Below are 72,089 nucleotides of genomic sequence, written 5' to 3' on the forward strand. Positions count from 1 at the left end.
AAGCTAAATGCATCCTGAGCAGCACCTGGTATCTCAAAGTGCCAATAAAACCATCCTTGAGAGAGCTAGCTGGCCAGATCCCCAAGGATTGTCCTCTATGGAGAAGTAGTACAGGGAAAACGTCCCACAGGGTGAACCCCATCTGTGCTACAAAGACATCTTCAAGAGAGATTTGAAGGCCTGATCACATGGGAAGATGCAGTCTCAGATCGAACACCTTGGATACAGATGGTGCAGTAAAGGCCTCTCCAAGTTTGAAGAGACGTTTGCCCACCATCCAATGCAAAGAGACTCAGAAGAAAGGCTCAGAGCTAGATAGACAGACTAGTATCACATTTCCCCTGTGACCAGTGTGGACTGTGACTGCTGTATTGGTCTGTCGAGCCCAGGCGGGGAGTTCCGGTCCTTTGAAATGATGCCGGAAGTAACTTAAAACTGCATTCTATCAAAAGGCCACCAGGGGGCGACCGTTTTGGTGTCAAAAGGACTTCCGTCTCTATACAAGTCAATGGAGAATTCACCAACTTCTCACTTGATTTCTAACCTCAGTAAACGTTTTCAAAATGTGTTTATGGTCTCAATCTCTAGTTTAAAGCCTTCTTCAATGCAGTATGATGTTCATTTGTGACATTTTGGCCTCTCTGATTTTATATGTGACGATAAAGCAGGGTATGCATTAGGGCGTGGCTACATCGTGATTGACAGGTTGATTGGTTAACAGGTTCAGGAGGGCGCCTCATGCTCCTCCTGATGTCCATATAAGTAGAATCCTCCGAGCATCAGTCCACAAACCAATGGGTGACGTCACGGATGTTACGTCCATTTCTTATATACAGTCTATGGTCGAGCCACACCTGACGCTGCACCAGAATCACCATCCAGAGCACAACTCCACAGACTGACGAATACCTACCTCCATTAACAATTCAGTTAAAAACATTTTGACAGTATTTTTGACTGCTGAAAGGGATCATTAAATGTGAGTTCAGCTAGACTTTAAAACTGAATAAAACTGGCAAAAACTCAGTATATTTTGTATCTTAGCATGTATTATGCCTCTCCATTCATCTCACAGCGAAGACAATGAAACACTGTTCTTTTCGTTTTTGTGCTTGTGTGTAATGGTGTGACCAATTTTGTCTTTGGTTTCCTAGAAACAGCGGGTGCCTCTGCTCCGGCTCAGTTCATTCCCTGGATGAAGTTTTCTATCTAGTTTGATGAAAAACTGAAGAAAAAGTGACTTTGTTTGCTTGAAAGTAATTTCTCGAAGCTTTTGAGGCCCCTTCAGTAAGAATGACAACAGAAACATCAAATATTGATCCCTACCTCCTTTCTTTCCTTGCTGCATGCTTTTTACTCTTCACTTCATGTTATTGGCAATTCCTGGTTTCCTGACTGCCGACAGGAAACTGACTGATCCTGGTTTTAGGCGACTGAGCAGAAGACAAATGTAAAAGTTATTTAAATTGAGATAAATATGATAATATTACCTTTGCCTTACATAATGAGTGATATAATTTTTCATCAAGCAGCTCAAGCTTGGTTCCCCTGGTACTTTAATGATCCGGCTCCCTATAGATCCTGAGCTGAAACTGAACCAACAGCCAGGAGCCTCATTGATCATGGAGCTACGAGCCAGCAGCTCGCTGAATTAACATATTCATTTCAGCTGGCATTTAGCCGGAAAGAGACAGATGGAGGGAGGGAGGGGAACGACCATGAGGGGAAGTGATGGAGAAAGCAGAGGTGGAGGAGAGAAAGCATGAATGTGAAATAGTAGTTTAATATCTCACTGAAATTACATTTAATATGGTAATAGAATTAGATGTAAAGAGGAACGACACATTATTGTGTTTTCATCTGATTTCATGTCTGTACGATTGTTAATGTCTGACTGATACAGTACAATTACCAGCACTAGCTCTACTCTTCTGGGGTGGGCATTTAAAATAACTTCATTATTCAAGTACTTGCATTAAATTAATTACTCGCGGAAAAAAGTCTAAAGTAAGAATAGGGGCCGAAATGAACACCCAAGTGAAAATGCATAAGTTGCGCCACGCACTTCACGCCATGCGCTATAGATCGTTAAAATGGGGCCCCTCAAGTTTAATGTCACATAGCTTGCACTACACATTTGTTTTGTTTACTTTGTCAAAATACTTCCAAACGTCTGGAGGGCTTGAGTGAACCCCACAATTAGTTTTGTGACACATTTGGGAATCAAGTTGAAAAAACAGGACAAAGTATGCAAACTGCAATCAAGTTCAGACAGCTTTCTGAGGCTATTAGCATGTTGGCCTGTGTGTGTGTGTGTGTGTGTGTGTGTGTGTGTGTGTGTGTGTGTGTGTGTGTGTGTCTGTGTGAGAGAATGTGTGTGTATACAGCTCAACACATGCAAAACCATGTTGATCCTGACTGAAACAGGCTCTCGAATTGACAGCATAAGCTGGAAAAGGGCTTAGCTCTTACCATATCAGTACTGTATTTCAAACAAGGCTACAGAAGTATATTTATCAAATTTATTCATTGGCTAGCAACGTATTTTGTTGTTTAATTCGGCAACCTTAAAAAGAAAGTAACATGTTTGTCCTCTGGGGAGAAAAAATGTGCTCAGTCAATTTCTTGGCTATCTGTCAGTTATTTTATTTTGTGTACAAGTGGAAGAGTTGGTCATCATAATCATTGTCATCCTCAGTGTATGTGTGTATATGTACTTGAAACACTTACCGAACAACTCTATGGAAATCATGTTGTTCATGTAGTGAAAAAGTCAAAATTCTCCCTGATTTTGAGGTAAATACGATCAAAAGTCCTGCAAAAGATCTTTAAGGACTTGTGAACTTTGTGAAACTGCTGCAGAATCTTTTCACACTGAAAAGGCTCGAAATAAACAGCTAGAAAAATGGATGGAAGCTTTAAATAAAACAAATGAGGGTTTTGTTTAGAAGACACAATTAATGAATCAGTATTGATAAGATCTGATTCATTCCTGATTGGATTCATTTTATCCTCATGGATGGATCAATGAAAGTCTCTCTCTCTCTCTCTCTCTCTCTCTCTCTCTCTCTCTCTCTCTCTCTCTCTCTCTCTCTCTCTCTCTCTCTCTCTCTCTCTCTCTCTCTCTCTCTCTCTCTCTCTCTCTCTCTCTCTCTCTCTCTCTCTCTCTCTCTCTCATTAATCAAAGTTTTGTTAAAGGCAACTAGGATACAGGGGCTTTAACTTTTACCCACGGGCTAATTAATAACACCACACACACAGTGCAGGAGGCAGATTTACGTTATTGATTGTGTTCGTGTTTCTTCTATGTGAACACCAGCTGTTTTGTTGGTTTTTTTTTTATAAAACCACATAAGGCATTTCAAGTTCTGTGTTTCCTGGAATATCATTGATTTGTTGATAGATTTGGTGTTTCACTGATATTCATAGACCATGGTATGTCAGAGTGTGATCTTTGTCTAATACACATAAAACTGGTAAACTATTTGTAGCATGAAAAAACAGAAATCACAGGGTTCAGACAGAACTCAGAACATTAAGTCTCACTTCATATGTTTAGATAAGGAACAGTAGTTTTTTTTAAATAAACAATCTAATATCATTGTTTATTCAATAATCATGTTGTTAGCAACCTTTAACAAACATCCATTTCCATTATCTGCCACTTATCTGGGGTTGGGTCATGGTTGACACCCAGACCTCCTTCTCCTCAGCAACGCTCATCAGCTCCTCCTGGAGGATCCCAAAGTGTTCGCAGACCAGGAGAGATATATAACCCTCCAGCGTGTTCTGGGTCTGCCCCAGTCTCCTCCCAGTTGGATGTGCCCAGAACACCTCTAAAGGGAGGCGTCCTTTCGATGCGAAGGAGCAGCGGCTCTACTCGTTGCCTCCCCCAGATGTCCGAACTCCTGACTCTATCTCTAACGCTCAGCCCTGACAATCTCCGGAGGGAACTCATTTCGGCCTCTTGTATCTGTGATCTCATTCTTTTGGTCACTACCCAAAGCTTTTGACTATAGGTGAGGGTTGGGACATAGTCTGACTTCAGCAGGACAGGTCCAGTACAACACCCGCATCACTGCCGACGCGGCACCGATCCGCCTGTCAACTACAAACACCATTTCCTATAAACCCTCGATGCTTGTGGGCTAAATGTCACAACTCAACAGAGGAGACAAGTCTGTGAGTGGGTGCTGGGGTCGCAGATGTTAGACTTTAGACCAGTGGTCACCAAGCCTGCTTCTTGAGAGCTACTGCCCTGCATGTTTTAGGTTTTTCTCCTCACTCTAACACACCTGATTCTAACTAGTAGCTCGTTATCAAGCTTGTCAAGTCTTGAGTTAATTATAAAGCGTTGGGGAATTGTAGTTTTTTTCTAATGGGAGCTGGAACTCTTAATTCTACTAAAATCATGACAGTTTCGACTTCTAATAGCAGCCAGTCATTTTTTTCTGAAGGGTAAGAGATAAACGCTGAATGAGAGATTGCATTGAGTTACAGAAGCTAAACAGAAAGTGATGTAATGACTTCAGATCTCTATTTGCTTTTTTGTTTAAAACAGTGACAATTCAATACTATAAATAAGTGTCAAATAGCAAATAGCACAAAGCCTGTGGCACAAATCTGGCCCTCTAACAAAAATATCTCTCAACCAAGTTTTCCCTTGTTTAGATTATATCAAATCTTCTTCTTGCAAGTAATTCATGATGTATTTCAGTCCTTGCAGATTCCATTGTTTTGTCATTATTGTATTGTATGTTATTTGTGCTCCATGCCATGTTAGCTTGGTTATGAGCCGATATAATCTAGATCTAATAGATTTCATTAAAAAAGAATGAATATATATTATGACGTCTATCTTATCAGACCTGCTGCTACTGTAACCTGAATTAACATAGATGGATGGAGAGATGGATGGACGGGCAGCCACTGACAAATTATACTATGCTGGAGTGGAGCCACTGGCAGAATAACATATTCATTAAAACTGTCAAAAGTTATAACTTCTACAAGCATGACAGTAGCACTGCTCACACCCACCTGCACTGATTTGTCCTTCGCCTGCTGCTTAAAGAAATGGGTCTCTAAATGAGAAAGTCATTGTTCAGTAATTATATGTATAACCTTCTGAATGTCAGATGTGCATATGCAGATTTTTCGGTGGTGGAACATTGATGGAATTTTAGTATTTTCTTTTACTTTTTGGGGTGTTTTTAGGTGTGATGTGATCATGATTTCTGGAAAATTGAGAAAATCAGTTTAACTTTAACTATTTAGTGCTAAAAGTGTGATTTTAAACTGCATTGGGCCTGTAGAGCCGTTACATGTTGTGTTCAACAAACAAGCCTGTAAAAGGTTTAAGTACAGACTCCTGTAGAAATGAAATACATAGATGAATAAAAAGAATAGAAAAAAATCTGCAGAAAGGATCAACAGAGACTCTGATTCAATTATACCTGACCTCTTGTCTCGGAGGGTTGCCACAGTAACAGGGACAACTGGGCATAAAAAATTGCAGGCTAAACATAGACACAAACAATCACACACACACACACACACTTGTCTCCCACTCAAACTCATGTGAACAAAAGCTCAGGGTGAAGCCGCTGAGATGAAGTTTTCATGATTCCTGTGGGGGAAATAAATAGTAGTCTTTTTGTGTGCAATACCCATAACTATGAACACAACACACACACACACACACACACACACACACACACACACACACACACACACACACACACACACACACACACACACACACACTGATGTACAGTAAACACACATAAAGAGACCAGGTCCTGTGGGTTTTATTAGTAGAGTTTCAAGGCCGCTGGTGGTGAAGGCTGAAACACCTCTAGAGTCGACAGCGAGTGTGTGGCGATGTTTTTTGAATGTGCTTGTTTACCATCTTCACCTCGCACAAACAGATTTCTTTCCGTCTGATGTAGGTCATGATATCTAATTTGCTGAGTTGAAAACAGCATCTTGTGAGGCCAAATGTGGCCCTCCACCATGTAGGCCATGTGAAGTTCTGCTGAAATTAAATTACGTTTTGTCTGCTACAGCAACATATCTGCTCTTTAAATCACTTGTCCTGTGTTCTCCTTTGAGGGTGTCCTCTAGTTTTTACATTATTTCCAACACCATTCCATCATTCACTTATGTAGCTGGAGTCTTTCTTTTGCTGCAGCAAATCAAATCTTCAATCTTCTGCAAATCATTGCATAAAGTGATAACATGGCGTTCTAGCAAAGGCAGAGCAGATGTCCCACTGAGCCTGATATCATCCTGCGACACAACAAAAGAGCCACAGACTCTGAACAACAATCCACATTAGCTTTCCTGCTAAAGTCTCCTTCTTATCCAACTTGCAAACATGAACACGTTTTACTGTTGCTGAAGAAGCCATACGTTATCCTAACATAACTAAACCGCTGTCAATCAACCAGCTGAGACAAAAAGGAGCATTTGAACCATAAAAGATCATTCGGGTTGTCTAAAGATATCAAAAACTATTAGACTCCAAATTTCTCAAATAACTTCAGTACAAGGTTCAGATGTTGTGATATGTAGCACAACAAGTTAGTGAAGCTGTAAACAAAACAGCATTTCTGCACATGCTCAATAGTGTCTGCTTACACAGAACTACTCTCTGAAGACTGAAAACATGATCTCTATTAGTCTTTGGAGCCGTTTCTAAACAGTCTTGCATGACCAAACTATTCACATGTCACCCAGTGCAGCGGTGTGACTCGCTGAGGTGTTTTTAATAGTTTTTGGAACAACAACGGAGGAATAAGATACATCACACTTTGGATACACACACACAATACTTGTTAGTAGATCAGTTCAATGTTGGTTTGGATAAAACTTATAAGAGCAAACTAAAGCAACTCAAGAAGACCAATCACAGGTCGTATGGTCTCCATGTGGTATCTGACATGACGAGACATGTTGGGATGTAAAACTTCACCCTCAAACATAGACTGTATTTAAGAAATGGACGTAACATCCGTGACGTCACCCATTGGTTTGTGGACTGCTGCTGCCATCTTGATAATTTCAGGTGCATGCTGGGAAAAATAAAAACAGGGATTCTACTTATATGGGCATCAGCCTGAACCTGTGAATCAATCAACCTGTCAATCACGACGTAGCCACGCCCTAATGCATACCCTGCTTTATCGTCAAATATAAAATCAGGGAGGCCAAAATGTCCCAAATGAACATCATACTGCATTGAAGAAGGCTTTAAACTAGCTATTGAGACCATAAACACATTTTGAAAACGTTTACTGAGGTTAGAAATCAAGTGAGAAGTTGGTGAATTCTCCATTGACTTGTATAGAGACGGAAGTCCTTTTGACACCAAAACGGTCGCCCCCTGGTGGCCTTTTGATAGAATGCAGTTTAAGTTACTTCCGCGTTGGCCTCATTTCAGAGGACCGGAACTCCCTGCCTGCCCTCAACAGAAAAAGGTCTCCATCTTTTGACATGCACACTAGTCAGCTATTTGAGCAAATAGTTAAGCCCTGATAACTGCAGTCAGGCCAGCTGACAGTCTTGCCTGGGCCCGGGACGAGATAATCTTAGATGGGCCCCCACGCACCCAGATCTCTCCTTTTCCCTTGCTCTTCCTCTCCTCTCCTCTCCTCAGTGTTGGGGAAGCTACTTTGCAAGCGTAGCTTGTAAAACTACATGTAGTTCAGCCTGGCAGTAGTTTGAACAAACTACATTTCTACCCCTAGAGAAATGTAGTTTGTAAAACTACAGCTAAAAAAAGTAGCTTTAGCCACTACTTATACTCATTATACTCATTTAACTCAGCGTTAAATAAATAAACATGTGGCGTATATGAAACTAAATATAATAGCCTACAAAGAATTCACATGCCAGCAGAAATATGCCTCTCAACTCGCTTGTTGGCATGTTGGTCAACATTCTGTAGGTTCACCATAGACATGTTGGGTAATCTATAGACATGTTGGGTATTATAATGAGGAAATCCTACCCCAATACCCACATGTAAATCAGAAATGTAAATCAGTCACCAAAAAATTGTCATGTGTGTGTATGTGGGATGGATAGATAGTCTTGACATGATATAGAACATATGTTAGAATATATATTAATAATTTTTCCTCAAGCTATTTTTTTATATTCAAAGTCAAATGTTATCCACCAATAAGAAAATATAGTAGACCTAAGGAGAACACCAATGCCCATGTTGCAAATATTTAAATCGCTCAAATATATAACAAGTTCTGAAAAATAAAAAAGGTTATTGTTTCAGACAATACTGTCAATACTGTAAAAGGAGCTCACACCTGAGTCCTTTGAAAAGCTTAATAAATGGTTAGATTGCCATCACCTATCAAATAATGAAAAAACTATGTACAGATGTTTCAGTTGTGCAAATGTAGCATGATTTTGGTGAGTATACAGTGTATAATATTAACGCTATTGATGATTTTTCACAATGAAATTCCCCAAAAATATTCAATTTTTTCCCCCCCTGAAATAAGTCTTGTAGTATGATTATCAGGTGACCCTTGTTGTGTAGCATGATTTTGGTGAGTATACAGTGTGTAATATGAACGCTATTGACGATATATCAAAATAAAATTCCCCAAAAATAAACAAAAACACATTTTCCTGAAATAACTGTTGCAGTACGATTATCAGGTGACCCTTGTTGTGTAGCATGATTTTGGTGAGTATATAGTGTATAATATTAACGCTATTGAAGATTTTTGAATATAAACAATTCCCAAAATTATATCAAAACTAATTTTCCTAAAATAAATGTTGTAGTACGATTATCTGGTGACCCTTGTTGTGTATCATGATTTTGTTCATCTTACACTGTATAATATTAACGCTATTGACGATTTTTCACATTAAAATTCCCCAAAAATATGCAAAAACACATTTTTCAGAAATAACTGTTGTAGTATGATTATCAGGTGACCCTTGTTGTGTAGCATGATTTTGGTCATCCTACACTGTATAATATTAACGCTATTGACGATTTTTCACAATAAAATTGCCCTAAAAAACACATTTTTCAGAAATAACTGTTGTAGTACGATTATCAGGTGACCCTTGTTGTGTAGCATGATTTTGGTCATCACCTACACTGTATAATATTAATGCTATTGACGATTTTTTCACAATAAAATTCCCCAAAAATATGCAAAAACACATTTTTCAGAAATAACTGTTGTAGTACGATTATCTGGTGACCCTTGTTGTGTAGCATGATTTTGGTGAGTATACAGTGTACAATATTAACGCTATTGACGATTTTTCACAATAAAATTCCACAAAAATATTCAAAAAGATTTTTTTTCTGAAATGACTGTTGTAGTACGATTATCTGGTGACCATTTGTCGTGTAGCATGATTTTGGTCATCCTACACTGTATAATATTAACGCTATTGACGATTTTTCACAATAAAATTCCCCAAAAATATGCATAAAGATCTTTTTTCTGAAATGACTGTTGTAGTATGATTATCAGGTGACCCTTATTGTGTAGCATGATTTTGGTCATCCTACACTGTATAATATTAACGCTATTGACGATTTTTCACAATAAAATTCCCCAAAAATATACAATTTTTTTCGCCCCTGAAATAACTGTTGTAGTACGATTATCAGGTGACCCCTGTTGTGTATCATGATTTTGGTCATCCTACACTTTATAATATTAACGCTATTGACGATTTTTCACAATAAAAATTCCCCAAAAATATGCAAAAACACATTTTTCAGATATAACTGTTGTAGTATGATTATCAGGTGACCCTTGTTGTGTAGCATGATTTTGGTCATCCTACAGTGTATAATATTAACGCTATTGACGATTTTTCATAATAAAATTCCCCAAAAATAAACAAAAACAAATTTTTCTGAAATAACTGTTGTAGTATGATTATCAAGTGACCCTTGTTGTGTAGCATGATTTTGGTCATCCTACACTGTATAATATTAACGCTATTGATGATTTTTCACAATAAAATTCCCCAAAAATATGCAAAAACAATTTTTTCAGAAATAACTGTTGTAGTATGATTATCAGGTGACCCTTGTTGTGTAGCATGATTTTGGTGAGTATACAGTGTACAATATTAACGCTATTGAAGATTTTTCACAATAAAATTCCCCAAAAATATACAATCCCCCCCCCCCCCTGAAATAACTGTTGTAGTATGATTACCAGGTGACCCTTGTTGTGTATCATGATTTTGGTGAGTATACAGTGTACAATATTAACGCTATTGACGATTTTTCACAATAAAATTCCCCAAAAATATGCAAAAATAAATTTTTCTGAAATGACTGTTGTAGTATGATTATCAGGTGACCCTTGTTGTGTATCATGATTTTGGTCATCCTACACTGTATAATATTAACGCTATTGACGATTTTTCACATTAAAATTCCCCAAAAATATGCAAAAACACATTTTTCTGAAATGACTGTTGTAGTACGATTATCAGTTGACCCTTGTTGTGTATCATGATTTTGGTCATCCTACACTGTATAATATTAACGCTATTGACGATTTTTCACAATAAAATTCCCCGAAAATGTGCAAAAAGATTTTTTTTCTGAAATGACTGTTGTAGTACGATTATCTGGTGACCCTTGTTGTGTAGCATGATTTTGGTGAGTATACAGTGTATAATATTAACGTTATTGACGATTTTTCACAATAAAATTCCCCAAAAATATGCAAAAACACATTTTTCCGAAATGACTGTTGTAGTATGATTATCAGGTGACCCTTGTTGTGTATCATGATTTTGGTCATCCTACACTGTATAATATTAACGCTATTGACGATTTTTCACAATAAAATTCCCCAAAAATATGCAAAAACTAATTTTTCTGAAATAACTGTTGTAGTACGATTATCAGGTGAACATTGTTGTGTAGCATGATTTTGGTCATCTTACACTGAATAATATTAACGCTATTGACGATTTTTCACAATAAAATTCCCCAAAAGTATGCAAAAAGATTTTTTTTTCTGAAATGACTGTTGTAGTACGATTATCAGGTGACCCTTGTTGTGTAGCATGATTTTGGTGAGTATACAGTGTACAATATTAACGCTATTGACGATTTTTCACATTAAAATTCCCCAAAAATATGCAAAAACACATTTTTCTGAAATAACTGTTGTAGTACGATTATCAGGTGACCCTTGTTGTGTATCATGATTTTGGTCATCCTACACTGTATAATATTAACGCTATTGACGATTTTTCACAATAAAATTCCCCAAAAATATGCAAAAACCCATTTTTCAGAAATAACTGTTGTAGTATGATTATCAGGTGACCCTTGTTGTGTATCATGATTTTGGTCATCCTACACTGTATAATATTAACGCTATTGATGATTTTTCACAATAACATTCCCCAAAAATATGCAAAAACAAATTTTTCTGAAATGACTGTTGTAGTACGATTATCAGGTGACCCTTGTTGTGTAGCATGATTTTGGTGAGTATACAGTGTACAATATTAACGCTATTGACGATTTTTCACAATAAAATTCCCCAAAAATATGCAAAAACACATTTTTCTGAAATGACTGTTGTAGTACGATTATCAGGTGACCCTTGTTGTGTATCATAATATTGGTCATCCTACACGGTATAATATTAACGCTATTGATGATTTTTCACATTAAAATTCCCCAAAAATATGCAAAAACAAATTTTTCAGAAATAACTGTTGTAGTACGATTATCAGGTGACCCTTGTTGTGTATCATGATTTTGGTCATCCTACACTGTATAATATTAACGCTATTGACGATTTTTCACAATAAAATTCCCCAAAAATATGCAAAAACAAATTTTTCAGAAATAACTGTTGTAGTACGATTATCAGGTGACCATTGTTGTGTAGCATGATTTTGGTGAGTATACAGTGTACAATATTAACGCTATTGACGATTTTTCACAATAAAATTCCCCAAAAATATGCAAAAAGGTTTTTTTTCTGAAATGACTGTTGTAGTATGATTATCAGGTGACCCTTGTTGTGTAGCATGATTTTGGTCATCCTACACTGTATAATATTAACGCTATTGACGATTTTTCACAATAAAATTCCCCAAAAATATGCAAAAACACATTTTTCAGAAATAGCTGTTGTAGTATGATTATCAGGTGACCATTGTTGTGTAGCATGATTTTGGTGAGTATACAGTGTACAATATTAACGCTATTGACGATTTTTCACAATAAAATTCCCCAAAAATATGCAAAAAGATTTTTTTTCTGAAATGACTGTTGTAGTATGATTATCAGGTGACCATTGTTGTGTAGCATTATTTTGGTGAGTATACAGTGTACAATATTAACACTATTGACGATTTTTCAAAATAAAATTCCCCAAAAATATAAAACTTTTTTTTTCCCTGAAATCACTGTTGTAGTATGATTATCAGGTGACCTTTGTTGTGTAGCATGATTTTGGTGAGTATACAGTGTACAATATTAACGCTATTGACGATTTTTCACAATAAAATTCCCCAAAAATATGCAAAAACAAATTTTTCTGAAATAACTGTTGTAGTACGATTATCAGGTGACCCTTGTTGTGTAGCATGATTTTGGTGAGTATAGAGTGTATAATATTAACGCTATTGACGATTTTTCACAATAAAATTCCACAAAAATATGCAAAAACAAATTTTCCTGAAATAACTGTTGTAGTACGATTATCAGGTGACCCTTGTTGTGTATCATGATTTTGGTCATCCTACACTGTATAATATTAACGCTATTGATGATTTTTCACAATAAAATTCCCCAAAAATATGCAAAAACAATTTTTTCAGAAATAAATGTTGTAGTACGATTATCAGGTGACCCTTGTTGTGTAGCATGATTTTGGTGAGTATACAGCGTACAATATCAACGCTATTGACGATTTTTCACAATAAAATTCCCCAAAAATATGCAAAAATACATTTTTCTGAAATGACTGTTGTAGTACGATTATCAGGTGACCCTTGTTGTGTAGCATGATTTTGGTGAGTATACAGTGTACAATATTAACGCTATTGACGATTTTTCACAATAAAATTCCCCCAAAATATGCAAAAAGATTTTTTTTCTGAAATAACTGTTGTAGTACGATTATCAGGTGACCATTGTTGTGTAGCATGATTTTGGTGAGTATACAGTGTACAATATTAACGCTATTGACGATTTTTCACAATAAAATTCCACAAAAATATGCAAAAAGATTTTTTTTCTGAAATGACTGTTGTAGTATGATTATCAGGTGACCCTTGTTGTCAATCATGATTTTGGTCATCCTACACTGTATAATATTAACGCTATTGACGATTTTTCACAATAAAATTCCCCAAAAATATGCAAAAATAAATTTTTCAGAAATAACTGTTGTAGTATGATTATCAGGTGACCATTGTTGTGTAGCATGATTTTGGTCATCCTATACTGTATAATATTAACGCTATTGATGATTTTTCACAATAAAATTCCCCAAAAATATGCAAAAACAAATTTTTCAGAAATAACTGTTGTAGTACGATTATCAGGTGACCCTTGTTGTGTAGCATGATTTTGGTGAGTATACAGTGTACAATATTAACGCTATTGACGATTTTTCACAATAAAATTCCCCAAAAATATGCAAAAACAAATTTTTCTGAAATAACTGTTGTAGTACGATTATCAGGTGACCCTTGTTGTGTAGCATGATTTTGGTGAGTATACAGCGTACAATATCAACGCTATTGACGATTTTTCACAATAAAATTCCCCAAAAATATGCAAAAACACATTTTTCTGAAATGACTGCTGTAGTACGATTATCAGGTGACCCTTGTTGTGTAGCATGATTTTGGTCATCCTACACTGTATAATATTAACGCTATTGACGATTTTTCACAATAAAATTCCCCTAAAAAACACATTTTTCAGAAATAACTGTTGTAGTACGATTATCAGGTGACCCTTGTTGGTAATCATGATTTTGGTCATCCTACACTGTATAATATTAACGCTATTGGTGATTTTTCACAATAAAATTCCCCAAAAATATGCAAAAACACATTTTTCAGAAATAACTGTTGTAGTATGATTATCAGGTGACCCTTGTTGTGTAGCATGATTTTGGTCATCTTACATTGTATAATATTAACGCTATTGACGATTTTTCACAATAAAATTCCCCCAAAATATGCAAAAAGATTTTTTTTCTGAAATAACTGTTGTAGTACGATTATCAGGTGACCCTTGTTGTGTAGCATGATTTTGGTCATCCTACACTGTATAATATTAACGCTATCGATGATTTTTCACAATAAAATTCCCCAAAAATATGCAAAAATAAATTTTTCTGAAATAACTGTTGTAGTACGATTATCAGGTGACCCTTGTTGTGTAGCATGATTTTGGTCATCCTACACTGTATAATATTAACGCTTTTGATGATTTTTCACAATAAAATTCCCCAAAAATAAGCAAAAACTAATTTTTCAGAAATAACTGTTGTAGTACGATTATCAGGTGACCCTTGTTGTGTAGCATGATTTTGGTGAGTATACAGTGTACAATATTAACGCTATTGACGATTTTTCACAATAAAATTCCCCAAAAATATGCAAAAACACATTTTTCTGAAATGACTGCTGTAGTACGATTATCAGGTGACCCTTGTTGTGAGGCATGATTTTGGTCATCCTACACTGTATAATATTAACGCTATTGACGATTTTTCACAATAAAATTCCCCTAAAAAACACATTTTTCAGAAATAACTGTTGTAGTACGATTATCAGGTGACCCTTGTTGGTAATCATGATTTTGGTCATCCTACACTGTATAATATTAACGCTATTGGTGATTTTTCACAATAAAATTCCCCAAAAATATGCAAAAATAAATTTTTCTGAAATGACTGTTGTAGTATGATTATCAGGTGACCCTTGTTGTGTAGCATGATTTTGGTCATCCTACACTGTATAATATTAACGCTTTTGATGATTTTTCACAATAAAATTCCACAAAAATATGCAAAAAGATTTTTTTTCTGAAATGACTGTTGTAGTATGATTATCAGGTGACCCTTGTTGTGTAGCATGATTTTGGTCATCCTACACTGTATAATATTAACGCTATTGACGATTTTTCACAATAAAATTCCCCTAAAAAACAATTTTTTATGAAATAACTGTTGTAGTATGATTAACAGGTGACCCTTGTTGTGTAGCATGATTTTGGTCATCCTACACTGTATAATATTAATGCTATTGAAGATTTTTCACAATAAAATTCCCCAAAAATATTCAAAAAGATTTTTTTTTCTGAAATGACTGTTGTAGTATGATAATCAGGTGACCCTTGTTGTGTAGCATGATTTTGGTGAGTATAGAGTGTACAATATTAACGCTATTGACGATTTTTCACAATAAAATTCCCCAAAAATATGCAAAAACACATTTTTCATAAATAACTGTTGTAGTATGATTATCAGGTGAACCTTGTTGTGTAGCATGATTTTGGTGAGTATACAGTGTACAATATTAACGCTATTGACGATTTTTCACAATAAAATTCCCCAAAAATATGCAAAAACACATTTTTCGGAAATAGCTGTTGTAGTATGATTATCAGGTGAACCTTGTTGTGTAGCATGATTTTGGTCATCCTACACTGTATAATATTAACGCTATTGACGATTTTTCACAATAAAATTCCCCTAAAAAACAATTTTTTCTGAAATAACTGTTGTAGTATGATTAACAGGTGACCCTTGTTGTGTAGCATGATTTTGGTCATCCTACACTGTATAATATTAACGCTATTGACGATTTTTCACAATAAAATTCCTCAAAAATATGCAAAAACACATTTTTCTGAAATGACTGTTGTAGTACGATTATCAGGTGACCCTTGTTGTGTAGCATGATTTTGGTGAGTATACAGTGTATAATATTAACGCTATTGATGATTTTTCACAATAAAATTCCCCAAAAATATTCAATTTTCCCCCCCCCTGAAATAAGTATTTTAGTATGATTATCAGGTGACCCTTGTCGTGTAGCATGATTTTGGTCATCCTACACTGTATAATATTAACGCTATTGATGATTTTTCACAATAAAATTCCCCAAAAATATGCAAAAACAAATTTTTCAGAAATAACTGTTGTAGTACGATTATCAGGTGACCCTTGTTGTGTAGCATGATTTTGGTGAGTATACAGTGTACAATATTAACGCTATTGACGATTTTTCACAATAAAATTCCCCAAAAATATGCAAAAAGGTTTTTTTTCCTGAAATGACTGTTGTAGTATGATTATCAGGTGACCCTTGTTGTGTAGCATGATTTTGGTCATCCTACACTGTATAATATTAACGCTATTGACGATTTTTCACAATAAAATTCCCCAAAAAAATGCAAAAACACATTTTTCAGAAATAGCTGTTGTAGTATGATTATCAGGTGACCATTGTTGTGTAGCATGATTTTGGTGAGTATACAGTGTACAATATTAACGCTATTGACGATTTTTCACAATAAAATTCCCCAAAAATATGCAAAAAGATTTTTTTTCTGAAATGACTGTTGTAGTATGATTATCAGGTGACCATTGTTGTGTAGCATTATTTTGGTGAGTATACAGTGTACAATATTAACACTATTGACGATTTTTCAAAATAAAATTCCCCAAAAATATAAAACTTTTTTTTTTCCTGAAATCACTGTTGTAGTATGATTATCAGGTGACCCTTGTTGTGTAGCATGATTTTGGTGAGTATACAGCGTACAATATTAACGCTATTGACGATTTTTCACAATAAAATTCCCCAAAAATATGCAAAAACAAATTTTTCTGAAATAACTGTTGTAGTACGATTATCAGGTGACCCTTGTTGTGTAGCATGATTTTGGTGAGTATACAGTGTATAATATTAACGCTATTGACGATTTTTCACAATAAAATTCCACAAAAATATGCAAAAACAAATTTTCCTGAAATAACTGTTGTAGTACGATTATCAGGTGACCCTTGTTGTGTAGCATGATTTTGGTCATCCTACACTGTATAATATTAACGCTATTGATGATTTTTCACAATAAAATTCCCCAAAAATATGCAAAAACAATTTTTTCAGAAATAAATGTTGTAGTACGATTATCAGGTGACCCTTGTTGTGTAGCATGATTTTGGTGAGTATACAGCGTACAATATCAACGCTATTGACGATTTTTCACAATAAAATTCCCCAAAAATATGCAAAAATACATTTTTCTGAAATGACTGTTGTAGTATGATTATCAGGTGACCATTGTTGTGTATCATGATTTTGTTGAGTATACAGTGTACAATATTAACGCTATTGACGATTTTTCACAATAAAATTCCCCCAAAATATGCAAAAAGATTTTTTTTCTGAAATAACTGTTGTAGTACGATTATCAGGTGACCATTGTTGTGTAGCATGATTTTGGTGAGTATACAGTGTACAATATTAACGCTATTGACGATTTTTCACAATAAAATTCCACAAAAATATGCAAAAAGATTTTTTTTCTGAAATGACTGTTGTAGTATGATTATCAGGTGACCCTTGTTGTCAATCATGATTTTGGTCATCCTACACTGTATAATATTAACGCTATTGACGATTTTTCACAATAAAATTCCCCAAAAATATGCAAAAATAAATTTTTCAGAAATAACTGTTGTAGTATGATTATCAGGTGACCATTGTTGTGTAGCATGATTTTGGTCATCCTATACTGTATAATATTAACGCTATTGATGATTTTTCACAATAAAATTCCCCAAAAATATGCAAAAACAAATTTTTCAGAAATAACTGTTGTAGTACGATTATCAGGTGACCCTTGTTGTGTAGCATGATTTTGGTGAGTATACAGTGTACAATATTAACGCTATTGACGATTTTTCACAATAAAATTCCCCAAAAATATGCAAAAACAAATTTTTCTGAAATAACTGTTGTAGTACGATTATCAGGTGACCCTTGTTGTGTAGCATGATTTTGGTGAGTATACAGCGTACAATATCAACGCTATTGACGATTTTTCACAATAAAATTCCCCAAAAATATGCAAAAACACATTTTTCTGAAATGACTGCTGTAGTACGATTATCAGGTGACCCTTGTTGTGTAGCATGATTTTGGTCATCCTACACTGTATAATATTAACGCTATTGACGATTTTTCACAATAAAATTCCCCTAAAAAACACATTTTTCAGAAATAACTGTTGTAGTACGATTATCAGGTGACCCTTGTTGGTAATCATGATTTTGGTCATCCTACACTGTATAATATTAACGCTATTGGTGATTTTTCACAATAAAATTCCCCAAAAATATGCAAAAACACATTTTTCAGAAATAACTGTTGTAGTATGATTATCAGGTGACCCTTGTTGTGTATCATGATTTTGGTGAGTATACAGTGTACAATATTAACGCTATTGACGATTTTTAACAATAAAATTCCCCAAAAATATGCAAAAACAAATTTTTCAGAAATAACTGTTGTAGTACGATTATCAGGTGACCCTTGTTGTGTAGCATGATTTTGGTCATCCTACACTGTATAATATTAACGCTATTGACGATTTTTCACAATAAAATTCCCCAAAAATATGCAATAACACATTTTTATGTAATAACTGTTGTAGTACGATTATCAGGTGAACATTGTTGTGTAGCAGGATTTTGGTCATCCTACACTGTATAATATTAACGCTATTGACGATTTTTCACAATAAAATTCCCCAAAAATATGCAAAAACACATTTTTCTGAAATAACTGTTGTAGTACGATTATCAGGTGACCCTTGTTGTGTAGCATGATTTTGGTCATCTTACACTGTATAATATTAATGCTATTGAAGATTTTTCACAATAAAATTCCCCAAAAATATTCAAAAAGATTTTTTTTTCTGAAATGACTGTTGTAGTATGATAATCAGGTGACCCTTGTTGTGTAGCATGATTTTGGTCATCTTACACTGTATAATATTAACGCTATTGATGATTTTTCACAATAAAATTCCCCAAAAATATGCAAAAACACATTTTTCATAAATAACTGTTGTAGTATGATTATCAGGTGAACCTTGTTGTGTAGCATGATTTTGGTGAGTATACAGTGTACAATATTAACGCTATTGACGATTTTTCACAATAAAATTCCACAAAAATATGCAAAAACACATTTTTCCGAAATAGCTGTTGTAGTATGATTATCAGGTGACCCTTGTTGTGTATCATGATTTTGGTGATCCTACACTGTATAATATTAACGCTATTGACGATTTTTAACAATAAAATTCCCCAAAAATATGCAAAAACAAATTTTTCAGAAATAACTGTTGTAGTACGATTATCAGGTGACCCTTGTTGTGTAGCATGATTTTGGTCATCCTACACCGTATAATAGTAACGCTATTGACGATTTTTCACAATAAAATTCCCCAAAAATATGCAAAAAGATTTTTTTTCTGAAATAACTGTTGTAGTATGATTATCAGGTGACCCTTGTTGTGTAGCATGATTTTGGTCATCCTACACTGTATAATATTAACGCTTTTGATGATTTTTCACAATAAAATTCCCCAAAAATATGCAAAAACAAATTTTTCAGAAATAACTGTTGTAGTATGATTATCAGGTGACCATTGTTGTGTAGCATGATTTTGGTGAGTATACAGCGTACAATATTAACGCTATTGACGATTTTTCACAATAAAATTCCCCAAAAATATGTAAAAACACATTTTTCTGAAATGACTGTTGTAGTACGATTATCAGGTGACCCTTGTTGTGTAGCATGATTTTGGTCATCCTACACTGTATAATATTAACGCTATTGACGATTTTTCACAATAAAATTCCCCAAAAATATGCAAAAAGATTTTTTTTTCTGAAATGACTGTTGTAGTACGATTATCAGGTGACCCTCGTTGTGTAGCATGATTTTGGTCACCCTACAGTGTATAATATTAACGCTATTGACGATTTTTCACAATAAAATTCCCATAAAAAACACATTTTTCTGAAATAACTGTTGTAGTACGATTATCAGGTGACCCTTGTTGTGTATCATGATTTTGGTCATCCTACACTGTATAATATTAACGCTATTGACGATTTTTCACAATAAAATTCCCCAAAAATATACAAAAACACATTTTTCAGAAATAACTGTTGTAGTACGATTATCAGATGTTTTTTGTTGTGTAGCATGATTTTGGTGAGTATACAGTGTACAATATTAACGCTATTGACGATTTTTCACAATAAAATTCCCCCAAAATATGCAAAAAGATTTTTTTTCTGAAATAACTGTTGTAGTACGATTATCAGGTGACCCTTGTTGTGTATCATGATATTGGTGAGTATACAGTGTATAATATTAACGCTATTGACGATTTTTCACAATAAAATTCCCCAAAAATATACAATTTTTTTCGCCCCTGAAATAACTGTTGTAGTACGATTATCAGGTGACCCTTGTTATGTAGCATGATTTTGGTCATCCTACACTGTATAATATTAACGCTATTGACGATTTTTCACAATAAAATTCCCCAAAAATATGCAAAAACAAATTTTTCAGAAATAACTGTTGTAGTATGATTATCAGGTGACCCTTGTTGTGTATCATGATTTTGGTCATCCTACACTGTATAATATTAACGCTATTGACGATTTTTCCTAATAAAATTCCCCAAAAATAAACAAAAGAAATAACTGTTGTAGTATGATTATCAGGTGAACCTTGTTGTGTATCATGATTTTGGTCATCCTACACTGTATAATATTAACGCTATTGACGATTTTTCACATTAAAATTCCCCAAAAATATGCAAAAACAAATTTTTCTAAAATAACTGTTGTAGTACGATTATCAGGTGACCCTTGTTATGTAGCATGATTTTGGTCATCCTACACTGTACAATATTAACGCTATTGACGATTTTTCACATTAAAATTCCCCAAAAATATGCAAAAACAAATTTTTCTAAAATAACTGTTGTAGTACGATTATCAGGTGACCCTTGTTGTGTATCATGAATTTGGTCATCCTACACTGTATAATATTAACGCTATTGACGATTTTTCACAATAAAATTCCCCAAAAATATGCAAAAACACATTTTTCTGAAATGACTGTTGTAGTACGATTATCAGGTGACCATTGTTATGTAGCATGATTTTGGTCATTCTACACTGTATAATATTAACGCTATTGACGATTTTTCACAATAAAATTACCCAAAAATATCCAAAAACACATTTTTCAGAAATAACTGTCGTAGTATGATTATCTGGTGACCCTTGTTGTATAGCATGATTTTGGTCATCCTACACTGTACAATATTAACGCTATTGACGATTTTTCACAATAAAATTCCCCAAAAATATGCAAAAATACATTTTTCAGAAATAACTGTTGTAGTATGATTATCAGGTGACCCTTGTTGTGTATCATGATTTTGGTCATCCTACACTGTATAATATTAACGCTATTTACGATTTTTGAATATAAAAAATCTCCAAAATTATATAAAAACTAATTTCCCCAAAATAAATGTTGTAGTATGATTATCAGGTGACCCTTGTTGTGTAGCATGATTTTGGTCACCCTACACTGTATAATATTAACGCTATTGATGATTTTTCACAATAAAATTCCCAAAAATATGCAAAAAAAATTTAATGAAATAACTGTTGTAGTGTGATTATCAGGTGACCGTTGGTGTGTGGAGTGAATTTGGTGAGACTACAGTGAATAAAAGTGGAGATATTGAATATTCTTTGCTTTGGTACTGCACTTTGTAGACGGTCCCTAAGCACTCGCAGCGCATAGAGAGCAATATATTTCCTGCAGCCTGGATGACGACTCGTTTTGGCGAAAATGAGTTTGTAGTCAATAGTCTACCTTACTACGATAGGAAAGAGACATTTTTTATGTTTTAACAATGTTTCGTTTATGAGCTATTGATCGCTGAAGTTCGAATCTGCCAATCTCTTTCTAACTTTATCTCTATCTTAAGTCTCTGTCCCTCCGTTGCGGGGCAGCTCTCTCGCATCACTCTCTCGGTCACCAGACTGCAGCTGCATCTCTCTCCTCTCTGACGGAGCTACCAAACTCAACTGTTTCTGTCAAAGATAACGTGTTGTGTGTCAGGCTTTTATACAAGCTAATGGACGTTAACATTAGAGCTGACCTGTTAGGTTACGTTACAAGGCTGCTCTCTCCTCAGTTGCGTCGACTCTGCTTTCTTCCAAGGTTAAGGAAGTGACTGTGCCACTACTCTGCACAGGTACAGCAGAGTGAGACTTCTGAGAAGTGTCTCTGTCCTCTGCCAGAGCGCTCTCAAAGACCAGGAATATAGACTGCTTAAGCTTCTTCTGGAATTCATCACACATGAAAACATAGAGAATGGGGTTCAGGCAGCTGTTCAGAGAAGTCAGACTCGTAACCATAGGAAATCCTTGATCAATAATGACTACCAGTTGTGAGTTACCAGGAGTAAATACATATAATAACCTAAAAACATGAGAGGGCAACCAGCACAAGAAGAATGCAAGAATGACAGAGATAATGATTGGGTGAGATCTTTGTTTCTTTGCACTTTGCAGGCGCCTTGTACGATCACCTATGGTCACATAAGATGCTGTTATTACCAGGAATGGGAAGAGGAAGGACATAATAAAACTAAAAAGGAACAACCACAGTTTCTTGTCTTCTGGATAAAAACCGTAAGAATTCCCCTTATACTCCTCAAGTGTGCGAAAAGTGGCATAAGGGATGCTGCAGACCATAGCCATCAACCAGATAGCAACACTTACGAGTTGAGCTTTGCAAACAGTACGATTGTTTCGTGCCCATACCACTGCAAAGGTGCACAGGCAACGATCCAGACTAATGGCCGTCAGAAGAAATACACTGGCAAACATATTGAGTACAGTCACAAAGGTGTCGAGCTTGCACATGAAAAGTCCAAATGGCCAGTAGTCCTGAGAGAGTTCAATGGAATAGAAAATCAGGAAGGATGTACAAAGGAAGTCAGCCAGGGCCAAGTTGAGAAACCAAATTGAGTTGACTGTTCTCTTCATCCTGAAGCCTGTCACGTAGATGACTAGACCGTTTCCCACCATCCCAACCACGATGATCACACAGTAGATGACCAGACAGGCTATTTGTACTTTTCTTCTAATCCCATCATCCCAAGATGGTTCAGATGCAGTGATGTTATCTAAAGAACAAAGAAGAAATGCCTTATTAAAGTCAACCTCGGCCTATTCTGCAACATGTAGTGAGAAAACAAGAGAATTTAATTACTTTTTAAACCAGATTACACATTAATCAGATTTTAATTAAATGCATACCTTTCATAGTTTTTAGCGCTGTATTTTTAAATGATTATTTTCTTTTGTGAAGAAAATTTCTGCAGTTTTGTGTAATTTACAAAATACATATATATAATATATATAGTATACAATTATTATAATAATAACTGTTTAAAGAATTTAATTTCCAAAGGAGATCTGTATTGCACATTATAGATTTATCATTTGTTCGGTGATAACTACATTGTACCACTGTTCTCCTTTATAAAAACACATGTTCTCTTTAAGACTGACCTCAACTGCACAGTAGTAGATTAGACTGGGAGTCACAGAATACTTAATATTCACTTGCAAGTTGACTTTCTCACTTATTTCAGTCAATTTCAATGATCAGAAAATACCAAATATTAAATGCCTGACTAAAATGAGTTCAGCAATAAATAAGATTAACTTTATGCTATTGCAGAGAGAGCCAATACATGTTTGAAATATCTTACCAGTGTCCATTTCTCTGTTGCAGCGGGAGTCCTTCTTTATACTAAGATGATGCATATCTTTTACTGCCTTTACTTAATGTCTATCATTGATAGCTCCTCCTCCTCATTGCCTTCAACTACTAATGAAAAAGCACTGTTGCGACATTCATGACCAATCAGATTCTAATCAGTGGCTCTTTAGAAGTGATCCGAGTCGCACTTTGGATACACACACAATACTTATTAGTAGATCAGTTCATTGTTCACCAATTTCTCTAATGCACATAACACGTTTCACCTGTGAAAATCCTTGAAAGACAGGTGAAATTATTTATTATAAATATGATATATGTATTATATATTAAACAGAGGGAACATAGACACGCTCCCTCAGGTCGTATGGTCTCCATTTGGTATCTGACTTGCCGAGACTTAACGTAACCCTTCACCCTCAACAGTTAATCACCTTTACAACCTGCTTAAAAGTCAAAAGAATAGCTTTCTTCTTCCCAGCACCTGTCAGCCCAACCGCAACAGAAATAGTAGAAATGTCAATGGAGCATCAAGTGTAAAAAGAAGTGATAACCAAGGCTGAAGCATCTGTATTGTTGCTATGGTTACCTGCAGTTTATTAAATGTTAAGCAAAGATTGTGAAAGTAGTGGTTAAACTGCTGACTGGAGCGTTCCCAGGTGTCATCGCATACGTTTTTACCAGACAGTGATATTAACGCCATGAACCACCTGTTCACACATCACACTGTCTGCCTGTAAGCTCTGATATCCAGATTAGGAGCTTTTCTACTGTGATCATGGTTTACTTTTATTTCATTACTTATACTTTTTATGGCTACAAAAAAAAAACTGTTTTCAAAAGTCTAAATTTGTTGTTTTCATGTTGCTCAAAACCTGTGACGTTCTTAGTGGCTATAACTCTCCTGAGACTGTAAACAAAGCCTGTCATTGGTTGATTGACAGTCCTCATTCATCTCTGTAATTGTATTTCACCACTGCCATTTTAAAAAAATTACCTTGCTTCCAATGTGTGTGTGTGTGTGTGTGTGTGTGTGTGTGTGTGTGTGTGTGTGTGTGTGTGTGTGTGTGTGTTTTGGCATCAGAAAACAAACCTCGCCTTGAGGTATTAACCAAGTCAGGCCTCATTACACACACACACACATTTTGCCTCATTACACACACACACACACACACACACACTTCCTCCCTCTCTCCTTTGTTTCACCTTTCGTTCCCTCTTTCATTTTATTCTTTCTTTCAACCGTGAAATCCATTCAATCTTTTTAGTCTGTAGATTTTCAGGACGTACAGTGAGAGTCAATACACACACACTCAGAATACTGATGGATGTACGAAACTCTACATTTATTCTGACAAGAAGAAAATACTTCATTAACATATGATACATACAAACATGAAAAAACCAACTCAGTGTTGCCTTCTGCTGCAGTTTGCGTTTCTTGGCAACATTTAAACAAAGACTTCAACATGAAACATTAAACAATATATTTCACACAGGAGAATTAAACACAACTGCAGAAATGAGTTCATTAAAAAAAAAAAGTAATTCTGCCGTCAACACAAAAAGGGGAAGCCCTGTGAAGACTCAGCAGACTGGGAATAAAAGCATTATCAATTAACACGGTTTATACACTCGCTCAGTAGGTTTTAACATTAATGTCATAATGGCCACTTGAATAAGTCTATAAATCTGTGGAAATTGCAGCAGTATTATTCATCTATCTATCCATTTTCTGTCACTTATCCAGGCTACAGTCATGGTGGCAGCAGGCTCAGCAAACTAGCCCATATGCCTTTCTCTCTCTAGATACTTCCTGCAGCACCTCCTGGGCAATCTTGAGGGGTTCTCAGGCCTAATGGGATATATAATCCCTCCTGTGTGTTCTTAGTCTGCCTCAGGGTTTTCTCCCAGTTGGACGTACCTCCATAGAAGCACAGAACGCCTAATCTCCAGCCCTGACAGCCTCAACTGGCTCCCTTCAAGGCGAAGGAGCAGCGGCTGTGTTTTGTTTTGCTCCAACTGGATGTTTGAATTCCTCACCCGATGAACCTCTAACTGATTTACAGTGTTTCCACGATTTCATCTTCACGGTCACAACCCAAAGTTTGTAGCTGAGAGCCGGAAAGTAGATCGACTCATAAATCAAGAGCTCAGCGTCTGCTTTGACTGCTATGTTCATGTTATTGTATGTATGCAATATTGAACAAGAAATGATTGCAAAACTTCTCTAAAGGATAGGTTAACAACTTTTCAAGTCAGGAGCCCAAATGAACATTAAAGTCTGTGTAAAGTAAGGATAAATATGTGTTCTGAGTTTGACATACCACAGAAAAGTGTGTTGTTAACCACCCTGCCAAATTTGAATGATTAAAAATATCGCCAAATATAAGAAATTAGGCTTCAAAGTACTGTATAAGTCTGCCTATTTCTCTTCTCCCAAAAGTTTTTGTCCGCTGGGTCCATAACTTGATCCGAGTCTTCTGACACAGATGTGTAGCAGGTGGACCCAAAAAGCAGACAATCTTGGAAAACGGGCCCTTTATTGGCCAACACAGGAGAAAAACTAAATAACTCAGGCCACATGGGCAGCAAGGAACACACAACAGGAACTAACTCACAGGAAAAACAAGATGACGAAAACACCGTGCAAAACAACACAGAACAAAACACAGAGACTCAGACAAACACTGAACTGAAACCAAAACTTATATACACATGGGGTAATAACTAAACAGGACACATGTGAGTGAAACAAGACTGGTGAAACACATGAGGCAATCAACTTCGGCGGGGGAAACACAGGAAGTGAAACTAACTAAATACACAAAGGGAGAATAACACGAGCTACAACAGGATGTGACACTTTTAATAGCCAGTATGAACAGGGTGAATTATTACGGACATCATTACATCATTAAATTGGGGACCTGTCCTTTAAACTCTCAGTTAACATTAGCTAGGTAGGAAGCCACAACTGTTGATTACCTAATGCTAAATAAAGAAAGCTCACAAACATGTACTATTGTTTCAGTGACACTAGAACTCTTGACTCTGTTTTAGTAGGATTGGTTATTTATTCCTCACACTGCAGTTAACACATCTGTAATGATTTGTGTACAGGTGCTTTCTGGGTGGAAGACACCTGTAGATACCACATTGGTTGCTACTGTACTTTGCATTGCTTTGTCAACATGGCCAATCTATATATGGGGAGAGGTCTATCCACTGTTACAGCTACCATAACTCACTGAATGGCCCAATCAATTAATATTCCAGCAGTTAGTCACAACATACACTCTCACTGTTTAAAGCGACTCTTTCTTGCATTTCACACAGCACTTTGAAAAAACTAGAACAGCAACAACCCCTCCTCCTTCCTATGTCCCAACCCCACACTCCCTTCCCCTCCGTGAACGCGCACTATATATATATATAGTTTTCTTTTTCCCCGTGGGAGCGGCTGGAGATGGAAGCCGTGTCCCGCTTTTGTCGGTCATTGTCAGTCGCTACTGTCTGTTTATGGCTATCTCCGTGGATCATGGATGTATTATAATGCCGTGGATCCACAACAGATCCTCTTCCAGGTGGGGGGGTGCACAGGGGAAAACAGGCAGGTCACTCGGCCAATCATATCATTGGGACCAAATGATATGATTGGTCAGAGTTTTCACAGAATATTATGAGAATGGAATAATGATGAGTTTCTATGCCTGGTGGATCTCTCTAACATTTTAGAGTCCATTACCTTATTAATAGCATTTTAACCTAAACAAAAAAATGTGTAAAAATGTAACAAAGGTAAGGGTAGCTTTAACTCTGTGAAACACGAGTCAAAATAAATGTTTGCTCATAAAGCAGCCGAGGAGCTTGGAACATGGTAAAACGGCCACCATAAATAGGCTTCTACCAAAAATATTACAACAATAACAGTTGGCTTTATTAAAGTATTATATTTTCATATTGTGTAATAATATGGTGACTATGAAGATTGTTAAAAATACATAAAGGAATTCATATTTTCTTTACTACTTACATACATTATGCATACACACGCACACACACGCACACACACACACATATATATATATGAGTAAGTATATCATCTGTTGGTGCGAGCAGTTAAAGTTCTCCATCAGAAAACAAATGAGCATATTTCCCAAAATGTCAAACTACCACCATAACTTACCTCAGCAGCATTAGTCTTCCATACAGTAAGATAAGTGTGTAAAAAGTCCAACAGCAAAAACACTAATGACAATCACCCAAACACTCACAACAAATGAGTAGTGTGATATTTCTCTCACCCTCTTTCATTAGTGCTGATGTGTGTCACCTAACCGAGCCGTTCGATAGCCAGTAGTCTATAACACAAGTGCAAACTGAAGGAGCTCATCCATTTAAAAGCCATTATACGCACACACACACACACACACACACACACACACAGAGTCCAAATCCTCACAACACAAATACATTACAAAAAAAGGTCATTAAGAATATATTAGAGGTGTCGATGTCGTTGTAAATTCACAACATATTAGAGAAGTCATTAAGAAATGTGGGTCAACACACACACACACACACACACACACACACACGGACGGAGGTTATTAATGTCATTCATGAATGAGACCGACAATCCAGAATGACTAAAGCAAGGCTTGTTTGTGTGTGTGTGTGTGTGTGTGTGTGTGTGTGTGTGTGTGTGTGTGACGGATGGACCCAGGTGTGAGTGAAGCCCCACCTGCTGACTTTGCAATAGAAATAGTTTTGTGTCTTTTGTTCTTACAGATTTTAGTGTGAGTGTGTGTGGTCGTAACTCTCCCCTACTATTATCCCATTTCACATCAATACTCAACAAAATGTGTTGTTTTGTGAAACCATGTGTTTATGTCCTCTTGGAGTACGCTCACTTACTTGCCTCGACTTGGAGCTTTCAGTTTGTTGAAACACGAGTCTACAGCCATGGCAGCAGCTCTGCGAGGTTGTACAGGCACACAGCGTTTTGAACTAAATGCTCACATTAGTGTGCTAACATGCTAACAAATGACAATATTAACATGCTGATGTTCAGCAGTTAACACTCATCAGGCTTTTTGTTGAGTATGTTTGAACATAGAGGAAATTTGCCTTGTTGTTGGGCAGCATAACAATTCAAAACCAGAAGGTAACAGATAACACCACTACCATAAAAGTCAGGTGATCATTACCAGGCGGGGATCTCCGGTCCTCTGCAATGAGGCCAACGTGGAAGTAAGTTAAAACTGCATTCTATCAAAAGGCCACCAGGGGGCGACCGTTTTGGTGTCAAAAGGACTTCCGTCTCTATACAAGTCAATGGAGAATTCACCAACTTCTCACTTGATTTCTAACCTCAGTAAACGTTTTCAAAATGTGTTTATGGTCTCAATCGCTATTTTAAAGCCTTCTTCAATGCAGTATGATGTTCATTTGGGACATTTTGGCCTCCCTGATTTTATATTTGACGATAAAGCAGGGTATGCATTAGGGCATTTAATTTTTTTATGATATTATATATGGGGGTCTGCAGAAGGTTTGAGTATTGATCTCCTTTTATGATGTAGGTGCTGTTGCTCTTCTCTATTCCTTCACTGAAAAACTCCATCCATCCATCCATCCATCCAATCATCTGTCCTGGTCTCAATAACGATGGCAGAAACTCTACAACTGTAATACTCTGCTGTCAATCACACTGTTTAAAAAAAGATGATTTCCTCCACACATTTTCACAGGTGCTTTTTGGTTCTCTTTAAATTACCAGGGTAAATTGTATGTGAAACCAGTAACATTAATGGCTCGGGTACAATACCAGGAACTGAAGACTTTTAATGAAACACAACTGTTATTAATTGCACCTGTGCTTTTCCTGCTAGCTGTAAAATGTAACACGACAAACCTTTTTCAAAGCAGACATTTTAACTTGTCCTAATAGGACAAACAAACAAGCTAAATGGAATTAATCGAAATGTCTTCTGATCGAGTTTGTTCAAAGTGGAAACTCCAGTTTTACTGATTCATTCACACATGAATACTTCTGCTTATGCTGGTTCTGCTAAACTGAATTGTTATTGCTGATTATTAATGAAATTCATGTGAACCCTTACTCATGATCTATGAGGCTGCTGACATTTCTTAACTCCATTTTTGGCTGTTCTTATTCATATTGTCATATATTCTGGCTTCTTTTCATGAGATCCTTGCTGCTGCACTCTTTACCAATTTCAGCCATGATGAAGAAATCTGTTTTTGGCAAGAATAAATGTAATCGCAGGATGAGATAAAAGCATCTTTCTTTGACCAGGTGAATAGAATATATTATTAAAAGAAGAAAACAGATGTATCACAATTGGAGCATTGCAAAAGCAGTGAGTCAGACTGAGCTTTAAACTGATTGACAGACTTCCAGCTTTGTGAAGAGATGAACTGTGTGTTTAAAATGAAGTAACCTCTGGCTTAACGTTTAGTTGAAGGAAATAATGAGACAACCAGCTTATCCAAACTGAACAAAAAGGTTCTAATAGATACAGACAGCTGGGTGTGAGTACAGACCCAGACTGTATTAAGCTCGAAAAATAATCTATACAAAAGATTTGTTCATTAATTTTGGCTAGCTCTAACCAGAGAGGCCCATTTCAATCGAAATTGTTGATGCAGAGCTCAGTTTCTCTTTTGTTATATTTCTGATAAAGTAGCTGCTCAACTAGTGTTTGTTGTATTTTTAAAAAACATTTGCTGTTACCACAAAAACTACAGGTGTCACCTGAAGAATAATACCTTTATTATCAGAGGTGGAAAAAGTACTCACATTATGTACTCTAGTAGAAGTACAGATACTTACGGGGTCGGATCGGTTTTCTATCGCTTATTTTATTCTTTTTATAATGTCACCGAGGTTGAAAGTAACAAGCCTGTTTTGACAATGTAAGGAATAAAAAGTACAGATATTTGAGTTCAAATATAGGGAGTAAAAGTAAAAAGTCGTCAGAAAAATAAATACTCAGGTACAGATATCTGGAAAATCTACTTAAGTATGGTTATGAAGTACAAATACTTTGTTACTTCCCACCTCTGTTAATTATTGATCATTAGTATTGGGCACTGTGTCTTATTTATCACAAATAAATAAAGAATGATGTGATGAATGTGTCTTTACTTGTACAGTACAGGCCTGTAGTGAAACTGCCTGCAGCTCAGTTGCATGTGGAAATGACCCAGTATCTCACCTGTTTGTTGCCCGCAGGTGAAAATTCAACTTAGTCTTTCAACAGTCAACAGTCTTTAAGTAACATACACAACATTCAAGTGTTTGTGATTGGATGAAACGAGATGCTGTGGTCCAAAAAAAATCAGTTTGGCACATTCTTGTTTGTGTTTGTGTTTTTAGGTCAGTCAGGTTAGTGGGCACCAACATCATTATTCTCTCCTGCTACTGATGTTTGTTTTTTTAACACATCATGGCTCCATGCATGTCTCAAGCCTAAATTAAGAATGAAATATTGCATCATCATAAGCTGACACAACCAAGCTCAGAAGAAATGAGCCTACAGGGCCATACGAGAAAAGCAAACAGCTTAACACCAATGAAGAGTCATACAGAAAACTTCATTAGGAAAACCAATCCGACCCATGACAACAATCTTATTAGATAAGAATGAACACACTGACACTCATCACCATCTGTAATCAATAGATCCATCACAACAATATGGCCAATGCACAGACTAGCACCACAAAGGTAATTTGATAAAATATGCTTCCACTCACCAAAGCTGATGGCCCACTTGAAGAGAAAGGTGGCGTTGCGGTTCTTCATCGGGCAAACTTCTCCATGACTTCAGGGATGAAGTCCTGCAGTTGCTGAATCTGCTGGCTTTTGATGGACAGCATGGCAGTTGTTCTCTTGGATGGATGTTAGCAGAAGCAGAGACATGGCCGTCTTACAAGCACAATGCTCAGTGTGGCTTTATAGACTGGTCAAGCTCACACTTCAACTTTCCTTTGTTTCCTACAGGTCACAGTTTCACAGCACAGTCCAGCTCAGATGTAGGAATGATGGGACAAATTGTAGGAAGAGCGAGCAAACCAGCTTTGCAGCAATCAGGTGGTCACTTGGTGAAAACCTCTGTTGCACCTCCACCTCCAGATGACTCATACACTCGTGGCCCCGCAGTGCTGTTTCATATTTTCCACACAGTTTAATTCATGTGATGATCTGACTGAACTCGTAACAGCTTTCCTCTACTTGTTTGTTATTCTGCTCAGTTAAACACCTGTATGCACTGTCAATTTGGGTAGCAACATTTACGCGGCTTTAATCCTAGATTCCCAACCAAATAAATTGTTTCAAACCTGTGTTTATGTATGAAATACACTTTAACTTTCTTTAGTTATCTGGTGTTACCTAACAAAGTCTCCCTGCTTCTTGCTGATTGTAAACTCCAAGCTAGTGACACCACTGCAACGGCATTTGAATATCTCACAATTGATTGGCTGTCTGTCAGACAGCTAGCCAATCAACTCTGAAATAGCTACAGGCTGTCTTCCCCACCTGTCATCAATTTCATTTGAATTTAGTTAACACACTTAATATTTCCCATGTATAATACACATAGTCATTTAATTTGCTCATTATTTTAGACAAATGTTACATTCGTATAATGAAATTTGAAACTTGAATATTACCATCCTATACAACTTTTAAACAAACTATCCTAAACATTTAGCTTCAAACTCTTACTAAATTTAAAAAACTGTAATCACAAATTAACCAAAACTATTAATTTATACAAATGCTTTAGGATTATGGCCACTGTAGGTCTACTGCGGACACAAATCAGAGACATATAAACATGAGATAAACTCTTAACACAAATGACACAGTGCAAATTAGGAAGATCCTATATTAATAGATAATTAATTATAGTAGATACAATTTGGAAAATTGATAATAATATCATTTGTTTGCTGACTTCTTTCTGGCCCCACCTGCCCCGAATGACCAGTAAGTGTAATTCAAGATGGTATTTGCCATTTGCAGCAATATCCAAAAACAGAGGTATATGAAGTGTCTTATATTTAGTAAATGGAAAGACTGAAGAAAGCACACAAGAAACATGTTTTAGGTAGAAAGTCCTGGAGCATGAACTCAAAAACGTCCAGGAATTGAATCTTCGTCACATGCACAGTTTGTGTTTTCCCTCTCTGCTTTTCTCACAGTCTTTTAAAGAGCAGGCTGCAGGTAACTGAAACCATATCTTGTCTCTTTGTTGTGGTTGTGTTTGATTAACTGGCATAATTAAAGCAGCCAGGATTAAGTCTCATTCAGTTCACCTGAATGTTGACACAGCACTGGGACTGCAAAGACTTTAGGATTATAAAGGCTCAACGCTAATGTGATTGTTGTGCTGCTGCTCAGATCCTATATGAAATAATTGTTATTTTGTTGTCATACTTGTGCAGCTGCAACCCTAACAACACAAACACAAAGATGTAACCTGGATTTCTTCCTTTCTTTCTGAATTTACAGTAAAGTGAAACAAGCAATACAGTAAAGTCAGTAGTATTTCTCTGATTTGACTAAATAGATGCTGTGTCATTTAAGATTCATTGTCTTGGTCTCCAGTTCATTCACAGTGTGTAGTGTAGAGATAAATGTCTGACTCTGGATCATGGAGATAAATGTTCATTTGACTCAGCTGATGTTTAGTTTGACTGGTGTGTACTGCCATCTAATGGCTGGTGGTTTACTCTGTGATGAGGTTCACTACAAGGCCAAAAGTAAGTGGACACCCAAACATCTATCTATTTGCATGCAGATTTGAAGGGATCTTGTAATGTTCAGTGTGAACAAGAGGAATGATTACAGGGAGCAAAACAAAGATTACTTAAAGACAGACTTGAAGAATTGTGAATTTACCCTTTAAGATTTTCCTAAAGGCTACAAGTTATTTTATGAATTTTCCTTTCATGTCATGTATTCCTTGTTATTTCAGAGCAGTGTTTCCCATCTTTAGGGATCCACTGACTCCCTCATCTACCTGCTTAGCATATTGTGTACTACATGAACCAGCCAATTTCCTTCAGTTGCCATCCAGCCCTCTTGTTACCTTTGTAATTATGGCTACAGCAACCGTTAAATTAATCAAACTACACTTCTGCCTGACTCCAAGTCCATAGACAGCAACACTGACTCTTTACACCTTTTGGTAAACAAACAAAAGTTATGTTTGTATCAGTGTTAGACAACAGAACTCGTGTGTATCCTTGAGGTCTAGCAAATGTGTAGAATGCATTTCTTTTTCTTTCCTCACAAATCTTTTGCAAAGCATTTTTGGCATCAGTTTTTACTACTTTGTAATCTTCCTGATGACTTCATCCCTGCATTTCTTGGTGAATTATAGTCACCTGTTGATGAGTGGAATAGTGTAAAATTGTGTATTGTGTCACCTGATTGCATGAGACAAACAAGTCATAAAACGTCACGGTGTACCTTGAAGTGGAATGATCAATCCCAAACAATTTCACATCCCTAGAAACAGCCCTTCACATACCTTCAGTCATATACACTTATATGAGCATAAGGAGGCAAAATATTGATTATATGGTGATGGTAACACATTTTAAACATTCAGATTTTTGGTCTTCGGGTGTATCATTCTAATACTCGCTCTGAATTTGAATCTAAAAAGATAAAGAGATTTATACCTGCAATGCAAGATTTATACCTGCAATGCAAGACTTCATATAAATGAACATCCTTTACATTCAAGCCCTTGCCAAAGAAGAGGCCGGGTAAATCTCTATACAGGGGTCTTTAATCTGGTGCCGTGTTTGACATTCTTGTGCTGCCAGATGAAGGCTCGCTGCGCTTGCTCTATGCACATCATTATCACCTAAGCTGCTTGTTGGCAGAGGAGGTGATATGACAATGGTTTCACAGTATTCTACCAATCTAAAGGAGATAGTAATGCAACAAGAAATTATCACTTTGTTAAGGTTGGAGAAACATTTGATGCAACTTCCTTAAAGCTACAACAATAACCATATGGTTAACGTTAGGGGACGATTATGGTTACAGTTTTTAAAAATCGTACCAACTCAAAGTTCACTATTGGGTTAATGAGGAAAAGGCCAACTTACATACACTACATCATCTGAACTGCGCCACTGCTACCGGTCATAACTGCTACGGCCACTAGGTGGCATCTGTCACTCAAATATAACTACATTGTTTTTTGGTGACTGCCATTACAACCTGTTGTGTTGTTTTCTTGAGAGGACAGTCGCAGATGTAAACATTGTAGGTTCCTTTTTTTTTTTTTTTCAAATCAGCTTTCATAAGAAAGGACATTCATTTGACACGCTTGTTAAGACAGATTTAGGGCCATTTGGAGCTTAGTAGGACCAGTTTCTGATCTAGAATTAAGATAACTGCCCTTGTCCTGTGGAGTTCATACAATCTTGACTATGCCTTCCCATCTACTAAACCCGTTTACTACTACTAATTGCTTCTTTATCCAAATGTTACACCTCTGGAACCTGATTTGAACTCCATAGCTCTTTATAACCCCATCAAATGCCTCTTTTAACCCTTCAGTACCTGTTGATCAACTCGCATAAACTTTGGATCACCCCCCTCATACTCATTGATCAAACCCCTTACCCATTTTTATCCAACTACAAACCCCCAAGTTTCCCTTTTAAACCCCATCTTCACTTTCACCTTTTTGATTGGCTTCCATCACGCATGAAAACAATAACTCCAGCTAAATGGGGAGGAAATAATGATCATGTTAGGAAACAAAACAGTAAGAACTTGTGGATTTTTGGCCTCTAGTGTTTATTCTGACATGATATGAGTGCAGATTTCACAATAAAACAGTTCTTTTTACAGTATTTGTCTTTTTTGCCTGGTCCCTCTTTTTTTTGAACCAGTAGAGGGGTATTCAACCCCCGAGCTGTTGGCTTTTGGTTCATTCTCAGTGAAAGTCTGCATGTAATCTTACTGCTTCTACATTTTGTAACATTGCTGTACATTTGGTCTCAATGCTGCAAAATTTGCTGGGATTTACCAGCGTTATCTGATTCTCTCAGGATGGATTTTATTGTATTACTTTTTGTTTTGTTTTTTGAAGTCCAGTGGACGGACTACTTCATTCTTACCTTCATACTACCAGGGTATCTAAAATGTTCCACACAAACATACCCATCGTCTTTTAAGGTTTAAGAAAAAGGAAAATTCATTGTCTAACATTTTGTTCAAGTCCACATACAGGTGACTTCTTCAGTGCTCTTCTGATTAGTTGAATTTAATCAGAGCACTTCTTTGTTTTTAATTTATTATTTCTTCACATTCAGGTCACTGACCACATCCCTGTCTACAGTAGCCTACTTAAGTGCTATTAAAATATAGCTTGAATACAAAGAGTTTTCATCTTTTGGCAGATGTTTCCAAAAATAATAAGAGCAGTCAAAACCAGAAGTTTTGTTTCACGATCTATGTGAGAAGTTATTTTCAGTGGAGGTTCTGATTGAATTAAAGGAATAGTAATATTTAAGACAGCACTAGAGCTAGATTAGCAGTTTCCCTCTGCTCCCTGTCTTTGTGCAAAGCTAAACTTAAAACGTTTTGGTGCTCATAAAGCCCAATAAATTTAGCAGCATTTCAATAGATTTGACACAATAAGGCCACAGAGAGTCAGAGAAGCTACATAGCACCTGTCTCATATACAATTCACCCTATAAATTCCTCGACAAAAGTGGCATGGTCTACAAACATGGTCTGGTTTGTTCCCTGACAGTTAGCAAGCCAGCTAGCTGGAAGAGCTATTGTGACAGAATAGCATTAGGATGTTCCTGACTGCCTATATGTCAGCAGTCACAGTTCATAAATTGGTCCTATGAGTAGACACTACACCATCAAGCTTATAGCTAATACCACCAATTTAGCAAAGACACACAGGCACTTCACTGCTATTTACTGGTCAGTTGATTTTCCTAATTGTTTTACTGTAGCTTTAGAATGGAGTCTTAGGTTAAAGCTCTGATTTTATGACCTCCTCGGGTTAATAGAGCTCCAGAGAAGGTTGAGCTTAGAAACTGCTTCTATTATACAAGAATATTACAATACTGCTGACCATACAATAACACAAGCAATATAATGATTCTCAAAAAAATAAATGTTTGCTATTCAAGCAATATTTTCTACAATACAAAGCTGAAAGAAAAAAATGCTGTGAGGCATTTTTTCCCAAATGAAATCTTTCTGAAGCATGCCATTTCATCCCTGTGTCTCCTGCTTTCCCTGTCACTCTCTTAAAAGGCAGAAAGGTCATAAAAAAGTAAAGAGAAAAGGTCGTATTTTGACCACTGTGTCCTCGTGTTACAGTGCAGAGGTTAAGGTCAGCCGTTGAAGGTTTTTCTCAGAAGCCCTTCATGGCAATGGACGCCCCTCCGGAGCTGTCATGGCGTTTGATTTGATAGATCATCAGGAGGGAGACCAGCAGGCCCAGCAACTAGACAGACAGGTACAAAGATATGGGGTCAGTTAAAAAGACAGACAGGTAGACAACCTGAATTCAGACCAGAAGTGTGAAACAATTATGTGAACTTGTTTTCTGAGACATAATTTTTTCCCAAAACTGGTACGCAGGATTAAAGTTCTCCCTGGGCCTAGAACTGAGACCTGAACCCAGTCTGTCTCTACTCTATCGATCACTGACTGAACGTTAAGCTCCAGAAATAACTTGTCCTACTTTGCAACTCTATACAACCAGAATTGTCAGTCAGTCAATGGACAAAACCAATTTCCAGTAGGATGCAGAGCAGCTCCAAGTCCTGTTGTAATTCAATATTTTTCCCTCCTAAAGCTTTATACAATGAAACGTACTGCAGTGACAGCGAATCCAAAGAAGAAACCCATGGCAATCTTGAAGAAGATGTCAACAAATAGGAAGATGGTTTCACCACAGGTCTGCAGAGGAGGAGAGGGAAAAAGGGTCATTATCTTGAAGGATCACTGATAGGATGATTGATTGGTGTTTAGATTGGTTGTTTGGTTGCTTACCTGACCATAGACTTTATCTGGGCCTGACGCTCCCTACAAGACAGCAAGAATAAAATGTCACCATAATACACAAAGCAAAACAGACCAATGTATATGTATCTTCTGTCAAATACCAGACAATAAAAGTACTGCAGAAACCAAACACATTCAGACTAAAGGCATCCAGATGCTTGAAAAAACGTGCTTGTCAGATTGTTAGGCAGCATCTGAAACTTCATCAATATTGAATCAGATCTAATAAAAATGATGACTCTGTTCCAAATCAAAGAACAACTTTGAGTTTCTGTTTACATTACAGGTGCAGTTTGTAGAATTTAGTGGTATCTAGTTGGCAGAAATGGAATATATATATTCACAAGTATATTTTACTTGTATTTTCATTACCTTTTATAATGAGCTCTTTATATCTACATAGGGAGCGGATCCTCATTCACGTAGCCTGCCATATTGTACCACCATGTTTCTACAGTAGTCCAAACAAACCAAACACTGTGAGAGGAGAGGGCCTTTCACAATTTTTCGTGTTTCTTGGCCATCATAGCTTGGAAGGGGAGTGTGGCGGGAGGAGTATTCAGTTGGGTGCACTCTGCATCCTCACCACTAGATGCCACTAAAACTCCAACACTGGTTCTTTGAATACCAGAGAAATAGCCACCACGCTTATTTAGTTAGGTTTTAAGCAACTTTTCTTTTCTTGAACATCATTCAAATTAAGGTTTTTAAAACTTTTAGTAAATTTAGCACATTACCTAAATGTGCCTTGAGTTATCTTGTGAACAGCGCTGAAAGGATCTTTTTTTTCCAAGTGTTTTCAACCATTTTTACTAGCATGTAGTGTTGTTCTTCTTTGCCTTTGCTGCTACTGCCACCAACTGTGAATCAGTGAAATAGTTTGAAACTAGAGGCAGGAAATGTGTGTGCATCATTGTATGTGTGCATGATGCAAACAAAACAGGGACCGACTCATAAAAGTATTGCTCCATAGCACAACAAGTGGTCAACATGTGGAGGGACCAACTCGGCAGTTAGTAGATATTAGTAGTCTATATTCCCTGCTTATAAACATAAATAATACAGTTGTATGCACAAGGTCCAAAATTTTTGGTATACTGAATGACAAAAAAGTGGTGAGTTCTCCCAAGAGATTAGGCTCACTGGATTTCTATGTCTGTTAGTCTGATATTCCATTTTCATTTTACAAATTGTTAAGGAGAATGTTTGAGAGGAGAAAAACCAACCTGAGGTTTGGAGTTACATCCTCCTCCAAAATAACCTGAAGAACTGCAGGCACAGGACTCAGGGATTTCATTACCCCAGTCTGCAGCGCTCGCCACTCCACAGCACTGGGCCTGCAACAAGAGACATGACAGAGTGACTTTCAGCAGCTGGAAACAAATGTTAAATTTAACGTATTTCAGTACCTGGAATGTAATCACAAATGCATAACTTTCAAGTAAAAAAAAAAGTCTACCACATGCAAAGTTTTTCTGCATTCTAAAGAGAGACACCCTCTTTTAACATCATCTGTAAAGCATTTATCCAAGAAGAACCTATGAGAAACATGTTTAGCTTAGCTAGACTAAATTCATATGGGTAAATAGTTGACGGAGGGCATTACACTTTGCTGGAGCCCATCAAGCAGTGCTCTGAATCCGTCATCTTTCATTAAAGGCTCTGCATATTCAGCAGTGGCGGAGGTAAAGTTGGTTTTAATCTAGAGAGAGAGAGAACAACATTAGCATCAAGATAATTAAAAAATGAGAGGAAACATCAGCACTTAGACAGAAAGAGAAAACCCTTAAATCCAGATAAACAGAGACAGAAAACAATGTCAGAATCATGGTAAATAGACGAGAGCAAAGAGTGCAGGTTAGCATTAAGACCGATAAAGAAGAATAGTTTCCAGGAAGACATACTGTAAAAACTGATGTATAAGACAGTCTATTTTGACGAGGTCTCATGCTGGGAAAACACTTTTCTATTAAAGACTGTTATATATAAATGCATCACATTCCTTAAATAGCAAATGATGACCACACACACCTCTACACTCATCAGACTGGTTGGTTATAGCTCCATATTCTTCCTCTTTATGAATGACAGGTTGGGTTAGCAGCTCATCAGCCAACTTTCTTTCAGCAAAAGTTACGCATGTTTTATTCTTGAAACGTATTGCTTGGCAAATGCGCTGTTATAATAGCAATCCTGGCCTTTAAAGGGAAATGGGAGATGTCTCTGATTGGTTTACCGCATGTTACACCCAAAACATACCCATGATTAATTAAGAGACTTAAGTACAACCCCTTTGAATCATGCACCTGGCGCATCAACCATTTTTACGGCTGGATTTGGATGCACCCTAAATGCACTTGTGCCACACGCTTCACACCATGTGCTATAGATCATTAATACAGGGCCCATAGAGAACAAGATTAGCATCAAGATACAGCTAAGGACATTAGAACATTAGCACCAAAGTAGACAGATTCTGTGACCAAAATTAGACTGTCAATAAACCATAACAACCTAGCATGTTCATTTAATAGACAGCATTAGCTTTGGCTTGTTTGTTTGAAAAATGGCACCGTGGACTCATTTCAGTACAAATTACAATAATTACATTCTAAACACAGCTGGCGTAGTGTTTTTACATCAAAAAATGGAGGAACATTTTGTGATATTACAACTTTAATTGCAAACTACTTTATATTGCAGTATCCTTAAATGTAGTTTTCAAATCTGGTTGCATACAGAGTGATTTTGGACACTACCAAAGAGAGACCAACATCAGCATCAAGATACAAAGAGAGAGATTAAGCATTGGTCACATCAAGATGGAGCAAACAAGACTAAAACAGAAAAAAATTATTGTGTAATACACAGAGACAGAAAAGCAAATTAGCTTTAAGATTAAATTAAATTGGAGCGAGTCAACGAAAAGCGTCAAAATACAACAGCAATGAGAGAGAGAGAGCGAGAACAGTAATAGCATCAAGATCAGTGTAAAAAAGCAGATTGAGAGAGAACATTAGTAACATGCTAGAGGTCTTGTTACTTTACGTTTCCATTAATCGTTAGAGAGAGAGCAATGGCATCAAGAAAGTCAGAAAAAGAATATAACAGGAGAGTTTTGGCAATTTAGCATTAACATGGAGAACTTTAACATTAAAATATACATCGATGCAGAGAACAAAAGTATCAAGATACAGAACAAATAAGCAGTGAGTGATAGATTACCTTGTTTCTCATGACAACGATAATGATGCCAAAGATCAGCATGATGACCAGTCCAACAGCCATGAAACCTGCAAACTGTACATGGAACAACATGAATAAGTTCAGTGCTTTGATTGGGTTAGGGTTAGTCCAAAAACTACCTATTTAACAAGAAAATAGACAATGTTACACGTACAATTTTGAGGACGAGGTCTTTCTCAGCACAGCCGGCGTAGATTCCCAGGCAGGAGATGGCAAGGACTCCGATGGCAAACACCCAAACCCAACCGATTCCCGGGGCCCCAACTGACGACATCTGCTCCACCACGACAGGACAACAACACAACACACACACACTGAATTACTACAGAGCTTTATCTTTAACAGTGAGGTGTCTTTTCTGCCTTGGTTTTTGTTCTGTGACATTTTATGACATCCTGGGAAATCCTGTGACACTCAAACAGATGTTTTACTTAGGTTCAAGATTAAAACTAGTCATGGTCCTTTGAACACAAAACGGTCGCCCCCTGGTGGCCTTTTGATAGAATGCAGTTTTAATTTACTTCCGCGTTGGCCTCATTTCAGAGGACCGGAGCTCCCTGCCTGGTTAAAACTAGTCATGGATGATGGGCCAGAGGCTGTTTTTCCAGACTGACCATTTGTTTAGAAGGTGGAGTTCTTTTTTTAGGAACTATATATAGTGTTGTAAGAATTGGAGTGGAGAGAGAGACTCAATTGGGACCAGGACTCTCTCCAGATCGGATGTATGACACTGTTCTCTTTTGTAATAAAACCTTTAAAATATACAAGTGAGACGTGTCAGCGGTGGTTTCCTTCTTCATCGACACATCAAGAATCTACCTATTAAAATACACTTCAACAGTACAATAAATAATAAGGCAGGAAGTATTCTATATTTCTCTTATTGTCAACAAATACCATTATGCAAACAAAAAATGTGTGACTCTACGTGTCTCAATTACTTGACTTCCTGATCCTGTAGATCTTGTAGAACTGGATGCATGTTGAAAATGCCATTTAACTGATGGCTTTAGATCTTTTCTGGGCTGTGCTGTTATCAGCTGCTCCATCAGTAAACCTTAACTTTTAATTAAATGAGAAGCTAAATCTTTAATCCTTTGCTCAATGAAAAGAATTTGACTATCATATCATTTCCATTCAATCTTCCAGGTGACATGTAGACAACGGACCAATTAAGGGCCAATAAACACTGTAAGGTGTGCCACTATTTCTTTCTTGGTACAAAGCTTGGTAAAATTGTACATTTACAATCTTGAGTGAAATATTTTCTATCTAATTATATATTTGATCTGATTGCCATTAATGCTAGCAGGTTATATTACACCGCTGTTTCACTTCTAGACTGGAGAAGTTCGACACAATTTGTACATTTTTTCTCAAAGCTTGTGCCATAATGAATGCAGCATTAGCGCCATGTAGCATCATATGTTGTTTTAATGGAACAATGCATTAAACATGTTTTTGTAATTTCTAATTGTTAAGTTTCTTTTCATGGTGTCAGTAACACATTGCTGTAGTTTGCCTGTATAATGATTTTCTTTTTATTACTAATAACTAAATGATAGAATTTTATACACTTTTCTCATTAAAACATCTTGTTGCATCACAAATGGGGCTTCCCTCAGACACTGAATAATAGGCACAAATGCTATTTTCATCTGTCAGAGAAGTTTGACTGATGACTATCAGCCGAATATACCAACCAAATATCGCTGCCTTCACTGTCAATTTGATTACTTGGTGGATTAGATGATATCAGGTTTTGTCTCACCATGAATCTAAGCTGCTGCATTGCAACATAAGATGACACTAGCATTTTCAAATGTCTTTTTCGGACAACAACATTGTTTTATCCAATACATTTTAAAGGACCACACGTATTGGTTATCAAGTGTCAACAGCGTTAACAACCTTAAATCTCATTTCCTGGAAAGTGGATTCCGGTCAGCAGGAAATCTATTTAAACGTGGGGATGTCTAGGAAAATGCCTCACAGAAATGGAAAGTAAATCTGATTTGTTTAAAAGTGGATAGAATGGTGTGTTCCATAAAGAGTGATGTTTTTTTTTTTGTTGCTGTCCTACAGTATGTCATGCCGCTCTCTGTAGATCTGATAGCATTGTCAGAGCCATCCTGTTTTCCTCTCGAAGAGAAAGCCTACTATGAAAATGGAAACCTCCCCCGAGCTTCATCTGTTCTGCATTACGAGAGAAAAACAACATTTGTGCAGCTCCCTGCCTCCTTGTAAACACTCTGAATTCTTCACCTCGACTTGTTTTACATATTTCTATGTATTTTCAGATGTGTACTGTTTACAGAATTATACAGGTGATGTCCTGACTAACTAAATTAGCTTTGACTTTCACAAACCAGCTGCTTTTGTTTTAATCAAAACCATCACAGCAAGAGTTCCCAGAACCTTCTTACGACTTGCTGCAGGCAGTTGTACAATCCTTTGTAATGTTTCAGAAACTAATTATTTAAAAGTGCAATACATCATTAATTTATTGAAGAAGTGAATCCTACAGAACAAGTTTTTCCCAAAACTGACATGTGATGATTCGAACGTTTTGTTCACATCTGACTCATGATGAATCACATTACAGTAATGTGCTGCACATCCTGCAATGGGAAGTTGTAAATGCATATTTGGCAGCAACCGTTTACCCAATCGAGAACATGAACAATGAGATGATTCATCAAGCAGATCACTTCTCACATTCATCTTCATCATCTCATACACTGTGGGATAAACAGCTTTCATCTCTGCTGTAGATTATGTTGACAGTGTTTGTAGTCTGGTCAATGCTATCATGAAAAGCCGCAGAAGTACTATGATGTTGTTATTCTAAAATGTTTTGATAATTTTAAGATAACATTCCTGAGATTTCATTCCTCAGATGATTTGTTTGGAGGTAGAACTGGAAATGAGCACACATGAAAAGTCTGTATCATTTCTCAAGAAAACTGTTTGTGCATACAACAAGCATGGTGGGTCAAAGGTGGTCTGTTAGTGGGGTTGTAAATGTGTTGTAATGTTGTAATATTGACAGTTTGGGTGATTAATCTGGGTGTTTCTAAACTGTCTGATAGTCTGACTTCTTGTATTTCTTCCATTTGACATTTCTGTAGTGATGTCAGATCTAATAACTTGAGGGCAACGTTATTGGCAGTGTCACCCATCTGAGAGAGTAAGCACGAAAGAAAGCCTAAAAGTGAAACTTGATGATGTTATTGTTTACCTGACTGGCAACGGCAGATGACTTCACTGCTCCGAAGATCAGCACACATCCGATGATCTAAGGACACATGACCAGATTTATTCTTTACTTATCATATGGTGATGTAACAGACACTTGAAACAATGAAGAACACACAAATATCTGAAATTGACAAAAGATATATTACTACATAGGATAACAAAAAACTCAAAGAAGAATTTGACAGACTTTAAATCTGTAAACCCTACAATGTCACCATCTTTACAAATCCCAATGACTTTAAGTGGTTTATGATTTTAAATACTAGTGGATAATCTGAAGTTCCCAAACATAGCAAATGCATCAGGTCAACATTTGGGGGAAAAATCTATAAAATGGTGCACATAACGTTTACAATATTTATATTTGTATATCATAGTTTTGTCCTTTCATATCCCTCCCCCCACATTGACGTAGATGAATGAAATTTGGTACACATGTGTATCATATAAAGACACACAAAAAAGTCTCTTGGACCCATACCCTAACTCCAACAGGAAGTTGGCCATTTTGATTCAGATGTTCAGTTTTGGCGCCGTTTGTCGGTATTTCCACACCACATACTTTAGGGCCCGGTCATCGCTGCTTGCAGCTTTAATTATTCATTGTTGTTGTTGTTATTAAGAGTTGTCACATGATACTAAGAGCTTTCAGTGGATGGAAAATTGGAAAACCCTAACCCTTTTCACAGTAAACTCAGATTGGCATTACATTGGCACCATTGCAAAAAAGGATGTTTCTATTTGGCCTCCTGACACAGTGTCTGTAGTTCCTGCAAAGAGACGCTAGATGGAGACAGAGCTCTAAAAACTGAACACATGAGACTTTCTCCATCACACCTGATAATACTGAGTAAAGCTTGATGAAAACGCCCAGATAAATGTCCCATGCTTTTTTTTTTACAAATATTTCGACACCATATGTTTTTGTGCTTTGTATTAAACATATTAATTAATCTAATTATCTAAATGAATTGGTAAAAACAGGCAGGAAGTGAAAGGAAGTCAAAATTGAACAATATGTGGTTATGTGGAAAAGGAAAAAAAAGACTAGAAAACAAAAAATATTTTTTTTTAATTTTACCACATAAAAAACACTTAGTTTGTATTTTATAATTTAGCCACATTTATCCGTTTATCATGACTTTGAACTTGATCATTTTGTTCATTATTGGTAGTGTTTTTAAGGTTTTATTATGAGAGTGGTCTGCAGTTTTTTTCCATATAAAAAAATGTTTCCCAAATTGAAAACAGACCCATCAGACCCCTCCTCTTTTCCTCTTTCTTGTATTTAATCAGCTCTTGGAGCTGAAAACATGTTTATGCCACAGAAAGGAATGAAAGAAAAGGGGGGTTGGTCGAAATATGATCTCTGTTGCAGGCGTTTGTACCGCTCGTTTTTTTTTTTTTCTGTTACGGGAAATTACAGTTTACTCTGTACTCTGTACAATTCAAACAAAATCTATACCTGCTAATTTGTGATGCATTAAAAACGTTTTTGGATGTTTTATCATTTCACTTGTACAAGGTGTTTCATCTTGTCTTTAGTCTAATTTTTTTCTATAACTTCTGTTTTTTTTAAGCATGCCAACCTTTTTTTCATCTCCACTTTTGTTAAGAAGAGCATAAAAATCAAGAAAAACTATTTTTAAGTATTATTTTTTTACTACATGTTTTATAAAACACTTTTGTAAAACATATGTTATAAAAAAGATTTAGATTAGATTTATAGAAAAATGAGACAAAAGCCAAATATATTACATAACATTACCTTTTTTCCCTGTTTCTTTCTATTTTGCGCCACACAGATTCTACAGTAATACAATTTACAACAAAACAAACACTAACACAAAACAAAAGAAAAAATAACCCAGAAAAAAAAGGAAAGCTAAAATAACCCAGAAAAAATAAGAAAAGCTTTTGTACTTACTGCAAACAACACGTTGAAAAAGATAAAAAGACATTTGAGGCATCCATTAATTTTCCCCATTTTCAGATTTTGGTAATTGGCTCTCAGAGACGAAGTGAAGCTGTGTGCAGATAACACAGTGTGTGTGATGCGTGCAGCAGTCTGTCCTGTGATAAACTTTTTGCAGAATGGATGTGAGTGAAGGTGAACACAGAGCTACGACACACAGAAGTGATGTGCAGCCAATCCCTGAAGCCTGAATGAGACCACACTATGCATGCAGTTGTGGATTTCCCTTCTTTTTGATTCAAAAGGGTTTTTTTCTACTTTTTGAGCCTGTACAAAGTTGGACGACTTATTTATTTCCTTTATTTGAAAAGGAAATGTTGTAAAAATATTGCTTAATTTATTTTACAACATTTACATAAAGCAATAAGATAGGACTATAAAGGCATGACTATTTAAAGTGGGTTATCTTGGTGTTTGAATGCCTGTTGTGAAAGTAGATATTTCTAAATTCCAAACTTTATCCTACAAATCATTCCAAAGCCCAGGATGTGTAGCACTGACATGTAGTCTGGCCAAGTTTAAAACAAACACTGGGGCCACGGAAGATTATCTGTCTTGATGATCGAACAGAGTTAAAAAAAGAACAAAGTACTTGGTAAATGGTAAATGGAGACAGGAAGCTTATCAGTGGTTTTAGAAGATCAGGCTGCTCATACTTTATATTTTCCGTATAGTGAAGAGTTCCCACAAACAGATCAAAAACCAACAATGTGTTCGTCCGTCTCTCAACACTTTCTCACTTCTTTACGGTGTTTGTTGCCCTCAGCTCTAGGCTTATTGGTTCCTACTGAGGATCAATAGCTCACAAATATATAATCTCATTTAGAAACACTCACTGTAATTTCTTGCAAAAAAACCGGAGGAAATCCTGCATTTGTTGGGGACTATTTTGAGCAGTGGATGTATCAACATTTAGTGCTGTAGTAAATGTTTCTGGCAGCTGGACGATGTGTGTGGGATTGAAATAAAAACAAACATGTCACCCAGTGCAGCATTGATGCTCATCGACATCTTTTTAATACTTTCTGGACAATAACGGACGTCAAGAGCACAGAGGAACAACATACACACACACACACACAATACTTGTTAGTAGATTAAGAGGCATGCATAGTAAATGCATCCAGCTAATAACAACACATAGATTAACGTAAATTGATGTGACTTGACTGATCTGACTTTAGATTGAAGTTTAGGGAACTAAAACAACTACAAACACAAAGCAGAACCAAAAATTAACGGTTATAGGGAAACTGTTTTTGTTTTTAGTATTTTCTGAGCGTTTCCTCATTTTGCCTTTACATAAGAATAACTGTCACAGATATACATACAGATACAGATAAGCTGTAACACTCTGGGTTCACCCAACTTTGAGCAAATTATTCAAGTTTATGTTCAGTTAGCACACAGTTTTAAGGTGGCAGGGAACCTTACATTTCTAAGTGGAATCATTACAGTGTATACATTGAAAACGGTTAGGAATAAAATACCCCAAAAAATCCAAACAAACGGTGATAAACTGTGTTAAAGCAGATGTGTTAATGGGGACAGATGTTCTAATTAAAAAGAATCTGTTTCCATTTTTAAATTCCTGTTGCAGCCACATAAAGGGTTTTCTGTCCTCTCTAACTCTTCTAGATCTATGGGCTGTTTACTGAGGGAAGGTTGGAGGAGACCACACCCACTGTGTGTTTCAGATAATGGCTCCATCCTTCCAGTTGAGGAAAAAAAAAAAGTACTGAGGTCTAGAGAAAAAGAAAGACAATATACTGCTTGTCCCCCCATAAAGGCCCTCAGAGGAATGGGGGTGGGGAAAACTGCTCAGAATAGCTGGTGTCTGTTTCTTCAGGATCATCCAGCACAAAAATCAGTTTTGCGTCACTGCTCAACATGAGCATATACGTGAGAATCAGTGTAAAAAAAAAAAAAAAAGGGAAGGGAAGGGGAGAAAATAAACCGAGAGTAGGGCCGAGGAGTGGCCACACCCCCACACATTCAAGGTGTCTCTGAACAAATACAGATGTTGGTGAGAGGACAACCAGCCTGACATCCAGATAATCACAAACTTCTATGAAATGCTTTTGTGCATTTGCAGGTTAAACTAGACGCAAAGAACAATTCCACCTATATCTGGGTGAAAAGTGTAACTTGAAGAGCTTTTTTGTTGCTTTTTTTTTTTTTTTTTTTTTTTTTACTGTTAACTTACAAGTCTTGCCACTCACTATTTGCTTCGTGAGGCACGCCATGTATTGTTTTTGCAGAGAAAGTTGGGCTACCCGGAAATGCCATCCATTACAGAGCTCAGAGTGCCAGACCACTTGTGACATTTGCACTGGTGGAAAGTACCTAAATGCAAATGCACTTAGTTACTTCTACCTTACACCTTCACTCCATTACATTTCAGAGGGAAATATTGTACTTTCTACTCCACTACATTTATTTGACAGCTTTAGTTACTTTTCAGATGCAGATTTGACACAATGGATAATATAACAAGCTTTATAAATACAACACATTGTTAAAGATGAAACCAAAAAGCAGTGTGTAGTCGGCTCACATTTCAGATGTCTATGAGTTGTTAACAGCTCCACCAAATAGTGATTTTTCCCTCTAAACTTCTCACATGCTTTCATTTCAATAAATGTTCAAATGATCCAATATTTCAGCAAAAATCAAAGATTAGAGAAAAAGTCCAAAAACTGAAAACACATTTGTGTATCGGAACTTTTTCTTCTTTCCTCTCCCATTAATCATCTCACCACCCCTCACATTTATCTGCTGACCCTTTGGAGGGGCCCCACCCCTAGGTTGGGAACCACTGGACTAAACTAGCTAACTGTATATAAAGTAGTGTAAACTAGCTCCACCTCCAGCAGCTACAACAGTAACATGCTGCTCTAACACTGATGCTTCACTATTAATAATCTAATGATGTCATAATAATAATATATCAGTCAGAGGACCAAACCACTACTTTACTGTAATACTGCATACTACATCGCTCATAATACTGCAGTACTTTTACTGTAATACTGCATACTACATCACTATAATACTGCAGTACTTTTACTGTAATACTGCATACTACATCACTCATAATACTGCAGTACTTTTACTGTAATACTGCATACTACATCACTCATAATACTGCAGTACTTTTACTGTAATACTGCATACTACATCGCTCATAATACTGCAGTACTTTTACTGTAATACTGCATACTACATCACTCATAATACTGCAGTACTTTTACTGTAATACTGCATACTACATCACTCATAATACTGCAGTACTTTTACTGTAATACTGCATACTACATCACTCATAATACTGCAGTACTTTTACTGTAATACTGCATACTACATCACTCATAATACTGCAGTACTTTTACGGAAGTAGGATTTATCATACAGGACTTTCCCCTGTAATGAAGTATTTTTACATTGCTGTATTGGTAGTTTTACTGAAGTGAAAGATCTGAATAGTTCTTCCATCACTGTATTACAGAAGAAACATAAATATAAACAACATCCACATTGACAGTACTTTGGCAGCTGTCCTACAAACACTGTCAGACATCAGCATAAGTACATTTCCTGCCACTTCCATTCAAATGATTTATTTCATCCTGTCTGCTAGTAAACTGAACATAAATCCACTGATCATAACTCTGTAGTACAATTTAGATAAAATGTGGGTGTGACAAGGCCCCTAAAAATATGTCTATATTTGGATTTTATGATCTCTGTTGTATGTTGTACATTGTATGTTATGAACGTGACTTTTAATACACAATTGAGTTTCCTTACACAGTAAATAAGTTGTAAAGTAAGTAAGTTGTGAACTGGGAGAATCTGTTCTGGAAGCAAAAACACTTATAATTTTTCCCACAGACATTACTGGCTCACAGTTCGAGCTCTTCTTTGGCTTGGATCAGCATGAAGATGAACAGCTGTGTTAGAAAATGTCTGCTTCTTTGATAAGAAATAACTGAAAACGTTATCACTTGCATCATTAATGACGGGTGGAGGATTAAGATTATGGTGTCAAGAAAACTGAAAAACACAACCTGCATCTTGAATTAATGCATTTAACATGTTTTGCTCTCAACTGCAAAGGTGGTCAAGACTCATGAGTTAGTTGAAATTAAAATAATTGAAATAATTAAAAACGTATGGCCAAATCTTAACCCTATATAATTGTTACATTATCCAGGTGAGTCCTTTGTTTCTGTGTTGAGCAACATTGACAAACTGAAAATCTGAAATGGGAATACAGAATGGGGAAAATCACCTCTGGATGCAGCGTTTCCTCCTATTTTGCACTCTATGATTAAATGGGGACAAAGTTGAATCTATTATTTCCACTAAAAAATACAGACTCTACAACAAAACCCTCTTTATAGTGCGTCTGTCTTCTGGAACCCATGATTAGCAAAAGTCAGTTAACCCTTGCATACTGGTTTTTTTTTATAATTGAGAGCTGTAAAAACACCATATACACATTTCTTTTAGCCAGACTTGTACACAAATGGAAATAAAATGCATATTTTTTTGTGTGTGTGCAGCTGATACACATTTTTAAATATGCAAATGTACAAGTTTGACCTGTGTTTATTTAAAACAATATTTAAAAAAAAATCACCATTTAAACGTATAATATTCATATTATATACAACATATTCAATATATTCTATAAAATGTTCTCCTGGACCATAAAAGATAATCAACCATTTAATAATAATTGATGGGGAATGAATGTGAATTGGTGCAGAGACTAGCTATGATGAACAGTATTTGAGGGTTAACTGTTAGCCAAGCCTGAAGCATCTGTACTGTTGCTACGGTTACCTGCAGTTTAACAAACCTTTAAGTCTGATTGAGAAAGGTGGTTAAACTACCAACGAGCTCTATCTGGAGATGCCTTTGTGTACAGTTTTATCAGACACCTGTCAGCCAATCAGAAACCAAGACTCACAGCTGGAAACTGTTCAGTCTGGAGTCTGTCTCCACGTTGAGAAATGTGAGTCTGTGCACAGAGCTGTTAGGATTTACGAGTCTTATTGTTAAAGTGTTTACAAGGGGGAAAGCTACATTCCGGCTTTGGAGATACACGCCGACTCCACAGTTTAACAGGATGGAGCAGACCACAGCGAGGACAAAAAGGTGAAACTGTTCACTTAAAAACACACATAGACAGTCGTCCAAGTCTAACTCGGTTAAAATGGGTTAAGGTTCATGGCAATCTATCCAACAGTTAGATATTAGATATTTCAGTCTAAACCAAAGTGGTGGACTAACTGGCTGACAGTGCCATCGCTGGAGCTGCTACTGTGGCAAACGAAACCAACCCAGTTTAGTTCACACAGTCCACAAGTTTTGTAAATAGTGACATAAAGATCAATATAAAAAATTTAAAAAACAACACCTCCAAAGCTGTCAACATGTTGTAACTAAAATGTAAGAAAGGAAAACATTTTGGTTTTACCAGCAGTTACCATTGAAGATGTTTGTGGACAACAACCACTAGGCACAACGACTGAATGCTCACTCCAACAGGCTGAGCTCATAGAGGGCGTAATGTTTCTTAATTCTTAAACATAAAACATATCCAGTTTGTAACATCATGCTAGCTAAGCCAGTTTGTTTATTGCTCACTTTTATACTTTTACTTTTTTTACTTTTATAACCAATGGTTATACTGCCAAACACCTATCATTACATCCTCCTTCCAAAGCAGGTAAATATAACTTCAACCATAGTACGTACAGCACTTCAACTCTGCAAGTGTATAAACCATAGACTGTATATATAATGGACGTAACATCCGTGACGTCACCCATTGGTTTGTGGACTGCTGCTTTTGAGGCCGATAGTATCGGATCTGAGCAGCGCCATCTTTAAAAAAAAAATTTGAGGTGCATGTCGGGGAAAAAAGAGAACACGGATTCGACTTATATGGGCATCAGGAGGAGCAAGAGGACGGAGCGGGGGAGGTTGCGAGGGCTGGATCTACCTCAGTCTACACCGGCAACCTGGAGATGCTAAGCAAGTTAGCTGTTACGACTAACTATAACCACAAAACTCCGGAGAAAACTGTCGATGTGAAACAAGTTCACGGCTATTTCCTGCAGTCTCTGTCCGCCCTGTCAATCACAACGTAGCCACGCCCTAATGCATACCCTGCTTTATCATCAAATATAAAATCAGGGAGGCCAAAATGTCCCAAATGAACATCATACTGCATTGAAGAAGGCTTTAAACTAGCGATTGAGACCATAAACACATTTTGAAAACATTTACTGAGGTTAGAAATCAAGTGAGAAGTTGGTGAATTCTCCATTGACTTGTATAGAGACGGAAGTCTTTTTGACACCAAAACGGTCGCCCCCTGGTGGCCTTTTGATAGAATGCAGTTTTAAGTTACTTCCGCGTTGGCCTCATTGCAGAGGACCGGAGCTCCCCGCCTGGTATAAACAGACTTATTAACATCCAAAAAGTCTTAATGCAGTGCAAATAAAACATATTTTAGCTTTTCTCTATTACTCATGTCCTAAACAAAAAAAATCCCAACTATCCCACATAACACAAATAGACAGAACATAACTGGCAACATTGTTTTCGCTCTTTTACAACTTTCATAGTTCACATGTTTCTGTCTTCCTGTGTCTTTACCAGAGTCTTCCTGTTTCTCCTGAGCTCTTTTCCATTCTCTGTTTTTACAACGTAGGACCTGCGATCCTCGATTCTTACAACATCTAGTTCCTGAAGAGGTTCCAGTTTCCTTGCTGCTCTGTCATAGTTCCTTTTCTGTTTGAGTTTTAGTTTGTCGATCAGTTCTCCATTGTTGTCTTTGTCGTTCTCAGTGGAAATGTGAGGCAGGTGACGCACCACACTGCATGGCTGCCGTCCAGTAACTGAGCAAAGCAAGATATGGATCAGTATTACTCTCTGTTGCCTTTTTCAACAGTCTTTTCACAATTTGGGCTCCTTTTTCAGCCTGTCCGTTAGCCTGGGCATGTCGTGGACTAGAGGTAGTGTGTTGAAATCCATACAGCTTGGCAAACTCCCTGAATTCCTCACAGTTGTACTTGGGGCCATTGTCACTAACCACACACTGTGGGATTCCATGTCTGGCCAAGAAGCTTTTCATGTGTGTGATCACAGACTGCGCTGATGTACTGGTGAGCTGTGCCACTTCTGGGTAATTTGAATAATAGTCTATGACCAACTCATAGTCCTTGCCATGCAGATGGAAAAGATCAGTGCACACCTTTTGCCATGGGGACAAACCGGAGCCAATGCTGATCACAGAACGTGCTTCCCTATTTTTTTTTTTCTTCCCTGCACCGGTTCCCCCTAAAAACTCCTTCAACAGTTTTAAAGAGGTGTTGATTCAACTTTACGGTTATGTTTGAGACTAATTTGTGGATGCGAACCGAGCAGGTTGTTCTGCGATCAGCATTGGCTCCTTTGTTGGTTTGTAGTGGTGTCTGAGACACGTGTCACATTGTCCTATCATATTCTCAATATCCGTGTTGATACCTGGCCACTGCTTCTCTGGCTCTCCTTTTACATTTTTCTATGCCGAGATGTCATGGATACGACGCAGCATATCTTGGCGCATGGACTGAGGGATAACAATCCTGTTCTGTCTCAGCACGATTCCATTTGCCACACTCAGACAGTGTTGGGCACGTTACTTTGAAAAAGTAATTAATTATAGTTACTCATTACTTCTCTCAAAGTAATTAATTACCAGGAAAAGTAACTATTACGTTACTTTTTAAAACATTGTTGAAATATGTCAGATTACTTGGCTGCCCGAATCAACAACATCTGGCCCAAATCACGTTCAAAATTAAATTATGCTTAAGAAACGTACTAAAAAGAAGTAAATTATAAAATATGTGCAGCAGATGTGCAGCAATTGAATTTTATTCCTCAAAAAGCAATAACAATATAAACTTTTCTTAATATAACAATGAAAAATTGTAGTGGAAATGAATAAATAAATAAAAAGGTTATGGTACTTGTTGAAACCATGACCCCAGACTGTTCCAGGTTGGCCTTCAATCAATCAATCAATCAATCAATCTCAATCAATCTTTATTTGTATAGCGCCAAATCACAACAAAAGTCATCTCAAGGCACTTTACACATAGAGCAGGTCTAAACTGAACTCTTCAGGTTTTAATTTTAAAGAGACCCAACATTCCCACATGAGCAGCACTTGGCGACAGTGGCAAGTAAAAACTCCCTTTTAACAGGAAGAAACCTCAGAACCAGAACCAGGCTCACAGTGGGAGAACATCTGCCTCGACCGGTTGAAGTAGAGAGGAGAGAGAGGAAGGAGAGGAGAGAGAAGCACATTGAGGTTTTTGGATGTTTGACGTGGTGTTTTTTTCCACCATTCGCACCAACCTTTGAAGACTTCTCTCATCAATTTTTCTCTTCCCCCCACGTCCAGGGAGGTTCTTGACAGTTCCATGATTGGCAAACTTCTTAATAACATTACGAACTGTTGAAAAAGGGATACCAAGGTCTTTGGAGATGGCCTTATACCCTTTGGAGGTCTTGTGTTTGCTAATAATTGCACTTCTGATGTCCTCAGACAGCTACTTTGTCTTCACCATTGTGACAAAGGAACAAGGGATAACAGATGGCGTTTTTAAAAACACGGAAGTCATCATTCATTGGCTAATTCATGTCACATGGGCACAGACACTTTATCACAGGTGATTCTCATTTGTGATTTACCACAGGTGAGTCATATTGTGTTTCCATACTGATTTACAGCAAAGGATGCCAATAATAATACCAGTGACACAGCAAGCTTGAAGTTTTTCTATTTTTTGCCTCCCTTTGTTTATTGTTTTAAATTGTTGTTTATCATTTGCTCTTTTGTATCAAACATGAGTTCTCTATAGAAAAAAAATGTTTCACTTCATGGGTGCCAATAATGGTGAGCAGGACTGTATACTTGATAAAACATTTCTTTGGTGACTTTAAGATTCAGAATCAATTTTGGATGAATGGAGTAACAATACCACTGCAACCATGAAGTGCTACTTTGCCAACCCCCCCCAAAAAATACCAAAAACATGTGGAGGATTTGGACATGAAATTCAGACAGCCAACTTCACTCATTATATTAAGGGATAAGGCGTTGACTGGATTGCCAAAAAAGGAATTCCACAAACGAGAGAACAAGCAGGTTAAAGTTCTGTGAGCAGCAGAGCAGAGATATTCTTAGTGTGAGTTCTGTGAAAGCTCGTACAAAAACAATATGTGCATGGCTGTTCGAGGTACGCGTGCGACTCCTCTACATCTGCATGCCTGGATCTCATCTGCACTCACAGATTTCTGGCATGATAATAATAACTCAGCCATCCTCCATATCAAATGAAAAACAACGCGTCACTTTAACCCTAACATACCGTTTAGGGTCCACTTTGACCCATTTTTACGGCCATTATAAAAAAGGAAACATCTGACCCATATTCATCCACAATTCCAAGAATGTTCATTCTTCACATTTAATATAATTTGTTGAAATAGTTCTCATGTTTTATGTAACACTGGACTATTATATTGTGTCTTTTATATAGTTTTCTTTAATCTTAAAAACTAAAGAAATAACTCTCTCTGCTCTCTGAAAGCTTCATTAAGGTTAAATCATATTTATCTGTGACTGATGAGGTCTTTATGAATTGTTGGTGGTTCAGAAGTTTGTTATAGAGACTAATTATATGAAGAAATACTGTGACGGGTCAGAATATGAACAATATGTAAGGGTTAAATCCCCCTAATTAGCATTCATAGCAGCATAAACACATTCAATGAATGGTTATAAGGACAAATAGGGCATTTCTTTTTAGTTTTTATTAAAGTACAATATTTGCAAACAACTTCTCCTATGAAGACCTATTTTATAAACTTTCAACATTGATTATTGACTGTTTATACACCAGCTTCAACTTCTGAAAAAATACCACATTGTAGTGTATTATAAATAATTTTTAACTGCGTATATACTGCTTATAAATGCCAAATAATCAGTATATAAGCAAATAGGGGGACTTAAAGAATAGTGCTACCAAAAATTAAAGAGGGTCAAAATACATCCTGAAGCAGCTCTATTTGGAGATGTCTATAAGTAAAAAGTGTGTCAACCAGCCATTGTCTCCCATACAGCTGATTAAAAGAGTTGTAGCCTATGTGTACGGTCTTTTTCCTCTTTAACGGCCTCTCACAATTAATAAACAGAAACGTGAATTGCCACAAAATTCTACCTGACACACTTAATATGTTTGAACTTTTGGGGGATTTTGCTGTAATTTTTAAAAAAGTTTTGGGTTTTTTTTTCTGCATGTTTCATGAGTCTGTAGAATGATCTGAACTAGAATGACTCATTCTTACACATAGTACACATCGGTGCAATGGGCTGCACACTGGTTAATGTCAGATTTTTTTTTTTCCATGTGTTATATAACGGTCGGTACAATGTGGTTTTCACACTCTGAGAGCACCGGATGTGTTGTGCTCAAACTGGAACACAACGCGTCTGCTGCTGTTGCTCTGCCTCAACAAGCAAACATCAAATGTTTAATTATTATGATAAATACAAATATAGCAGAATAGTGAGAGTGAGAACCTTTTTTTTTTTAATGATGAAACTTACAAACAGGGCAGCCACAACCATGAAAAAAAACCTACAACAGGAAAAAATATGAATGGTTAACTATAAATAATACATACAATACATATAATTTAGTATAAAGTATAAAAAATTGGAAACAAACACAATGGATTCTGATACAGAATAAATTTACAATTTATTTTACGGATCCTTTATTTCCAAATTATAGTTTCTTAAATGATTCCTAGAAAGAAATACTAAGGTCGACGAATATAGCGTTTTATTCATTAAATTAACTTAATTACTAGTTTGACTAGTTTTACTTTCAGAAAAATAAAGAACATGTAACATTTTCTACATGAAAGCTCATGAATAAATAATGTTACCAAAAAAGAAAAGCAGTCATTTGTTTTCTCAGAAACACTCAGGACCACAAGTTGCGTCACTTTTATTCAGTGGAAAGTAGTTTCGCAGAAAAGTGATATGAATTTCAAACCACACCTTCTCTATTTCACCACAAAAGCTTCCAAGAGCACTCCCCCTTCTTTCATTCTACACTTTCTTTTTAATTCTTGTTTATGATGCAGAAACTACGACTGTGACTGTGTGGACATATATATGTACATGATATAAATGATTTATTAAGTACTGTCTGTAATTTAGGACTAGATGTTCTGATAATTTCTGTTTTCTGTTCATAACTGTGGAATTTGGTACTAATAAAAAGCTTCATTTAAACATAAGTAAACATCCATTGATTGGTGCTTTAGATACAAAAAAAACCCTAAATTCAAATAAGAAAGAGATTGAGAACGAAGATGGTACCTGAATTCTACATACCACTAGAGATACTTTGGCCTTGTCTTGTAATTATTGTTTTTTGTTACTTGTGTAGGTTTTATAACTTGAACTTGTCTGGATCTTGTAGATATAGTTTTTCACCCAGACTTGGTCTCTGTCTAGTCGGCATTGTGAGTTGGATTCGTCTCTTATTTAGTTTTTTTGACTCTGCCTTGTCATGGTCCTGCAAGATTTGTGTATTGAACTTGTTGTGGTCTCAGGTTCTGGTACTTCTGGTTTTCTTCACACGTATCTGACCCTTTTTTGATCGAGCAGGATTTATCACTCAGACTTGTCTTGGTCTTGACATTTTGACTTGGACTTGGCTTTGTCCTGTAGGATTTGCAACTCCGTGCAAGTCATTTAGATTTTGTGACCTGGATATATCTTCATCTATTAAGTTTTGGGATTCTGGCTTTTCAGTCATTTAGGTTTTGTTATTCAGACTTTGTAATCCTGAAGGATCTGAGTTTGACTCTGGCTTCCAGTAACTTCCAATGCCTGAACAAACATTGCCAAGAAAAAAATGTACAGGAAGATACAGTAAAAACATGGACTCACAGTATAAATAAACAAACATGCAGTATCTACATACAGATCAAGCTGTTACTGTACATTGTTTACGTAGGACTGTGGACTAGTTCTTACTGTAAGTACATTTTTATAAAAGCATTTATGACCATTTATTATAGAAAACATGAAAATAAACACAATTATATTCTTATTTATCTTATTTACTTTGTCTTGTGTTTTTGTATTGAATTAAACTTTATTTTCGGACACATCCACAAGTCCACATCAACAAAAACAAAATACAATAAAACACAAGACAATACAAGGACAAGACAGTATAAATATAAACAGGGTTCAAACAGATACAGACATGCGTTCCAATGCTTCCAAAAACAAGAGGAGTATTTTGTGTCACTGAACTTTGGGGTAATTTTACAGGGCCGGGGCCGTTGGCGTGTGTCTCCATAGCAGGAACCTTCCTTGAAGGCATAGACTGTATTTTAGAAATGGACGTAACATCCGTGACATCACCCATTGGTTTGTGGACTGCTGCTGGGAGGCCAATAGTATCGGATCTAAGCAGCGCCATCTTGAAAATCTCAGGTGCATGCTGGGAAAAATAAAAACAGGGATTCTACTTATATGGGCATCAGGAGGAGCATGAGGCGCCCTCCTGAACCTGTGAACCAATCAACCTGTCAATCAAAACATAGCCACGCCCTAATGCATACCCTGCTTTATCGTCACATATAAAATCAGGGAGGCCAAAATGTCCCAAATGAACATCATACTGCATTGAAGAAGGCTTTAAACTAGCGATTGAGACCATAAACACATTTTGAAAACGTTTTTGGCTTGGGCTTCTCTTAGTCATGTTGGCTTCGTGACTCTGGCCTCTCTTGGTCATGTCGGCTTCGTGACTCTGGCCTCTCTTGGTCATGTCGGCTTCGTGACTCTGGCCTCTGTTGGTCATGTCGGCTTCGTGACTCTGGCCTCTCTTGGTCATACCAAAAATGAACCACAGAAGGAGTCACAAAGACTCTGACTGTGGTTGCTTGACTCACAAGGATCATGTAGTCCTGTAAACAAATCAATTGTTTATTTGACTTTGTTGAAATGACGAAATGTTAAAATGTTACTGCCCAGTATGGCACTAAATACTGTATGTACTTCTCTGAGAATATGAACAGAGGACTGATTAAAACCATTCCTGATAAAGAGGTTTGCCTGGAAACAAGGAGGGACTCTTCCGTTGTATAGTTCAGCCCACAGATCGTTCTCTGGCAGTATCTCAATGGAGACGAATGTTTAGGAATGTGTTTTAAGCTGGTCTGATGACAGGCTAAAGAAGTCTTAATTGTCACACTCTGACCTTTGCATATCACGGAGATTACAGTCATGCTGATAAAGAGGCCAGCTCCCCATGCATTTTCCATAACATTTATTTTTAGATTGTTTTTTTAACATATTCCTTTTCATATGCATTAAATAGCAGGCACTGATGTGTTATTATGACAGACTGGGAGGGGTCTTTGAACTCTTTTTGAAACAGCTCCTGCTTTCAATTACATTACCATTTTTTGCTTTTATATGTTTATATTATTCTATGTTTTAATCTGTTTTTCATTATTTTTCTTGCTTCTGCCTCATTGATTGTATGTTTTTTATTTGTTAATGTTTGCATGTTGTTATGGTCTGTCTCAATTTTACTCTTGTGAAACACTTTTTTATGTCTGTGAAAGGTGATACACTTGTGCCCAGGAGAGTCTCTTTAATATATTATGTGTTTGGTTGGACTGTGGATTTCAAGATGTTGTATGCTTTGCAATAGTAAGCAAAAGTTGTCATATATATATTTTTTTTATCTTATGATATTTGAAAATTAGGACGATGGTAAAGAAACCTTACTAGGTGTCTGAAACCAAAAGTGGTGCTAAATGAAAAGTCAGAGGGTCATCAAATTGTTATGGTTTCTTCTCTGGAGTTCATGAATATCCATTTATTCAGCCACTAGGTTCTTTTTCTTTCTGTGCACCATACTGTTGAGTATTTTGAGTAGTATGTTGAGCCAAAATGCATCCTTTTCTTTTTTTTTTTTTTACTGCTGTGTATCATTAAAAAAAGTGATGTATACTTATTAGTGAGTGCTGACAACTTCACCTGTTATTTTTGTGAATTCTGGGTCAGCATCCATTACTCTCTAAAGACTGAGTTGAGCATGATAGTTCTTTTGTTTGAGGATCCTCGCGTCCTACCTCCAGCCTCGTGTGCAGCAATAATACGACCAACAAATCTCATTAGTAGTTGTTGAGATTGTAATGGTGGTGGAACATGATGGAGGAGGCAGAGAGGAGCCGCAGACTGAGAGGAGTCAGCAGTTTACAGAGAGACTCCCCCACAAACCTTCATCTGCACTGATCACGGAGAGCAAAACGCCTTTTAGCAAACAAACCACAGCAGTGGTAAGAATGATGAGGGAGTGATGGTGAGACGAGGACTACAACTAAAGTGATAAAACGATGACACAGAAATATTCCTAGCTCAAGTTTTCATTGGATCCCCTCGACTGCTGGTATTCCCCTTCAATCCTGCTTGAGTACCTTACGTTGTTTTGCTTTTTTCCCCAAGAGGGTTTCTTGATTCAAATCAGTCTCTTTTTACTTTGGTGAGGAAATTCTCATGACCTCTGCTGCTAGAGCGAGTATGTGAACTTACGTTTTTGTTTCGTTTTTTTCAAAAACCATTTCGGGAGCTAAAAATAATTTCAACAGCATGTTTTTCCTGCCATCCTATATCAGCCCAAGGATGGCAATGTTAGTCAATCTGTATGTCCCACTTCTGGCCACATCGCCATGAAATTTGCTGCGGAGTTATAAATGAAGAATAGTTCATATTTTCCATAGTCAAAGTCACAGGTGCAAATCAACTTTTGCTCAGTCACCTTTTTTCAATAAAGTTAATCTAAATCTTTTATAATGGAGAAAATGACATGATGGGTTATTTGAAGCCTTAATGTTGCTGCAGTCTGTTTATAGAGTCTTTAAGAGTTAGTCATCACATTCCTGAAATCATTTTTCATGATTAGTGAAAGCAACTCTAAATCTCCTGACCTATGACTGACTATGAATCATATGTCAAATACCCGTTAATTACCAGTGTCAAATATAATATAAGATCAAACAGATTACCTGATAAAAGCCTGAAAGCAAAGAGTGTGTCTTCACTGATGAGATACACAAATACATTGCTGGAATGGAAGTATTTCACTTTCTTGAGAGGCTGCCAGGATGATGACTCTCTTCTCCTTGGATTGAGGGAATTTTAGGGAAACTAGTGTAAAACTGTTTTGTATCTTCTTCCAAAAGCAGGTGTGGGACAAGTCTTAAAATCGTGGTCATCTTACATTTTTGCCAATATGTTACTGGAAAAACCAACGTTGATTGTACCTTCCTTGATTCTTTTCCTCGCCTCCACTATTCAAATCTTAGTTCCTCCCACATGGAAGCTGAGGAGCGGAGGAGGTGAGGAAGAGACACAAGGAGTCGAGACGACAGGCGTTTAACAAAATGAGATATCCTTGGTTCAAAGTTGTCATTTTAAAGCAACATCAATTAAATGGTGACATATGGCACAGCTGCAGCATCCGTCCATTGTTTTGTTAAAGCTTACTGTTGTTTGTTATTGTCTCTGTCGTATGAGCATAACAGCATTCATGACAAATTATATTTAATTCAACTCACAAGCATGTATTGATGACATACATGTCATACAAATAAAGAGTGACATACAGTATATTTCATGTATGATCAGTGACATATGGGTCAATGATGTTTTGTTTTGTGTCCATGTGGTTTAGTTTAAATTTAAAGGGTTAAAATGTGAAAATAAACGTATGAATAACTTGCACACATTCTTTTTTTTGTGGACCCAGCATCAAATTTCTGCTTTGAATCCATTTAGAGAGAATATATTAGAGGATTATGGCAAAAATGTCTAAGTGGTGTAACCATAAAAACTTTGTACCGAATAATTCAACTCACTTTAAAAACAGTAAATTCTCAATAAAACACCATATCAACTAGTTTGGCATGATCTTACATTATAACTTTTATATTAAATAAAGGTAATGGAATACAATTGTTCTAAATATTACATTTACTCTGGTTACCATGGAGATCAGGAAACATTTACAGTCATTATTAGTATAAGTCCATTTAAATACACTGTAGGTGATAAAATATGTAATATTTATCATTCTTTTGTGGTTACACCATTTGACATTTTCAGGAGCATTCAGTCTTACTTTTGGTAAAGAAATGGTGCAAATGTCATTTCAAATGATATAAAACCAACAAATATACAAAATGTACATTTTAACAAACCTGATGCTGCTTTTAAAACTATTTTTAAAGATATTTTTGAATTGCACATCTTGCCAACCCTTATTTGTCACTGTCCCATATATGATGTACACACCAATACACTCCAGCTGTATATTTCAGCTGTGTGTCACACCACTTTCACACATCACAGGTGCCAAAAAGACTAAGATTGATTTCCATGTCACAGGCAGGAAGACGGAGGAGAGAGGAGACAAGTTGGCGCAACATAGAGAGATGAGCAGAGCCCTGTATAGCAGAGCCATATCATCTCTCAGCCTGACCCGCAGATGGCCAATAGCTACAATCACATTAGCTGTGGGTTGTTTACTGCTGCTGTTCCTCTGCTTTACACCTCTATCAGTATCCACCTCAGGCGGAGCCAAGGCTTGACTCCATCATTAGCGTTCTCATTTATAATTTAATTGGGGAAAGAACAATGATACATAATGAATGTACTGCACATCCTACAATGCTCTGTCACATATGCAAATGAACTGTGTGCTAAAGTCTTTACAGTAAACAGATTTGGGAGAATATGCTTTGAAAAGAATGACGTCAATCATCTTCAATCCAGTGACGGATGTTCAGGGTCTGGCTGGATTCCCATTGAGGTAAAAGAGTCAATGAAGGCTGAAATGTCAAACTGTTTGGAAGTGAGCTCATTCCAGGCTTCAAATATTGCATCTATTTATTTATTTTTTATTATAAACCTTCATATTTTGGACATGATGTCACAATAATCATACCTGAAGCTGTGTAACATTGAGCATGAATATAGCATCAGAATCTAAAGCCCGGCTTTAGACAAGTGAACGCTGTGAAAGGAAAAGGGCGTTTTTAAACTGTTTTGTTTTGTTTGGGCAGATCTTAAGAGCAGCAATCATACTCAGAACAAAACAACTGCACAGAGACCCCTAAAGGAAATGCTTTCGGTCTGGTCATAATTAATATTGGGTCAGTTTGTTTGGAGTGGGAACCTGACCTCCATCTGTTCAACTAGAAGGCTTAAGGTTTGTGCCAAACAGAAATCAACAGTGACTCAAGATCTGATCTGAACAAAAAAAGCATTGCAACATTGCATTTTTGATATTTGTGCAGATGTATGGATGTATTATAGGGACTGGATACTGGACTCAAATATTGGCACCTCACTCAAATGAAAACTCATCCGACACATGAGGCAAAAACAACGTTCTCTAGCAACCAGGTTCTCTTCGGCGTTGTTCGACCCACTGAATTTGTGCAGCACTGTTTTTCCTGCTGGCCTCGCCCCTACGCTCCCACTCAGCCCATAGACTTTACATCGCCATGTTGAAATCTGCCTCATCACAATCACTTATAATTATGGAGTAGGGGAAGAATGGGGCCGCTGGGGATTCTTTTGCTACAATACCGCAGAGTGATCATTTCGAGAAATTGGTGGCAAGGCAGAGTGGCAGCTAGACACAACTAACCAATGAGTTGAGAGAATGCTCCCATCTGGCTTTTAGTGATGCATTTTGGTTTGCTTGGATTTTTGTCTGTACCAAAAAAAGAAAAAAGGAAACCAACAGGAAGAAGCAACAACTCCACCAAGTCGCCCACTGATTCAAAACAGAGTAAATTAACAACAGATTTTAAAAAACAGTAAATGGTGTGAGTCCAATTTGGGCACAAAAGGAGCATTTCTTAACCGTACCCTTTTTCCTGTTTATAGTAAAACTATTGTTTAATTTCCTTTTTGTAAGGGAAAACCTGCTGTTGTTAATCCCTTGGTAATCTTGTCACGCTGTGGAGCCGTAGTGTGGAAACTGTGCAAAAACTGTACATTTCCATCAGACTGAGTCATGAGAATAACACGATACTATAGTGAGCCATCATTCAGTTATTTATCAGGAATCCTGCTCTGTTGTGAAATAACCAGAATCAAATTTTTTGGCGGTCATGCTCCGAATCAATGAGTCATATCTGACCTTCATCACAGGGATAGTAGAAGAGTTGAGAGAACAAGCAGAGAAGGGAGATTAACCACAAATTATAGGTCTTCGTACTCTAAACTGCATACTTTACTGCTTAGTCTTTCAATTCAGATAAGAAAAAAGTTAGAGAAAGTTAGAGGTTGTTTACAACACAAACAGACAAACCAGCAATAATAGAATCACAAAATCAGGTTGATACAGAGCATACATATATCCTCTCTCCTCTCTCCTCCGTCCTCCGACCAGATGAGCGTCATCATTGAAGATTGTTCCAAACCGTAAAAGCTCAAATGTCTTTTAAGCGGATGGCAATATCTCTTCAACGGGAAACTATTGATCGTACTTCTGATCTCATGAGACAGTAGAAGGAGCAGTCAGGCTGCTGTTCAGTGTTACTGCAATATTAATACGACCAAGTAGATTGAGCACATGATCCGGAGAGACAAGAGTGAGGGCGCCATGAATCATATTTTCCACTAACTCAAGAGGCGAGGGTTTGGGGCATATTCTGAATTAGCGTGAAAGAAGAGAGGAGGTAATGAAATGTTACTTTAACGAGCACTGGCGGGTGGTGCAGTTAGTGTTTTGCAGATGTTTTTTGCCCTGGATTTCGCTTCTCAGGATACATACAGTCTGTTTTATCGTACTGGGGTAGATCCAAATTCTCTTAATTGCATTCAAGTTTCCTCTCTCTTAGCTGTCAGTTGGCTCTCTAGTGACAGAGTTCATATTTGCACATACATGCACTGTCAAAATGATAATTAGGGTGCACAGACACTGTTAGTTAAATGATATGGACGGCTATTTTCTGTATTTTTCTTATTGCCTACAAATCTGTAATGTGGTTCAGATGAGAATCCAAAAGCACGACAAAGAGACAGGCAAGTAGTAAGGGAAGTTTAGTTTACTTTACACATTCAGGCAGGGTTAAAGCCAGGAGATCAGGGTTAGGGTTAGGAGATTGCATGGCATGAGAGAGTTAATGATGAGACAAAAACAAACCCAGATGAAAACAAACTAGGAGTTAGTGTAACTTGTTACAAAATCTTATGTTTCGAGCCAAACCAACAATGAACTGATCTACTAGCAAATATTATGTATGTATGCAAAGTCTGATATATCTTATTCTTCCATTGCCATTACAAACACATCAGTGAGTCACATTGCTGCACTGGGTGACATGTTCCTCCATTATGAAGAGTTAAGTCATGTTTGTTAGTTTAATAACATCTCCAAAGACTAATAACAGTGATCATGTTTTCAGTCTCTGGAGAGTAGTTCTGTGTAACGGCTAAGATCATGCCAAACTACTTGATATGGTGTTTTATTGAGGATTTAGTGTTTTTAACCCTCCTGTTGTCCTCCCGGGTCAAATTGATCCCATCTATTTTGACTGTTCTTCCTTCCTTCCTCCCTCTTTCTTTAATTTTTCCTTCGTTCTTCCCCTCCTTCCCTCTTTATTTGCTCCCTCCTCCTTCCATACTTCTTTCCTCACATCCATCCTTCCTTTTTTCCTTCCTTCCTTCCTCCTCTCCTTACTTCCTTCCTCTTTTCCTCCCTCCTTACTTCCTTTCTCTTTTCCTCCCTCCTTACTCCGTTCCTTCCTTCCTTCCTCATTCTTTCCTTCCTTCTTTCCTCACTTCCTTCCTTCCTTCCTCCTTTCCTTCCTCCCTTCCTTCCTCCTGTCCTTCCTTCCTCCTTTCCTTCCTCCCTTCCTTCTTCTTTTCCTCTCTCCCTCCCTCCTTACTCCTTTCTTTCCTTCCTTCCTTCCTCATTCCTTCCTTCCTTCCTTCTTTCCTTCCTTCCTTCCTTCCTTCCTGCTGGCCTTCCTTCTTTCCTTCCTCCTTTCCTTCTATCCTTACTTCCTTCCTCCCTCCCCCCCTCCTTACTCCTTTCATTCCTTCCTTCCTGAGGACAACAGGAGGGTTAAGCAGGTTGAATTATTTGGTACAAAGTTTTTATGGTTACACCACTTAGACATTTTTGCCATAATCCTCTAATATATTCTCTCAAAATGGATTAAAAGCAGAAATTTGATGCTGGGTCCACAAAAAAAGAATGTTTGCGAGTTATTCATATGTTTATTTTCACATTTTAACCCTTTAAATTTAAACTAAACCACATGGACACAAAAAAACGTCATTGACCGAAGTATGAGAACTAACACATTATTCATGTCACATGTCAAACAGCACATACGTAGCCTAATCCTGAAGTATTATGTAGAACTGATGTTCATTTCCTCATGGGGTTCTGCTGCCTCACTGTCTGGCAAGATAACATTAATGTAAGACAACAACATCCGCACACAGCTTCACCTTTATCAAAAAATGCTTCCTAACTTGATTTTAAAGACACTTATCTGTTCAGCATGGCTTGCTGATGGTCTCCATTCTCAATGTGGGAACATAGATACATTACAAATGTATATAAATAACATACTCAATGCAAACAAACCAGAGATGATATGTTAGCCAAACTGAAAACACCTGCTACCACACCATCACAGCAAAGTTAAGACATATGCAGCCTGTCATTTGATGTTTGATTTAGTTGGGTCAGTTAGCAAGCGCACAGCCTGCTGTCAGTGTAAGTCCACTGGCCTGCTGGTATCTAAATCAAATTCAACCATTATTATGTCATGAGCTGCAGATGTGTTCACTCTGCAGTCAAAACCCTGTGATAAGAGCTTCAAACTTAAATCATAGAGACAGAGTGGACTAAATTATACATGTACACAACACCAGACTGGAATATGAGATGTGTGGAACTACAAATCACAGAGGAAGGAAAAAACAGCTTCTGGAAAATCAAGTGGTTCTCTTGGCTCCAACAGGTGCACCACTTGAAAAAGGATGTGGAAGAAGTGCTGCCGAAGGATCTGATCTGACTTCAATCAGCGGCTCAACCGTCTTCTAAAATGGCTGGAAAGAAGCATCCAAATAAACCATTAAAAGTAAGGGTAGTCAGATCATTTATGAAGCACATTTATCAACAGCTGCACAGAGAACAACACTGATACTGTATTTAAGGCCAATTTATGGTTTATTTATACAGCACATGATTCCATACACACAACAACCAGGGTCCACAGACAGAACTTTCCAGCTGCACTTGCTGAATTTATGTGTCTCAACCAGGCGGGGAGTTCCAGTCCTCTGAAATGAGGCCAACGCGGAAGTAACTTAAAAATGCATTCTATCAAAAGGCCACCAGGGGGCGACCGTTTTGGTGTCAAAAGGACTTCCGTCTATATACAAGTCAATGGAGAATTCACCAACTTCTCACTTGATTTCTAACCTCAGTAAACGTTTTCAAAATGTGTTTATGGTCTCAATCGCTAGTTTAAAGCCTTCTTCAATGCAGTATGATGTTCATTTGGGACATTTTGGCCTCCCTGATTTTATATGTGACGATAAAGCAGGGTATGCATTAGGGCGTGGCTACGTCGTGATTGACAGGTTGATTGGTTCACAGGTTCAGGAGGGCGCCTCATGCTCCTCCTGATGCCCATATAAGTAGAATCCGTGTTTTTATTTTTCCCAGCATGCACCAGAAATGTTCAAGATGGTGCTGCCAAGATCCGAAACTATTTGCCTTCGAGCAGCAGTCCACAAACCAATGGGTGACGTCACGGATGTTACGTCCATTTCTTATATACAGTCTATGGTCTCAACTGTACTTTGTGTTGTTTTACACAGAGCTGTTTTCAGTCTGTGTGCAGCTGAGGAGTTCCCGAGTATTGCTGAAAAACAAGGAACAGTTGAGAAGAAAAGTAGACACGTACAACAGATGAGACATTCCTATTTGCTTTTCGAGCACATGCTCAAATTTTGGGATGCTTGTGTACATGGGCAGATGAGGAAATTTACGTCATGCAGACCCTTGCAGCCATGGAAAGCAGTGTGGAACAGTGTGTGCATGAGATGTAGCCTGTTTAATATTTAATTCACACATGTTGTAAGTTATTTGGTTCCAGCAGCTTTGTGACACAGGAACTGCTCACAGGGCAGCAAGCAATTGCTAACATGCTAACATACTACAATAAGATATATATATATATATATATATAGTCACTGATTTTATTCTCAGAGTTCTGACTTTAACCTTTGTGTTGTCCTCCCGGGTCAAATTGACCCCGTCTGTTTTGACTGTTCCTTCTTTCCTTCCTTCTCTCTTTCTTTCCTCCCTCCCTCACTCCTTCTGTCTTTCTTTCCTCCCCGCTACCTTCCTTCCTCCCTTGCTCTTTTCCTTCCTTCTTTCCTCTCTCCTTTCCTTCCTTCTGCTCCCTTGCATCCTTCCTTCCTCCCTCCCTTTCCTCCTTTCCTTCCTTCTTCCTGCCTTCCTTCCTCCCTCCTTTCCTTCCTTCCTCCTTTCCTTCTTTCTTCCTCCCTTCCTTCCTTGACTCAAGGACAACAGTAGGGTTAAACTTAGAAATCAAATAAATTCTTCACATGTGACCCTAATCCTCTTCTGTAATATTATACCTGCCAAAGATCAGCGAGTTAGCGTTGTCACTGGATCATTTAGCTCATTTCAGCCCAGCTGTGCCAACTTGCACCATTTCTGTAACTTTCCGACACAAACGAGCCAATATTCACACCCACGGCATGATGGGATGGACCGGCTGTGTGGAGGTTGGAAAGTTTACAGTTTACATTCCTGAAAGAAGTAATTAGTTACTTTCAATGTAAACAGCTGCATGTAAAAGTATGAATGTCTTCCAGGAGAGCCTCTCTAAACATATTATCCCCACCTTTAAACTACATCACGTTTTCCTCCTCCCAGCTCTCGTGCCTCGTACCGAAGCTGTTGGGAGCGACTGTAGACACGCCCTGCGAAGCCGTTCTGATCCACCATGAACTATCCGTTAGTCTTGTTTATATTGTGGTTGAAGCAGATTACGTTGTCTGTTGAAATCACACACAATTTCCTGGAAACGTTGAGATCTGTTATAACAGTTATAGGTCTCTATATCTCTGGCTGTCACTTTTCAATGCCTTTTTATCAAAGTCAAACCAAAACTTTGTGAAACCAGTGGGAAGAAACATTCAACAACAGTAATTTGTTACATCATTTTTAACGCCTGAGGGGACAAGAATGGATCCACTTCATAGTGATTTATGCTGCTTCACCTATAGACCATGCAACATATCTAAAATAAAAACAGGCTATTTTAAATTTCTAGGCTACATGATGATGCAGTAAAAGGTTTTTTTCAGAGATGTCAGTAAATGAGGGAAGACAGAAGTCAAACATCATCTGGTGTGAACTTGACATCACATCACTGAGAGTAAAAGGTTTGGTATTTACTTGTTAATACATTTAGAAAACAACTCAAACACTTTTGACATGTGGACTGTTGCATTACCTTTTTATGTTTTCATGTTTTCTTTGAGGAAGGAAGGATGGAAGGGAGGAAGAAGGAAGGAAGGAAAGGATGAAAGGACAGAAGATAGGGAGAAAGGAAGGAAGGTAGGAGGAAGGATAGGAAGCAAGGAAGGACGGAAGAAAGAAGGAAGGAAGGAAGGTAGGGGGGAGGAAAGACAGAGAGAAGGAGGGAGGGAGGAAAGAAGGAAGGAAGGGAGGAAGGAAAGGAAGGAAGGAAGGAGGGAGGAAGGAAAGAAGGATGGAGGAAAGAAAGAAAGACGGAAGGTAGGAGGGAGGGAGGGAGAAAGGAAAAAAGGAAGGGAGGAAAGAAGGACAGAGGAAAGAAGGAAGGTAGGGGGGAGGAATGAAAGAGAGAAGGAGAGAGGGAGGAAAGGAGGGAGGGAGGAAGGAAGGACAGAAGGACGGAAGAAAGGGGGATGGAGGAAGGAAACAAGGAAGGGAGGAAAGAAAAAGAGATCTCAATTTGACCCGGGAGGACAACACGTAGATTAATGATTTTTTTTTTATGGATTAAAATATTTCTGTAAATGCTGTGGTCAAGTTTCAAGTTCCGTTTTTGTTTTGAGTTCATAATTATCTTATAAATGTTAGTTTAACAGCTGTAAAAAATCGCCCAATAGGCTTCATAGTCTACACAAGCCCACAGTTTATTGTCATGAATACAAACATGTCAGCAACACCCCCCAAATAACACCCAGTGTAATAGTAAACCTTCAGCCTGAAGTTGAAACTGAATCTTGAGGAAACGTTAGAAGAAATCTTATCATTCTTCACTCTGCCGCTCTGTTAACCATCTGCAACCAAACAGCTGCAGGCAAGAACAAAAACACGCCACTCACTGTGTTACACTTTCATCTTACCAGAAATAAAAACCACATGATGTGATAGTTTCATTTAAAGACAAGTTGGCAGGCAAAGAGGGGGAAAAAAACACTTTTGTTCTCTGGGGAATCTTCGTCATTTGTCTGTTGTTGTTAGATTAAAATTAAGACATTAAACACAACATAAAGAACATCAGACAAGTTCCAACAGTGTGACAGAGAAATCATTAACCTCAGTAAGAGACTGTAATTAAATTATTGAGGAGGATGGCATTTAATAAAAAAGGGAGGAGAAATGTATTCTTTCTTTTAGCTGAAAGGAGTGAAGCCGTCAGTCATTCCTTTGAGAATTCACGTTGGTTTTTATTAGTTATGATTCAACATATTTCTACAGTTCCTACATGAGAATATTGTTTGTTTAGGTTTGTGAGGTTTTGTTCAACATGTCAGTACCTGTTAGGCAGTGTTGATGCCTAGACAATCAGGCTCACCTTCTAATTTAATTCTGTATTCAATGGCAGTCAGCCAGTCAAGTGCATTGTATCTTTGCAGTCCAGCGTGAAAACTGTGCCTCAAGGGGCTTTTCAATCTGTACAGCAGTACAATGTCTTCTATCCTCACACCATTTGTGATTTTATATATATGTTCTTACTGTCAGCAAATCTCACGTACAGAGACAAGTTGTTGTGAGTATCAAAGCCTTATATAGTCGAGTCTTCTGTGCTGTAGACCTCCGTTGGTAAAAATAAATGAAGCTTAGCGAAAGTTCAGTCAGAAGACTCTAAAACATACAGGTATAACTGGTAACTTCTGGCTCCTTCAAGCATGCTCATCTATTACCTAGATTTCTATGTCTAGGGCGTTATTTCAATTGTTGCCAGTCACCTGTCAATCTCAGCAACCAATAGCAAAACGCCACACGTCAGCCTTAGCCTATCAACCTGTAGCGGTCCATTTAAATGTGCCTCTCTCCCTTTGCTTCAGTCCTGTCATACAGCTGTTCCTGCGCCCCACCACCTCCCCATCTCCGCCAT

General features: G+C 37.2%; 2 protein-coding genes across 2 annotated transcripts; both read right to left on the minus strand.

Moving 5' to 3' along the window:
- Positions 1 to 22,304: 22,304 nt before the first annotated feature.
- On the minus strand, positions 22,305 to 31,762 carry LOC134004340 (chemerin-like receptor 1). Its single transcript, XM_062443572.1, has 2 exons — positions 31,714 to 31,762; positions 22,305 to 23,323 (listed from the first exon to the last, which is right to left on the minus strand). The coding sequence occupies exons 1-2, from the start codon at positions 31,760 to 31,762 to the stop codon at positions 22,305 to 22,307; spliced, it is 1,068 nt and encodes a 355-aa protein (XP_062299556.1).
- A 3,984-nt stretch (positions 31,763 to 35,746) lies between these two features.
- On the minus strand, positions 35,747 to 46,605 carry LOC134004684 (CD63 antigen-like). Its single transcript, XM_062444046.1, has 9 exons — positions 46,461 to 46,605; positions 44,514 to 44,570; positions 41,427 to 41,546; positions 41,252 to 41,326; positions 39,633 to 39,728; positions 39,253 to 39,363; positions 38,015 to 38,047; positions 37,838 to 37,921; positions 35,747 to 37,463 (listed from the first exon to the last, which is right to left on the minus strand). The coding sequence occupies exons 1-9, from the start codon at positions 46,518 to 46,520 to the stop codon at positions 37,371 to 37,373; spliced, it is 729 nt and encodes a 242-aa protein (XP_062300030.1). The 5' UTR covers positions 46,521 to 46,605; the 3' UTR covers positions 35,747 to 37,370.
- Between the last annotated feature and the right edge of the window lie 25,484 nt (positions 46,606 to 72,089).

The sequence above is a fragment of the Scomber scombrus genome, chromosome 22 (assembly GCF_963691925.1).
Source record: "Scomber scombrus chromosome 22, fScoSco1.1, whole genome shotgun sequence".
Taxonomy (NCBI): Eukaryota; Metazoa; Chordata; class Actinopteri; order Scombriformes; family Scombridae; genus Scomber; species Scomber scombrus.

Coding starts and splice junctions, on each gene's coding strand:
- LOC134004340 (XM_062443572.1), bottom strand. CDS start 31,762: ATGAAGAACCGCAACGCCACCTTTCTCTTCAAGTGGGCCATCAGCTTT. Junction 23,324..31,713: donor CAAGTGGGCCATCAGCTTTG/GTGAGTGGAAGC, acceptor TTTGTTCTTTAG/ATAACATCACTGCATCTGAA.
- LOC134004684 (XM_062444046.1), bottom strand. CDS start 46,520: ATGGGGAAAATTAATGGATGCCTCAAATGTCTTTTTATCTTTTTCAAC. Junction 41,547..44,513: donor CATCTGCCGTTGCCAGTCAG/GTAAACAATAAC, acceptor GTGGTGGAGCAG/ATGTCGTCAGTTGGGGCCCC. Junction 41,327..41,426: donor AAGACCTCGTCCTCAAAATT/GTACGTGTAACA, acceptor TTCCATGTACAG/TTTGCAGGTTTCATGGCTGT.